Source organism: Mixophyes fleayi, chromosome 6 (genome assembly GCF_038048845.1).
Source record: "Mixophyes fleayi isolate aMixFle1 chromosome 6, aMixFle1.hap1, whole genome shotgun sequence".
Classification (NCBI taxonomy): Eukaryota; Metazoa; Chordata; class Amphibia; order Anura; family Limnodynastidae; genus Mixophyes; species Mixophyes fleayi.
The window spans coordinates 4,562,620-4,634,708 of record NC_134407.1 but is presented as its reverse complement, the minus strand read 5'-3'; the positions used below and the strand labels follow the sequence as shown (position 1 = coordinate 4,634,708).

Sequence of the window (72,089 nt, the reverse complement as noted above, 5' to 3'; positions counted from 1 at the left end):
GATTAAAAATTCACACACGTTCATTTAGTGTGTATTTACGGGACAGTGAGAGTTATGGTAACTTCCAATGTGAACTAGGCCTGGGCTCTGGAAAACTTGGCTAGCGAAGCAGTCTAGAGGTACAGACGGTGAAGAAGTCGAGGAATGAGGGTCCTGCTCACGAGCGCTTACATCCTAAAGGGAACCTAAATGGATTGGATGCTTTTCCTACAAGTATTGGCATCTGTAGTTATGATTAGTAAATATGATTGGGGTTGATTGATCCGATTGCCATTTACAAGGCTTAGAAGGATTGTTTTATCCCTGTGAGGTTAAATAATCAGGTTCATCAATGGAGATTTTGTTTTCCTTCCTCTGAATGATCACATCTTAAATTTTGAAAGAATTTAACCTGACTGGTTTGTGTGTTTCAACATTAATATGTTTATTAGAGAAGTAGAATTTCTCCACATTTTTGACACCAAGAGCCTCTTATGTCAGTAGATAAACTTTACATAGTACTCACTTATATCTTTAATTCTTTATGAAGTACAACCTTAAGTTTGTAAATGCTTTTTAATATATCCCCTTGTGCCTAGAAATGTTTTTCAGTATTCCCCCTTATCTCTGTAAATGTTTAATAAACGTGTACGTTTCAATATAAGAATATTTTTTCTTGAGGTAAAATTTACTGGTAACCCCCCTGAACGTGACTGAGGTACCGTCGGGCACACAGGTACCACAGTTTGAGAAACCATGATAAGAAATATTTGTCATGTAAATATTGGACCTCATTTCTGAAGCCCACTGTAAACACACTGCAAAGTGCCAGCTGTGTCTAGGTGTTCCACCCACTGCGCACTTAGGTGCACACCCATTCTCGGGATATAATACCGTAAACTAGAAGTGCGTCTAGTTGTACGGTAAGACAGAGAAACCCAATGATGCGCACTGTGCAATAAACCAAACTCTTTACCAACACTCCTTTTATTAAATTAAACATTTCACCTTTTCTCCTAAAACACTGAGCAGTCTTGCTTCTTTCATTGCTTAAAATAGTCCACCTAGAAATATACTTGGCCTCTAAAGTGGAACACTAAGGCACAAAATGCATTCCATAGAAAGACGAGACCTGAAGACTGACAGCTCTGAGTGGCAGCAAGATTCTAGTCCCTGGGCCGAGTGAAACTCACCAGTGCATCCCTTTGTACAGCAAGGAACGCCTCTAAACCGTATTCAGCAACAACACCCTCGCTCTCCCCAATTCTTCCCCGTCAGACTGAGGAAATTACTGCTTCGCCACAAATGACTGCATCTACGCACTGTGGCTGAAATCTAAACGCACTTGTGCAGATTGAGGTGTTTGGCGAGAAAGAAGCCACACACCCCAACTCTTCCTATTCCAGCAGGATAATTCAACTTTGCGAACTTTTAAATGTTCGCTCTGTTAACCTCAGATGAACTTACTACTTTAAATATTCAGTGTAAGTGGAATGAGGCTTATTTTCAAGCCCCTAAAAATGATGCAAGGGCTGATATTGATACACAATGGGAACTTGCAATGGCAAAGTTTAAAGAAATGTTCCCCCTGAGAGTGGACAGGTCCAAAGTTTTTATGATTAAACAGAGTGCAAATGAAGGAGTTAGAGAATACAATGCTAGATTCTTAAGAGAAGTTGTAAATTATTCAGGTGTTTCTGATGTGTAGCTAAGGGTGATTTTAAAGTATTCTAACTTGTGCTATTGTTGAGGGATTAAAACAAAATTTGAAAATGAGAATTCAGATACACGACACCATGTGGGCTTTAGAGGACATTGATGCCTTAGCCACAGTTCCTGCACATCATGAAGATAATATGGTAATTAAAAAAGCTCAAGCAGAAACAAAATTAATGAATTTGCAAATGGAAGCTGCAAAAGCAACCATACAGGGTGTTAGACCCAAAACATGGGGAAATGTAAATCCTGACAGAAGTAACAGATCACAAGTGATTTGTTATAACTGCCAGGAGAAGAGACATGTTGCTAAATATTGCAGGGAAACTAGGAGACAAAGGGATAGATGAGGCCAGATCAAATAAGAACTTACCCAGATAATACTGATTGACGGTCTCCAGTGGCTCCTGTACCCATATGTCCAATAGTGAGAACAGGTGTAATGGCCCCCACTGTAAAAATGACAATTGATGGTATTAAGCATGAATTTTTTAATGATACAGGAGCTGCAAGATCAGTATTAAAAAATGAAGTTGTATTACCAACTACTAGCAAAATTGTTAATGCAGTAGGAGTAGCTGGACCAAGCCAGTTACAGTCACATTAGGTACTATCACAGATAAGCATTCTTTTTTTATTGGCAGAAAATGCTCCCTCTAATTTATTGAGAAGAGATTTGTTGTGTAAATTAGGATGTTCAATATTTTGTACTCCTGATAAAGTGTTTTTAGACATTCTTGAGAAAAATAGACACAAAGTGCAGTTAGCTCATGACATGAATGATAATACACCTTATCATGAGACAAATATAATTCAGCCCCTATGGTGCTACCAACCAGGGCTAAAACAAAATGGTAGATGACATGATAGATCATAAACCTAGTCAGTTGTGTACAACTGAAGTAAACGAAACTGGGAAAATGAAGGTTAGCCCAATTTCTGTTAAATTAAAGCCAAATGAAAGACTTCCGCTACAGCTTCAGTATCCTTTAAAGCCAGAATCTGAGCAAGGGATTTTCCCTGTTAGGCAATCATTATTATAGCAAGGAGTTTTGATTAAAACTCAAAGTCCATGTAATTCACCCATCTATCCGATTAAAAAATGTGGTGACTGGAGCTTTAGGCTTATTCAAGATTTAAGGGCTATTAATGCAGTAGTTGAACCCTTACACCCAGTTGTTCCCAATCCTGTAACGATTCTTATGTAAATACCACCAGAAGCCCAGATTTTCTCAGTAATTGATTTATGGTCTGCTTATTTTTCTATTCCTATACAGGAGGATAGTCAATATTTGTTTGCTATTACTTATCAGGGTGAACAGTACACCTGGACTAGGGCTCCCCAGGGTTTTGTAAACAGTGGTACTATATTTAGCCAAGCCCTAGCAGCTGATTTAAAAATTGTAAGTTTTTCACAAGGGAGCACATTGGTCCAATACATGCATGATTTGTTGTTATGCTCTGATTCTTTTGAGGCATCACTTTCAGACACTAGCGAGTTTACTACTTTCGTATATTCTGGACATAAAGTGTCAAGGGATAAAATGCAGTTGTCCATTCCACAGGTCCTATATATAGGACACTGTTTAACTAAAGGAAACAAACATTTATCCCCAGATCGAAACAAGCCATACAGGATTTAACTTTGCCAATGAATGAAAGAAAATTCAGAGGTTTTCTTGGTTTTGAAGGATTCTGTAGGAATTTTATATCAAACTATTCAAGTTTAACGGCCCCTTTGTATGAACTTACAATTGATGCTGTTAAAGAACCTTTCACTCACTCTGATATTACCAAAAGTTGTTTTAAACAGCTTAAACAAGATCTCTTGATGGCCCCTGCATTGGGTATACCAAATTATGAGTTATCATTCACTTTGTTTTGCCATGAACATTCAGGTCATGCTGCTGGTGCTTTAAGACAGCCAAATGGGAACACCCCCAGGCCTGTTGTATATTACAGTAAACAACTTGATCCAGTGGCTAGAGGGCTTCCAAATTGCTTAAAATCTGTTGCAGCCACCGCTTTGTTAGTAGACAAATGTGTTGATATAGTTTTGGGAAACCCACTTACAGTACAAGTCCCACATGCAGTAGCTGCACTTTTAAATTGCCAGATGACTAGATATATTACAAATTCCAGTCTAACAAAATGGGAATTGATTCTTCTTATGACTCCAAATATTACACTTCTCAGATGCAATATTTTAAACCCTGCAACCCTGTTGCCTATTGCATCTGATATTGAATCTTGTAAGGTTCAGAGAGAGGGTGAGGTATATTGGAATACAGATGATAATGATTTGGCATTAAGTGAATCAGGTGAGTAGAATACACATAAGAGTGAAAGTCAGAATTTTACACATTTTGCTCATGAGCCACATGGATGTGTTGTGTACATGCAGCAAACTACTGTATCACGACCAGATTTAAAAGAAATATCATTGCAGAATCCTGATTTGGTTTTCTATGTAGTTAGGAGTTGTCAAAGGAAAAATGATACAGGAACATTACAGTCAGCATTTGCAATAGTAAGTTATAATATGACTGTATATTCTGAAAGTTTATCATCTCCACATTCTGCCCAAATCACCGAATTAAAAGCATTAATTAAAGCTTGTCAATTGGCACAGGATAAAACAGTAAATATTTACACAGGTAGTAAATATGGGTTTGGAGTTGTCCATGATTATGCCGAATTATGGCGACAGAGAAATTTACATCACAGTTAATTTTACACTTATTGCTCTACATAAAATTGTACTGCATGCTATTCAGTTAACAAAACAGTTAGCAGTTATTTAATGCCAAGTGCATATGACAGGACATGATGATGTAAAAAAGGAAATGATAGAGCTGACTTAGTTGCTAAGAAAGCAGCACAAACGGACATTGCACAGATTGTTGAAAGTACTGAAATACTAAATGTTGTAATTCCTGATCAAACTGAACTGAGATGCAAAAAGGTTGTTCTTCGCAGGAAAAGGCCAGATGAGAAGTGGCATGATGCCAAATTGATAAAGATGGACTTTGGCGTGGGAAGGGATATAAGCTTGTAGCTCCCAAGGCACTCTTGCTAGTATTGACACAAATGAGTCATGGGTTGAGACTGCTATGCAGAATATAGTACAAGTATATTGGTATGCACCTGGATTTTCAGCAACAGTTAAAACAATACCTAATCACCTGCCATCAACTTCAAATTATTCAAATTGATTTCATCCAACTTTCTAAGTGTAGTATGTTAGAATATGTATTAGTGTGCATTGATCAATTTTCTGGTTGGGTTGAAGCTTATGCGGTTGCGAGAGCCACTGCTAAATTTACAGCTAAAAAGATTGTACAAGAATTTGTATGTAGATCTGGCATACCACAGGTTATTTCTTCTGATTGAGGTACTCATTTAAATGGTTTGTTTTTAAACAACTGTGTGAATTGTTGGGTATAAAACAACAGTTACATACACCGTACCCCCCACAAAGTAGTGAAAAAGTTGAAAGATACAATGGAATTATTAAAAATAAACTGTCTAAAAATAAAAAAATTAAACTGTCTAAAATAACTACAGAAACAGGAATGCAATGGCCTGACGCATTACAATTGGTTTTACATGCTATCAGCTTAACCCCTCAGGGGCCTCTCAATTTGTCACCATTTGTCACCATATGAAATTCCTAATTTAACTCTGAATTGCAATACTAGTCAAAACCAAGCTAATGATGTGACTGTTAACTACAATCTATTGTTTACTAAACAGTTGAGACAGATTCTAGCTGCTGTGATAGGCACACAGCCTTTTTCAATTAACAGAGCCTTTCATAACCTGCATCCTGGAGATTGGGTGATGATAAGAAGTTTGTTGAGATCTGGTTTGCTGACTGATCGGTGGGAAGGTCCTTATCTTGTGTTATTGACAACGCCAACTGTAATAAAAGTCAAGGAGAAAAGCACTTGGATACATGCTTCCCATTGTAAAAAGGCAAAAGATCCTGATCAAGTAAGAAGATAATTATCAACTTGATTACTCTACAAGTAAATATTTCTGAGACCCTAATAATGTCTCAGCCCTTGCAAAGGCAAGACACTATCCTCCTGATGAAGTCAGGGGATGGAAGTCTTGCGAAGAGCAAAAGACAAGAGACGGAAAGAAACTGGTATTCAGAGTTAATAGGTCCTCAAACAAATTTTAAATTATGGTCATTGCTTCTTGTTTTAACACTAATGAAATTTGCAATTGGTCTTTTTCTTGAACTGTATATTTACAGCCCTGTAAATGGACCACAGAACAATAATGTTACAACCTTGGAAAAGAGAGGTAAAAGGAAAACTACATCACATGATTATTGTAAAGATAAACCTCCAATTCAAGCATGTATTTGTAAATATTGTGAGCGTCATTCAGAAAGACAATGTGTACAATGGTGTACTGATGATCCTATTTATTCCCATGATCAACATCCTATAGATGTATTTCATCAATTGATAGGAAATAAACGTAATACTAGTGAGTGTTAGGTTTGCACTCAAGTACTAGTAGGCATCATCATGTTGGTCTTATACCGTTTTCAATAAATGAAAGTAAATTAGGTTAAAAAATGTGGTAACAAGACTAAAGGAGAGTCTAGTACTACCATGCCTCCGCATATAAAGTTAATAAAATATTATAATGTGATCCATGAAAATATAACATGCTATAATAAAACTGTTAATCCTACAATTCAACAGAAGAGACTGAATTATAATGTACCAAAAATATATTTGGAGCAATTCAAGAATGTTTGAGGATTGTACAGTTTAACAACTTAAATTTAATTGAAGAACTGATCAATGTAACGCTTAGTGGAAATGTAACTAGGCGGACGAGACATTCGGTTAATCAGACAACTTGTGAATTAGATTATGAGGTAGTTAATAGTTTTATGTCTGATATACCATAGGCACGTCTTGAGAATTTGTATTTCATATGTGGAAGGCGAGCATATAAATGGCTACCTCCAAATTCTGAAGGTATATGTTATATTGGTGAATTAACTCCTAGTACAAGTGTACTGGTATATAATGATCTGATTGACATTATTACTCAAAATATAAAACATAGAACGAGGAGGTCTAATAGAACTATAGGTGCTAAATCTAAACATTGTTTTAAAATACAACACTCAGTTAAAGTAAAAGTGGGTTTTGAAAATTATTTCACTCATGGACACATTGGATATTTAAACAATATTGAGGCAATAGAGCAGTTAGCTGATTTGTTGGATAATATTACATAGATTTATGATGACACTTTTAGGTATGTTTCAAAAGAGCTTAAAGCTTATAACACTGACTTAATTCAATATAGGTTTATATTAGATTATTTAACTTCACAAAGTAGTGGATATTGTCACACATCAGAAACTGTTTATGGGATTCTCTGCTACACATACATCATGAACACGACTAACAACCCTGAAGAAGAAATAGATAAATATATGTTAAATATCGCACAAATAAAGGATAAGTTTAGAATAAACCATAATGATCTAGATTCTGAAAATGATGACTGGTGGGAAAGTTTCTGGTGGAATCCTTTTTCTTCGTTTACAGGTATATTTTCAGGAGTGTCAGGATGGTATAAAGGTGTATTCTGGACGTTTTTTTTTAATAATATGTGCATAAATAAATCTACTTTTAAAATGGGTACTAGTTATATTAAGGAATTTGTGCAAGATTGGAACAAAGGCTTTACAGATTAATGTTGTGTCAGAATTCCAAGGAAAAGTATGTATTGCATTGAATAATATCAAGAAAAAAAGGATATTTGTACCACAACTTTAATGAAAATTTCTCTTTTGATAGTATTTTTTTTATATATATATATATATATATATAGTTATAATAGGGACTTTTCTGTTCTTTTTACTTTCGTTTTGGAATATTCCTTTTGTTCTTATAGTGTTTTTTTTTAGTTAAAGGTTAACGTGTGTGGATTCCATCCACAGAAAGAGGACTGTTATGGATTAAATTTTGGTGCAACTATATAAGTTGGATAAATATTATTAATGTATTATGTGTTTAGATAGAATACATCCAAAATCTGCATTTCTTTTATTTTGTGTATATGGTTAAATGCTTTCTTTGTGTCTTTGTTTGAATAGGGGTCTCATGTTAACACGATGTTCCAGTTGATGCCAGATGTTTTAAGTGGACATAATCCTTAGGAATGCAAAGGTCACACATGCTCTTTGACCTAGGCATATAGGTTTTCTTTCTGATTAAATGTCTGTCAAAAGTATTTATGTTTGATTTCTTGACATCTGTTGTGTATTATTTGAAAGGATGTGATACTGATAGTGACGTCTATTAGAGGGGTGGGTTTTCATGCTTAAAAATCTAATCTAATACAGTAGAGCAGTTTAAACATGCTTATAAAGAATAAGGAATAAAACAGGGTTTGAAGTTACCATAGGATAATACAACAATGGGCAGAATAGATGGCCCAAGCGGTTCTTATCTGCCATCAAATTCTATGTTTCTATTGCGTCCTTCTTCTTGTTACTATAAAGAACAAAACCGCATGCCATTAGGTATTGGGCACACAACAGTTGTTTCCGCTTCATGCCGATACATTTCTGAGCTTTTAGTGTCGCTTTCGGTTTTATTAAACTCTGACACCAACAAAAAAATTTTTTGTTCAAAAACAATACTGGTAGGAATGTTTGATGTCTTGTGGACAGAGGCAATTTTTTTCCTGGATATCAGAAAAGTCCTCTTTACTCTTAGAGGTTGATGACTGACCTCTTCCATATTTCTTTGACATTCACCCCCACCACCAAAATCACTGAGTGGGATCATTTAATATATTGTGCTAATTGCAGCAATATATGATCAGTAGTTTTATTTACCAGCATTACCCTTTCACATTTTATACTTTCAAAAACAAAGGAAAGTAATAGCACTCTCTTATGGAAGTTTATTTGCTCCACCCACTTTAAGAGACATCATGGCAGCTTCCAATCAACAAAGGTGAGATTGTAAACCTGATTCGAGTTGCTCATTTTCATGGGCAGTCCCAGATTTGAAAGATGTGTCCCAGGAACTACATACAACTTACATTGCAATTCTCACCATTTGTTCTCATTCACTGGGCTTATATGTTTGAAGAGGTTGTGTATAAAAAAAAAGTATGTAATTATCTGGTAAAGGTGACATGATGGGAACTGTAGCACTTTAAGACCCGCAGAGACAATAATGTGCTTAGACGCTTGAGCACAGCAGTAAATTGTCCCCGGAATCTATATCACAATGTAGCCGCCTATAGCACAGATGCCTCCTGTAGGAATGTTCATACTGTGTGCTATCATTTTTTGTCTCCACTGCAGGCTGGTGTCACATGAACAGGTTTCTCCCGCAGCATTGAGATAACCGCTGCAAAAACAATAACACGCTTAGACACCTGGGCTCAGCAGTAAGGTATTCCTGTAATCTATATCACAATGTAGCAGTCTACAGCACTGATTCCTCCTGTATGGATTTTTATCCTGTGTGTTTTAATTTTTTGTTTCCACTGTGGGTTGGTGTCACATGAGCAGGTTTCTCCTGCAGCAATGAGATAACTGCTGCATATAGCATTCCCACTGCACTAATTGTGTGATGGGTCTTCAGCAATCTTTACATGGCACAATATGCACCAGCAAAGCAGCTTCAGAACAGAGGATTTCATTGGACAGATAACTGGCTAACAAGGTGTCTTTGTTGCACTGACCTTACGACATGTTCTTGTAATTCTGCCAGGCAATTCATTTCTAGGGGTAAATGTATCAAGCTGAGAGCTTTTTGGCAAGTTTCAAAAACCAATCAGACTCTAACTATAATTTATTTAGTACATTCTACAAAATAACAGCTAGAATCTGATTGGATGCTATCGGCAAAATCTGCACTTTTCAAACCCGACGGAAAACTCTCCGCTTGATACATTTACACCCTTGAGTGTGTCTCTCATTTCAGTGCAATGTAGTTTTACTAGCAAAAATGATTTCTGTACATTTACTGATTTGTGAGAAAAACTCCATCCAGGGATTAAGTGTTTTGGCACATAAGGCAAACATGCCAAAAGGTACCGATCCGCTCTAGTCTTCTACAGATACTCACAGGTTCTCCTGCATGTTCTAATGGCTTTAAATGAACAGAACAAGCCAAGGACTAGCAAACAACCCTCACTCATACTTGTCAACATGCCTCTGAGAGATGCAGAAGGGAAGTCTGCAAAGTATTGTATTTAAGGTCAGAATTGCACCATCAATCTCTGCTGCACCCAAGGCAGTTACCAACCTACCCCTGTCTAAATGAACAGGAGTGATTTACCCCTCTTCTGTAGCTGGGTGACTGGGACCAGGTTGTATGCAGACTGGATGTAATCATCACACATATACTCACATTCTGCACAGTTGTATCACTGTGGCAGAACAGAGGAGAAAGCTGCACCAGCTCTGGGCACATGCCAACTGTCCAGTGCCAGCACTACAATCTCTGCAGGCACAAAGTAGTCTCCAACAGCTAGAAAGTAGCAATGTTTATGACTGATATATGCGGACTGTACGGATAGTTTTACAAGATCAATAGTGGATTGAGCAGCCAAGCGGCACCAGTCTGATACAGATAAGACCAATAAAACAAAATAAAACACACCTACCATAATAAAATCATTACATGTTATCAGTAAATATTTCTATAAAAAGGTCACATTAAAGACTTATAAAGTGATGTTTTCACTGTTTGTGACTAGATAGAACACAGAGCACTGTGTAAAAACTCTACAACCAAATCTAGAAACACGGCATGGCACATTACATACAAGCTCTACTGGGGCTGATGTAGAGCAAAAGATTTTCAATAGATTGCAAGCGCACAAAATAACTGTAAGTATAAGTCTGATGCAGATCTGACACTTGTGCTTCTCTACTCTTAGCTGTTGTGGCTGCTCCCCCCCTTGTGCAAAATTCATGCTGCTGCTTACAAGCATGGACCTTGTTAGTATTTAAACAAACAAAAAACTTAAATTTAAAAAAGCACTCATTGCCTAGGCTACGTGCAATCTCCACCCTTTCTCATAAGCTAAACACCCAAGCCTGAAAAACTAAATCTACAGTTTTGTGTATCTGGCAACTAGCGGGGCATGATCACAACTATACCGCAAAGGTGAGTAACACCACCTCGGGCCTGATTCATTAGTGATTTTATCTGCTGTTTTTTGCTTATCTTAAGCAAATCCACTCTATGCATACTCAGAAAAGGGAGATAAGAAGCTAAATCCACTGCGTAAGTGAAGAATTTCTTAAGTTAAGATGAAAAGCCATCTTAACTTCACTCTTATCTCCCTGTTTCTTCTTAAAAATAAGCATCTTAACTTTTGCAAAAGATAAGATCACTAATGAATCAGCCCCTCATGGCCATCATCCTCCTTATTACACAACAGTGCCGCGGGGCTGCTCAAATCCACTACTGATCTTGTGAAACTATCCGTTATACAGTCTGCAAATATGTTTTTGTGATGTAATAACAGGACTGTTCCACAGAGTCACTGGTTCATAGAGGTGTTCCCTCTACTTCTAAAACCATACCCCCCACTCTGATAAGGAGAAGACAGTGTCCACCGTTCAGACGTGTGCACATGGGTTGTTATTTTCTATGTTGCTGTGTCCAGGAGTGTGGGAAAAAAGCCTGTCCTCATTTTGCAAGCTTGTACCTCGTGTCTTCTAAAAAGAAACCAATCACAGGTGGAATCCCATTCAAGTGGAGAGGTGTTTTAGGAACATTTCTTCAGCATCAAATTGCTTCAACAATGCTCAAGAAAAGACCATCTGGCCACAGCTTTAGACACCTCTAAAGATGATCTACATACACATAATTGGAATTCTAAGATATAAATCCTCATAATGCCCATTTTTAGTTGTTTATTTTAGGAAACACCAGATACAGGGTCGGAAAACTTTTATAACCTTACTTAAAGAAAAAAAAAAAAAAGGTTACAAATAAATTCTTGGACGGAGCCTAAAGATCCAGGAGTGCCTGAAAGTGTATGATTAATGCAGGAGTATAAGTGTTTATTCCTCTAAGTGGTCACCCAGTATGGAGGATATCTGAAGTGCTGTAATAATCTTTGACTTACACTTATAATGTACACAGACATCAATACGGAATTTACTGCATTCCAATCTGCACATTTTTATTGGCTTATATAATTTGTCTTCTCTTTCTCCATAATTTTGGTTATATTGCTGCATTTGGGGGTATAATACCAGTACATTGATACAACGGGTCTCATTTACAGTTGGATGTATGCCTATTTTGTTTCTCATAAAATACTCATTTCCATACTGTACATGAAAACCGTGTCTGTGTGTAGAATATTGCACATGCAACATAATTAGACGTGGATGCATCCCCAGATATGCCTCTCAGGGGGTGAATCTCTTACAGGTCCCGCAAGGCTGGTGCAAAGATTCACAATGATGATCCCCAGCTAGATGCTTCCTTTTGGTTTCTTCGCTATTGAACTCTCTATTGGCGTTGCAGATATATTATATAAAGCCGCAGCCGCCTATTCACATTATTTATTTATTATTTCCATTTGGACTCTTGCAGGAGAAAAAATGTACATTGGATTTTTAAAAGGGTTAACAAGGCATTTGGAGGTGTTTGTACTGAATCACATTTTATATGGAAAATGAGACTTTCGCTTTTATTAATAACTGTCAAGACACTATGCTCTCTTTTGCAAATTACACTTCATTACATTATGTTGTGTACAAATACGATAATGTGACTACAGCATTTACTTCTAACAATGTCCAACCGCATTGCGACGCCTGGCGCAAATATTACTGTTGTTGTATTTGACGCATTTCGATATACAAAGAACGCAACATATACTTGTAAGTACATTTTTTTTGGCTATGCTCCGTGACTAAATGAGGCCCTATGTATTTTTGGGGACATTTCCATTCATTTTCCATAAGCCTTCAAACTATTTAATGCTGGTCTTCCTGTCTTAGCAATCTATCCATGTAGTGGGTCATATTTTTTTTTATAGTGTGTGAAAACTTTTTGCTTCTTACCCAACAAAAATCAGACACCAGTATTCTCCATGGAAGCCGTCGGCAACATGAATTGACAATGGCTATTTAGCTTAGTTCAGTAAGTAGACAGTGCCCATTGGTTTAGGTGAGTTGAAACTATAAAGCTGGGTACACAATGAGGTTTTTCACCCAATTATTGTGCCAATCACACCACAAATGAGCGTTTGGTCAGGTATGGTGTGCACTCTCCCATGATCATATTTAATTGTTCCAAAACACATCGTATCATTTCATTTGATTTTATAAACTTAAAATCACTAACAACGATGGAACAATGTCGGGCAAATTCTGGAGTGTGTAGGAACTTAGCGTATGCAGATATCTGTAAAGTGTACATATTTTGCCCAGTTAGTTATGAGAGATGAAGATCCCAGATCTGAAGGTAAGTCTTGTAGATGTGTACACCTAAATCGCAATGCTCATCGGGACTTTCAGTCGTTAACAAAATTGTTACAGATATCTCATTGGGAGCAATTTAACCCGCCGTCGATTAACCACTCTGCCTTCTCCTATTTAAAGAGTGCCAGAGTATCAGGTCTTACCTTGCTCCAGCGATTCCTGTGAATTTGCTTCCCTGTAATTGACCCGTGGCTCATTCCAGACTACTCCTTTGGTTCTCCCCTGCTGTTGTCTCCGTGGATCCTGACCTTGGCTTGCCCCTGACATCTCTTCTGGTTTTCGATTTTGTACTGTGTAGTCCGCCTGGTTTGACTCGGATCGCCTGACCATCCTTCTCTTCTTCGCTGGTAACTGTACTGTAGAACCATGACCTGAGCGTCCCTTGCGGCCAAGTTCATACCTCCTTGTGGAGGTCCCTGGTGAAGACCAGTGGTGCGTTAGACTCCGCGTCCCTAGGTTCAGTTGCACAAATACCAGCAGGCAGTAACAGTGCCAGGAGTGTGACAGGTGTAAGGCATGAACATGTGATTTCCACCAGCCCACCGACCACTGTGTGATCATGCATAGGAGGGAAGGGTGATGCATCTCTCTATCCCACCAACCCTGACTTTGAGAACCTGCCTTCTGCAACTACCAGAGTTGTTACGCAGTGGGGGTTGGGGCTGTGATGACGCAAATCGAACCACCAACCCCTCCCCTGAACTTCCCCTTAAATAGCAACTGCTAGAACACCAAAAAACTGCGACTTGTCCTGTGCAGGTCAGATCTTATTTTGCTCCATTTTTCTGTCTACACATTTTTATAAATGTACCCCAAAAGTAACTAAAGACTCTCAGGAAATCCGTGATTGTTGCCTTATTTCTGTAACATTCCATCCCACATTTCAGGTCACTGACCTACTGCTGTTATCACCAATGTATCACATAATAATAATAATAATAATAATACTAATAATAATAATAATAATAATAACAATATATTCTGCATAAACATCTGATTTATCAACATATTTGTCTTTGCGTAATTAGGAGGTATCATGCATCGACCATAATGTAACAGGCCCCCAATAACATCTCGAAAATTAAAAAGGCATCTCTGTTTTAACATGTATATGTCATCTTCACACAATTGGGACAGTTATTTTGTAAACAAAACCAACAGAAAAAAATGTTTTTCAAGTGATCAATTTTTTTAGGAAAAAGTTGGCTTATTTCTGGAGTAAATAAAGTAAGCTTCTGTAATAAACATTAGCTTCTGGTATTGTAAGAGGGACTGGGTGATTATACACATTTCTTAAGGAAGTTAATAATATTTTAAATTGTTAAGTTCTATTTTTCCCTGACTGCTTAAAGTTTGAGTAAAAATCCCCTACATAATAATAATTGCTGCAAGGGGAATTTCCTAGCAGATCAGATTTCAGTCTCATTGTATACTTATACCTGGGCACTTTCCTGTAGGTGCAGTTCACCTGCAGTCACTGGGAGTGTACTACACAAGCTGCAATCTCTTCCCACTTGCAAGCAGCCCTTACCTGTAAGTATTTTCCTCTCTGAGAACTGTAAGTGAGGGAACAGGTGCAACAGATAACAGCCTTGTAACATAATTATCAATCACATATGAGGAACTCAGGTACTGGAAGACTATGTAACATTATTTGTGTTAGAGAAAGCAGCATGACAACTTGCCATATGGATAGTTAGTCACCAAACGTCCTCGTACAAGAAGGTAGACATGACTGGTAAGTCCACCTGCGGGAACTATTACTATTGAATTCATGTTTTATAACTAATGCTGCTATTCCAGAAGACCTACAAGATTTCTGGAGTACATATGTTTCTAGCATTGATATACTTCAAGCTACAGCCTTGTACATTATAGAATAAAGAGACATTCTTATAAAAAGTCATGCTTCTATTGATCACAGATCATTAACTTATATTTCTGCAGAGTTGAACCTGGCTCTGTAAAGTCTGTTATAGATCTGCAACTCTCACTGCTTGCAGTGCAAATAGGATAACTAATAAATTGCATAAACAGGGCTACTGGGACTTGTATACTCCGTAGATCACTTGAATAAAGGGAAAATATCCTGCAGAACTATTAGTACCTGTTTGCCCTATTTAATAGTGGTTTTATTGTTATAAAATAGTATCAGTCACTAAAGTAACTTTGCACTGAAGCATTTAATGCAGGGTGAAAATATCAGCAACAAGTATTCTTGTTATTAGCACGTTTAAATATTGTTGCAATAGTTTCCCTGCGCTAAGCCTGGTTTACTTTTAATATAGCACGTTTACTGCAGATACAAACTTGTAAGCTTGTACCCCCCAATCTGAGTGTCTAACAGAAGTGGTGGTTGTGTGTATGACATGGAACCTGATGTCTGCATTCTAAACTCTATTTCTTGTTATTCAAACTAGTGTCTTGTTATTTAAACTCAAAGTATTAAATGGTTAATCGGTACCACATTTACTAATAAAAAGTTGGCGTTTTAAGTTACAAAAAAAGTATGTTTAAGATTAATTAATCAATGAACCTTAAGTCACTATAGTGTATAATACAATTTTATTATGATTATTTAAAGTGGTCAGGTCATGCTGGGAGTGTAGTGTCCTATGTCTGTAGAGTGTAATAGAATTGTATTATGATCATATCCAGTGGTCAGGTTATGTTGGTGGTGTAGTGTCCTATGTCTGTATATAGTGTAATATAATTCTATTATGATCATGTCCAGTGGTCAGGTCATGTTGGTGGGGTAGTGTCCTATGTCTATATATAGTGTAATAGAATTCTATTATGATCATGTCCAGTGGTCAGGTCATGTTGGTGGTGTAGTGTCCTATGTCTGTATAGAGTGTAATAGAATTGTATTATGATCATGTCCAGTGGTCAGGTCATGTTGGGGGTGTAGTGTCCTATGTCTGTATACAGTGTAATAGAATTGTATTATGATCATGTCCAGTGGCCAGGTCATGTTGGGGTGTAGTGTCCTATGTCTATATATAGTGTAATAGAATTCTGTTATGATCATGTCCAGTAGTCTGGTCATGTTGGGGTGTAGTGTCCTATGTGTGTATACAGTGTAATAGAATTGTATTATGATCATGTCCAGTGGTCAGGTCATGTTGGGGGTGTAGTGTCCTATGTCTGTATAGAGTGTAATAGAATTGTATTATGATCATGTCCAGTGGTCAGGTCATGTTAGGGGTGTAGTGTCCTATGTATGTATATAGTGTAATAGAACTGTATTATGATCATGGCCAGTGGTCAGGTCATGTTGGAGGTGTAGTGTCCTATGTCTGTATAGAGTGTAATAGAATTGTATTATGATCATGTCCAGTGGTCAGGTCATGTTGGGGGTGCAGTGTCCTATATCTATATACAGTGTAATAGAACTGTACTATGATCATGTCCAGTGATCAGGTCATGTTGGAGGTGTAGTGTCCTATGTCTGTATAGAGTGTAATAGAATTGTATTATGATCATGTCCGGTGGTCAGGTCATGTTGGAGGTGTAGTGTCCTATGTCTGTATAGAGTGTAATAGAATTGTATTATGATCATGTCCAGTGGTCAGGTCATGTTGGAGGTGTAGTGTCCTATGTCTGTATAGAATTGTATTATGATCATGTCCAGCAGTCAGGTCATGTTGGGGTGTAGTGTCCTATGTCTGTACAGAGTTAGACAGTAGAACTCTCAGGCGCCGTACCTGCACTCACCATCGGTGCCAGGGACGGATTCCTTCTTCTGCCGGTAGCTCGGTCCGTTGCTAGGCAGTGGGACGCAGTCCTCTTCCCTCAGGGTCTTTTCATTACCTGCACATGTGGGTCCGCTCGCGTCTCCGTTTCTAAACAATGGGACGCTTCTCTTCACTTCCTGTCGGCGGTCAGCTGTTCGGGATGCCTCCTCCACTGCCACCAATCAGGGACTAAGCTCCACTATTTAAACCTGCCTCTCACACTAGGTCGGCGCCAGAGTATCTAGGTCTTCCTATGCTCCAGCGTTCCAGCCTGTTTCCCTGCTCTCTGACTGGCCTCCTGTGTACCGACACACCTTCCTCTGGTTCTGATTCTGGGTCTCCCTTCGGCCTAATAGCTCCCACTGTATCTGACCTTTGGCTTGCTGACTCCAATTTGCCTTTACCTTTGATACCGCGTTTGCCAATATGGTTTGACCTCTGCCTGCGCGACCACGTCTGTTCACGGTCCACTCTGCTGATAGCTAACTTGGAAGACCGTGACCTGCACGTCCCTTGCAAAAAAAAACAAACTCACTTGCGAAGACTGGGGGCGTGTTTAGACTCAGCACCTCCTAGCTTAGCTGCGCAAATATCAGCAAGTGTCCTTCAGTCCCTGTGACTTGTGACAAGAAGGAGCAGGGTTCACCAGTAGCACAGAGTAGTGATGTGAGGAGGGGAATGGAGGTAACTGAAGACACAGACTTAGAGTTATATAGTGGAAGGAGCAGGGTCCTCTAGCAGCAGAGAGTAGTGTTGCCAGGCTTTTATATTGACTGGAAAAATTGTGCTGTCAATCGCACAAATATAATACATCTAACTTGCTGTTCTATTAAATTAAACAAATTTGTATGCTCACAAAAGACTGAGCTTGAGAAGGTAAACACATATCTCCTTACAGCTTCCCACCAATAGCACCCACCTTACGGCACAGTTGCACAGGGTTACTAGATTATCATCCACTGCTAGAAGTTTCAACACAAACCTGGTTGGTTAAGATTTATTTTCTTTCTCCTGTATCTCAGTCTGATACAAATCAACAATCGCTGTCTATCTCTAATGCAACAACTGATTCCTTGTGCACAGTCGTGTAACTAAAACAACTCAGTACAGTCTACCTACATTTAGTACCATTTACAATGTTACATGACTAATAACATTCTCTTCATAGGACGGAAGAGCTGGTTTAACATGGCCCCGAAAAGGCGAAGTTCAGAAACAGGTAAGAAAATGTTGATTATTATTTGCGATGTGTGAAAAGCATTGCACGGGTTTCCTAAAAGCATATAGTACACAAACTTACATTATGAAATGTCCGTTATTTCCAGATCAACAAGTAATTATACGAGGAAGTTTATTGAAGTCTCCACCTTCCTACCTCTTCAAAAAACAGGTAACATAATCTGATTTTCTACAAGAAATAAAATCTATGCTTAATTACAGTTTCCATATTACATCTTACACAACATAACTCTGGTCTGTCAGCCTTGGACCTGATTTCAGATTGGAGAATCGTACAAGTTTTGTTGTATTGTTGGACTACAGAAGTCTGTGATTAGATCCCATGTCAATAAATATCCACCTTTGTTGGATATGAAAACTGCTGATTGTGTTACTAATGGAAGGGTCCCAGCATCGAACCCTGGGGCACATTGACTAATAGAGAAAGCAGGGAGGGGACAGAATCTGCAAAGGAAACACTAAGAGAGGTAAAATAAGCAACAAGATAGGGACAGGCCTATTGGGCGCAGGGTTTGGACAATAGAATAACCATTGGGTTTAGCAGCCAAAAGATCATTAGAAAGAAGAAGCTGCATTCTTATGAATATTAGTCAGACTATCTATATATGTATAGGTGACAGGTCCACTTTGATTCTTTTTAACACAGGGGTAGGGTAGAAATGCACCTGCTAGTTTAGGGGTGAGTGTTACCATTATTGCCTTGTTAAGTGATGTATTATGATGTATTCTCTGTGCTGATAATACGGTTTTATATTTCAGACCTCATGGAAAAGACGATTATTTAAACTCTGCAAAACTCTTACTGACTCCTACATCATCAGTTACTACCATTATGATGGACTGACAGAAAAGTGGAAAGGAGACATTTATGTTGGAGAGTAAGTGTCAACCATAAAATGAATCAGACGTATCATTAAAAATATGAGTACACCGCAACAAAAATAATTCTAATACAAAATGGTCAAGTACAGTTACAGCAAGACCTGACTGAAGGCTGCCTTGATGATATCTCTTTACAAGAGTACTGTGCTTTATACACAGAGAGATAAAGAAATTCCATTATGTTTTGCATTGATTGTATATTGACTGAATGTAGAGCATCTTAGTAGAGAAATACCCATCATTAAGTAGCCAGCCAACGTTGCTTGTATACCTGCTGTTGTTCTACAGGTATCTGAGTGGAATTGCTCATAGAAACCAATAAAATCTGTAAATTTCTCTGCACCGATACCTGTAGAACAGCTGTCATACATGCCCCCATAGTTTGATCTAAGTTTGACCCTTTTCATTTCTTTTGCAGTATAAAAGCCGTAGAATTAGGAACAAATACGATTGACAAGAATATTTCCGCTATCACACGGCATTTCAACACGTCTTCCGATAACGTGCTGTACATTAAGACCGAGGACCGTACTTACTTTCTGCTAGATGACAATGTGTAAGTTCAAAGCGCCTCTTTCCCAGATAGTCTGTGAGTCTGTTCACAGCATCCAACTCTATAACACTATCCTGTATCACAGTGATGAAATCAGCTTAACTATATCAGGGGAATATTGTTTTATTTGTTACACTCTGACCCTGTCACTGTTATTATCTGGAAGTACGGTGTTAGTGAAGACTAGCGCAGAACTCAACATCCTACTAGCTAGAGATGTCTTTTACCAAAGTTCAGAAGATGGTGCACATAACACACCCAGCTGACAATGCAAACAATACTCTGTATAGACAACGCAAGGAAGAATTAATTATACAATAATTGTGTTCAATATTAATGTTAAGATGGGAAAGAGCGGCAGATTTTGTTCCGGGTATGGCACTTTGGTCACTAGTTAACCGAGTATTTAAATCCATTAAAGTCTACTTGTCACCCATAGACAATGTCTTGGTTCTGCCTCTCTCTTACACTTCCAATATGAAGCTGTGATGCTCTCAGTGGCGGAACTACCCACATTGCCAGGAATGCAATGGCTATAAGGCCTGGACGGGAGTCTCGTAGCCGCTATACAAGCGTCCGTATTTATTAATATATATTATAACCTTTTGGGGGGCTCGGTGCACCTGAAAAAGGGGTGGGGAAGACCCGTTCCCTCCGAAATGTTGTATGTCACGGTACCCACGTGTTTCACAATTAACCAGTGCTGATAAGCTATCACTTTTATTATTGGATAACCGTGACATATACACAGCGATGTAGCAACTTTAAGATCACTTTGTGTATCACTACTCGGCGATGTCACTAGCTCCAAATGAATTGGCAGGTTGCATATTTGTTCTGCCCAAAAAGTGTCTCCTTCCACTGTGTCTAGGTGTTGGATACACTTTACTTTGTTTTTCAATGCTATAAAATAAAGGTCTTCAGCAGTATCATGTCTGTCTTATGTCAGAGACCATAGAAGCTCAGAGAGTAATGTTTCATGGCTTGTCTCTTCTTCTCTTACACAGGGATACCATTGCAGAGTGGCAGAGGTGTATCACAGACGTGTGGGTGCAAATCAACCAAAGAAATTCAGTAAGAAACTTTAATATAAATCTCTAAAAGTTCACCGCATAACGCTTTATATTCAAACTCTTAACAGAGATGTATCTTGTTATTTTAAGGTGACTGGGCCCCGAATTTCACATGCAGTCCCACTCCAGTCTATGATAAATAAGGTTAGACCCCTCTTAAAATTTATAAACAATGGAAATGCATGAATGAAATACAATGTTATCCTATAGGAAGAAGCACCCTGTAACTATCATGACTGGTATATGTAGCAGCTATATGCTATATACATTTCTATATTATGGTATAAGTTTTGCTTTTATTAAACCTTCGCTGAGAAGGAATCTCTATGCCTTCATAATGCAGTGTTTCTTACCTTTTAAATTGATATGCTGCCATGAATACCCCATGATAAGTCAAGTCTATCAATGCAATTTCCATTGGCCACAATGTGTTATGTACTGTTTAATAAATGGATCCGATATCCCCTCCCGGAGAGGTGGCCTTGTGTCTCCGCAATACTATCCAACAAAGGCTTAGACAATTTCCGATTGCTGCCTTTAGTACTCTGGTTTGCATACTGTTTGACAGCAGGAGAACAGTGTTTATCTATATGCTCTTAATCTACTAAACCTACCGATATGCATCTACTGACGCTGTCTGCATTTTTATTACCACAGGAAGAAGGGGCAAGACGCAAATCGTACCCTGAAGAACGTTCGAGCAACAAACAGTCATTAGATGATGTAAGACTCACGTCTGATATATTTATGAGCTTTGACCTTACGTGGTATCACTGATTTTATAACTTTACAGGGTTAGACATTTTACAGCATTCCACATAGATTACAGTATTTAGCAAATATTCACACATTAACTCAATGTTCGTGAAAGAGTGTTAAAGGAACATGAACATAGAATATAAAGTCTGATAATTTCTCTTTTTCCTTTTATAAAGCCTAATACCACACCAGCAGCTGTCTAGTCAGAATTGTAATTACAGGATGACAGATATACTTTGAGTAATTAGACCTCATACACACAGGCATTAAAATTACATTCAATATAATGCTGATAGTCCCAAAAAAAAATGTAAATGACTCTGCTTAGCGGTAAATTCAACACTGACCGTCACTATGCAAGCCTTAATGCTCAGTATGATAACATGGAGTTTCATAAGGATGCACATTAATTACTAGGTACACTATCCTGCAGGGAGGGATCTAGGGATACAAGGATTTGCACTTTTAAATAGTGTTGTTTTTCAATACTTTTGGGTACATTTCCTAAGAGTATTATATATATAAATATATATATGTATATATATATGTATATATATATATATATATATATATATATATATATATATATATACATATATATATGTCCTTGAATATATTATAACTCCTGTTTTTCACTACTGTGGTCAGTCAGTGTTACAACCGGCAGGTGTCAGTATCACTGAGGTTTAGTCTGCCTACAGAGGAGGAAAATCAGACTAACTATAATCAAATCTATATATGGATTTCTAATGTCATTAATTACAATGTGTAATCAATATTAAAGTGTTTCTGTTGGCCACAGTGCATGCTGTGACTTGTAGTTCCCCATCAGAGCTACGCAGGTCACCTAAGCCTGCTCTCCACATTATTTAATGGCAGCCAAGCTTAATTTGATATTTTCATGGTCCTTCTTTGAATACACGTATTATTTTAACATCATTAATTTTTAAAGTGGACTATTCACCATCCTATAGTACACTAAAAGGATCTATAGGTCACACTAATCATTAGTTCTAACAATGAATCATAAAACCACAGTAGTTAATGACCTTTTTAGCTGCCTCTCCCTTGTCCTTTCCTGTATTTAGTTGCCAGTGGCATCTTATTCCAATAAGGGTCATTTACGAACCACAAAACAAGCACTGACCAACATTGCCTCGGAAACATCACTTTATTCATTTACACTTTTCCTTTTTCTGCTAATATTCTGCTCGGGTTTGACTCAGTTATGTCCTAAACTGATGGCGTGAGAAGACCTCAGGGCGTCTTTGTTACATGTATCAGTTTTGTTTCTCTCAATGTTTCTATAACATTGGTCGCATTGTGCATACAAATGTGTCCTATTAAAAGTGTATAACAAGATCCGTTTACCGGAACCTCAGAGGTGCTGGAAAATGTAAGTCATTGTGGGAAGTTAAATAGCCGTGTGCCCTCCCAAAATGTAGGGATCGCCCCTGGAAATATGCCCTCTCTTCTAATTCTTCTACTTAAGTGTAAGACTAATACGCACTCAGCAAGTAACGCCCTCGATCCACCCTCCCCTCGGCCGGAGCACTTCTGTAGGTATCTTTGCCTACAAATCTATGTGCTTCCATGTAACACTGGGTGAAATTGCGCATGATGTGACAGAAGAACATTTGCGCTGTGGGTTTCCACTTTTGTGATTGGTAAAATGACCCTTAATGACATAGATTCAGCAGGCAGTACAAAAGATGGCCGGTGTAGAGGAGAGGCTGGACGTACAACAGCATGTCTTTAACTGAGTAGGACGGACAGATATAATATATATGATGTTTATGTGCAGGGGAGGCAGAGGTCTCACACAGACCCACAGACACAGACAGTAAGCCAGACTAACTTCGGTGACGATAGAGAGAAATTTCCCCGGAATCCTGTAGACCAGCCGGTGAGTATATCAGAAAACATGTATTCCTTGGTTTGCATCGCAAAGATCTAACTGCATATATAGCACCAGCAAACACACCAAATGCTTCTTTATGTCCTGAGATTTGTTCTCAGTCAGAAATCAGTTTACAATATAACAGTAAACAAATAAATAACAGATTTTGACTGTAGTGACTGCAGACAATTGTAACATGATAAAACTAGAAATTTTATACTAGTTAAAGAGGATAACACAGTAGTTTACGCCTGATACAATGTATCAAGGTTTGACATACTTAGGTCATTTACTTTGATGCACACTATGTTGTAGTAAATATTGTGCCTTGGTTGTTATAGGACGGGAACCAGGATCAGAAGAGATCCCTCACACACTCAGAGCATGTACCAGACTGGACTCCATTAATCACAGAGATAAGGAGAGTGTCTATTACATCCTCTGACCAGGTGAGGTAACTCTCCCCCCCCCCCCCCACACCCGCATACAACACCCGCCCTTGTCACTGACCATAATGGACAGACTAAAAAGATAAATAAATGTTGCTGTTTGGTGATAATGTTATGTATACAGGCATCCATTCACTGTGAGGAGCAATGATACACAAGATAATGAGGAAGGGAATGTCCTGTACATAGATATGATCACTGAGCTCTCCCTCCTACAGTCACTGTAAAAGCACTGATACACAAGATAATGAAGAAGGGAAATTCACATACACAGACATGATCACTGAGCTCTTCCTCCAGTCACTGTGAGGAGCATTGAAACACAAAGTAGTGAGGAAGGGAAAATCGTTCACACAGACATAATCATGGAGTGCCTTATCTACAACCACTGTGCAGAGCACTTGTAAACCATTTAATAAGGGGGTGAATGGCAGGGGTAGTGTTGGAAAATACAGGTTTATCTGTATTTAAAACCACTTAAAAGGAAACACTCAGTACCAAGCTCTTTTACATGACATGTTTACAGAAATACACATTTCAGTTTAAGTCCCTACATCTGCAAGCTGTCGCCCTAAGCATCCCTTCAGATGAAACGCAAAGCGCTCACATCTTCTGACTTTCTGAATCTATTTTACAGCAGGACCCAGTGAGCTCCAGACAAAGTGACGATAACACCGATGGTGCCTCTGACAGTGGAACAGAGTCAGATGATGTCTATGAAATACCTATATCTATGGTAATATGGTCTTTTCCATCTTCATTTGTGCCTATACTACTAAACCAATCTTATTGGATCAGTTGTACCTTCAGATGATGGAATGTCCAGAAATGTAACATATACTCTGTGGAATGACCGAGTTTTCTTTCTCAGCGGAGCAAACATGAATCGTTGGACTCAGCTGATCAGGAGGACAGTGATTCATCTGAAGAAAATATCTATGAGACTATGCATCGTGTGTAAGTATGCCACCCAAAATCTGTAAGAGGGTTCAATCATTTACTCTTCCACTTACTGACTAATGACTCTATTTGAAGAATGTGTTGTCAATAAATCAAACAACTATAATTTCCTCAAATATATCATTTCTACAAGTCCTTCAAACAGTTTTTCAATATGTAATATTCACTTTTTTTAATGTTTTTGCGGATTCTCTTCAGTTCACGTTGTTCGTTATTTTTTTAGGTCTGACCACCACTTTTGCACTTGAAATTTGGTCCTTTTCTTGCCCAGTTTTTCCTTTGTTTGGGGAGTTTCTGCATTATCAGTTATCTTTTCTGTTATTAAGTTTTTGGTATTTTCGCTTCTGGCAGTCATAGTCGTACTGGTCCAGCCCACTCAGGCTCATTGTTTTTCCTGTTTTAATGCACAGAAATTGCATTTTTTTCCTTCTCCATCCCCTTCACTATTTCTTCAATTTTTTCCATTATTTCTCTCACCCCCACCGACACCTGCTCCTCATTTGCCGCTTTCTCACGTCCCTCGGCGCCAGACAGGCTCCTCTGTAATTTTAAAAGCACAGACATGTGCGTTCACTTCAGTTATGGACCAATCATTGATGGTATAGGTCCAGAATGGAGCCATGTGCGTGAAGTTTGTGTATAACCTCCTGTTTGCTGATATATCATAATATTTAACCCCTAAAACTCTGCGAAATCCAACGGGATAGTATGAGCATTTTACAACCTTTACATCTGTGACCCTACAAGGTACGTTCTTTATCATCATCATCACCATTTATTTATATAGCGCCACTAATTCCGCAGCGCTGTACAGAGAACTCACATCAGTCCCTGCCCCATTGGAGCTTACAATCTAAATTCCCTAACACACACACACACACAGACCGAGAGAGACTAAGGGCAATTTAATATCAGACAATTAACCTATCAGTATGTTTTTGGAGTGTGGGAGGAAACCGGAGCACCCGGAGGAAACCCAAGCAAACACGGGGAGAACATAGAAACTCCACACAGATAAAGCCATGGTCGGGAATCGAACTCATGACCCCAGTGCTGTGAGGCAGAAGTGCTAACCACTTAGCCACTGTGCTGCCCATACGGAAGAATAATGTATGATTTGTTCTACGTTTGTACTTAGCTGAAAAACTGGCTAAATATACAGTTTATAATGATACTGGTGACGTGTGTGTATTCCATATTGGTATTAGAAAGTAAACAACATATCATCTGTTGCTTTATGATGAAAAACTTTGACTATTTGCAAACCTAACATGGATATTATCTGTGTGTAAAAATAACATTTTTGTATATACTATTTTTAGATCACTTTTGGAAATGGAATATGACTGCAATGTAGAGTTCATGACGGATTTCATTGAGACATATAGGGCTCATCCCTGTTTGTGGAAAATTAAATCTAAAGAATATTCAAACAGCCAGATGTGTAATGTGGCTATGCAAGAACTTGTTAAAACATGCCTTCCACATTACCCAGGAGCAAATTTACAATGGGCCAAGGGTATAATGCAGAACCTTCAGACAGTATTCAAGAAAGAACTGAATAATATTGAGGCCTCAGAAAAATCAGGGGCTGCAGCAGAGGATGTTTATGTGCCAAAGCTGTGGTACTTTGACCTCCTGCCCTTCATCCGTGAAAATGAGATAACAAGACAGTCCACCTGCAGCCTGCATACGGACAGTAGTTCTTCTACCGATGACGTGCAAAGTGATGATCTACCACCAAGTGGAACAGTAAGTGAAATATATGACGTTGTTGGTGGATAAAAAGCTTATTGTATTTCAAATACATAAAGTATACATACATAACATGATTCTGTACATATATTAAACAAGGTTATTCTGTCACACAGGGAAGCCGGGTAACCGTGGACAGCCAGGACGTAACAGAAGTAGCAACACAACCACAAAGTGTGCAGAAGAAGCGAAAGAAAATGGTCCATGAACTTGAACAAAGTGATGGTCTAACCGAAAAGATGGTGAAATGCACAAACAGTGCCAAAGAACCACCGCAACACACTTTTGATCTACTTGCAGCAACGTTAGCAAGTAAAATGAACAGTGCAAGTAGACCTATACAAATCCAAATGGAACGTTTGGTGTGTGACCTCCTGTGTAGGGCCACCGCGGAGGATTTGTGTCCAGACACAATTTTAACACCGTCAAACCACAGGTAGGCACCACCGTACACATTTCGGACTTTCCAAAATCAACATTCAAATATGAAGGACAATGTATTATGCCAAAACCATACATGACTTCTACACCTATACCCAGCTCAAGCATGCAACACTACAGCAGGAGTACATCCCAAATGGATAACAGCTAAGTGTTGCATTACGAAAAACTGTGAACCCCTTGTTTCCTTGTATTTATTGCATTGCACGTTTTCAAAATAATTTATACTTTGTTTATATTAATAAAATAATATATTTATTTACAAAAAATACTATTTCTTTTTACCAACCTTTATATACTGCTCATACAGAACTTCAATGATAGCATCACAGGTCTCAGGTATTATCAAACCCAGAGCTTGAGGTGACATTGCTGTGCTGTATTTGAGATCTGCCAGTGTCCTTTCTGTGGCCAAAAATCTCAGGGTAGCAAACAGGCTCTGCTCTGCAGATATGGGTCTCCTTAAATGGGTGTCCTCCTTCTGGATCGAGGGATGACTAGTTGGAGCAATTCCTGTAATGTGGGTTCATTAATTTGCAGGAAATTCCTGAAGTCATCATGGTTGTTGTCCTGTATCTCCTGAAGTAGGGGCATTTGAGAGAATGAATCTCTCCTCTGGAACTACTCTTCGGTCCAACATGACCGATTCTTTCTCCTTCTTTCCCTTCGAGTCTGTACTTGCAGCCTTTTGATGATAGCGAATAGCAAAAGAGCAGTTGCTTGCAGTTCTTCAACAATATCCATAATAGTAAAATAATTTGTTGCTGTGCAGTTGTGAAATAACTACACTGTACACAGTTATGTGTTACAGAATGAATGAAGAAGATGTGTTTCCTTCTTATTTAAGAGTTTTTGGGTGGTTTTGGTGTGCCGTCGCCCAACCTGCCTCAGATACAGCAATCTGAAACAGCTGGCCCTGACTGGAGTCACCTTAGACACTCACCAATGAATGCACCTTTTCTGCCACCACAAAGGATTTACTATGGAGTCCTTGCATTCACTAAAACCACTTCTTAATGTTCACACTTAAATCACATACACATGTAGCATGGGCCTCACTTGGCTTCTTAAATTCACAAAGAATCACAGAGAATATGCTAAATTAAATGTATTTAATCCGAAAAAAATGTTTCCAAGGCTTAAGTACAAAACAGCTAAAAACAATACAAACAAAATAAGTTGTACAAATAAGTTTCAGAAATAAAATAGGAGATAAAACCAGACTCCCTAACTTACTAGTTTAAGACTTGGCATGGGAGGAGTACACTTTAGGAAAGATGGCACACTCCAACCTAGGCAGGTCTACTCATATAATGAAAACACTGGGTGAGGCAGCTGATTTTTAACCTTCCTCACACTGCTCCCACCCCCACCTTTGGAAATTAACTCTCCCAATGTCAGGGCAGACTGGTTCCCAGAATGACACAAGACTTTCTAAATGAGTTATCTATTTCCTAAGATATATGCCTGGAATTTCAAAGGGCAGGACTTCTCACCTCTTTGCTTTGCCTGGCTGGCCAGGCTGTTTACACACCCTCTGTAAAGCATTAGAGATGTTATGGGCCTGGTTACTTTCAAAAAATTCTTGTCAGTCTTTCCCAGGTCAAACTCATGTCATTCAGCAAAGCACACTTTGGCATTATTTTACAAGGTTACATACAAATACATGAATACTCAGGGGAAAAATAACAATCAGTGATTAGGTGCAATACATAATCGTCACACAGGTTGTATGAAATTCAAATCTTTTAACACGAAAATATGGCTGTGAAAAGTTGCTGCCCGGATGGTTCATTTTTCAGTAATCGTTTTAAACGTGTCCAGTGTGTACTCATGAATCGCCCAAGCAATCGGAGACTCAGTCGTTTGTTATAGGTAACGTGTCACAAACTTCTTCAGTGTGTACCTAGCCTTACTCTTGCAAAATATATAACATATATGTAATAACTATGTCATTAGTCAAAACAAATAAAAAGACAATTTCATTCTGTTTTGTGTTTTATATCAATGAATATCACAGGCAAAGCACACTGTCGCTAATCCTTGTCCTGTTGAGAGCAAAATGATTAGCCGCATTGTCATATATATTTATTGACTCCGCCCACCAAATATATGAATGATTTCCAGTCTGTCCTATCTCGGTGGTTTGGTGGAAGTTCTTACTTAACAGAATAGCTGTCATTCAGTCCATCATTAATATCCACCCCAGCTTTCCCACTGCCAGTATAATTATACTTAGCTCTTTTTCAGGGAGGAGAAGTGCTGTCCAGCCAAGCCCCCGCGGAATTCCAGAACTACAGAGCCACACAGGTACCGAAAAACCCAGGGCAGCCAACTGAAGAAAGCTTTCATTCTGAAAATGTGGTAGTAAGTGTGTCTGTTTATAACCTGAATGAAGTATAACTGACATACTGCTTCTAGGGAGAACAGACCTCTGTGCCTCAATTATGTATCCCTGTCCTAGTAAACAGAATATTACCAGTATTAAATAAAACCATAAAATGGATGTGTGTGTGATGGGCACACAAACATTTCTTTTAACTCGTTATTTATTTAGGTTTTTAATGAAGAACAAAAATGACATATTAACAAACGTTAAAAGACATTAATCATACAATATTCCATGGCACCCTCCACTCTTCTGTTAACTGAAGGGTGTGGATGTATTTAGTAGACAGATTAGGGAAGTGGAACCTCTATGGGAGAAAGTTTTTCTTGTTCTGTTACAGTAACAGCTGCTCAGTGTCTCTGCTGCAGACGTATCATGTATCATGTCCTTATTTTGTCTTGAAGAAGACATTGACAACAAAATAAGCAGCTTGTATTAATCTCGTCTCCTTGCCTCTCAACATGTTAAATGCCTAGAAAGAGTTCATTTTAAAAGTACATACTTTTATAGGTCCATATATCTGCTCTGTAGCTCCCGCAGTCTATCACATATTGCAATGAGCTAAAACGTGACGGACACAGAACGGACACTATTATAGATATAAAAACCATTAAGGGTTAAATAGATGTGTTCATCCATATAGGTCTATGTATACCAGACCACAAGGAGGTGTTTGTGGTCTAAAAGAGGGACATTGAGTAATCATATTATATTGTTATATTTTCAGTGAACAAGACAACCAATGTGACTTGGAGAAGATAAATATTACTATACCAACAGAACATTTAAAGAAATACCTCGGTCTACAGGAAGCTGGAGAACGTTTGTGGTAAGAATAGGTGGAAACTACGTCTCCATTAGCAAACAATGAGTAGAAAGTGAAGCGATTATAGGTCAGTGGACCAAGGGTAAAATGTGAGCAAACCCCTCCTCACACCCAGACACCCACCAGCTGATTAGAGACTAAATGACCAGCATGTAACATACAATTGTTCATTCAGCCTGACTTGGTTGCAGATGGGCGCATTTGTATCACTAGTTCTGGTCGCAGGTCGGAGTCTGGACTGATGTTTAACATTTAGTACAGTAAAAAGTGAATAAACAACATACAAAGAATCACAATTACAGAATTTGAAGGTCAGTGAGCCAGACTGATCTCGTCATTACAAAATCAGAGGAATTTAATTTACAAATCATTTCAAAGCCAACTCATTTCTCAAGAACTGCTGTATTACGACGGTGCCTCCTCTCACCAGGAATTATATGCATTTTGATTAAAAATAAATAAATAAATAAATAATAACAATAATAATAATAGCAAAACCCCAAAAAACAGTCATGCGTGACATGTGGGAGCGAAAGAGTTAAAAGGCACAAAAATGTCTAAAAATGACCAAACCCACCCAAAAAATCTATTTCACAATCACTATTAAACACAAAGTCCTGCCACCACTAAGATTTAGTTTGACAGCTTACACTTCTCAGAAAAAGAGCTGTGTGTAGCTGTGTAATGAAGTCTATCAGCCCTGTCTTATCACAACTGTGTACCAAACCCACGATCGATACAGAAAATTTCTCCTAAAGCCATATCAATCAACGATCTTATCAACTATCAGCAGCCAATTCATGTGTACACACTGTACATGTTTTAAAAGATTTACCTTCAGATCTGTGCTCTTCATCTGTCATAACCGTAGGCTGAAAAGATCAAAACTCTGTAGCTATGGAGATCCTGATCGTGAGTGCGTACACACTGCAGGATTCGACCGACATCGTTCCATTGTTAAACGAGATTTTTAGTCCTGTTTAAAAATGCAATAAAACTATATGATGAGCTTTAGAATGACTATTGTTCATCGTTTCAGTGTACGCACTAATGCAATATTAGACCGAACAGTCGTGTATTGTGTGATTGGCCTGATAATCATCTGAAAAGCCTGTAGTGTGTACCCAGTCTAAACTACACCTCTGAACCAACCAAACACACCTGTGCCCTGCGCACATCCTCAATGACTAAACCACGCCCCCTGAACCCACTGTAAAACAGGGACTGCCCCACAGAAAACAGAACTGTTGGAAATGTAGTTCAAATAGCAAATCGTGGCTTGTCACTTATTTCCCTTCAAACCGTGATCTTGAGCAAGAAACTGCTAATGCTCCAGATGTGAGACAGAAACACCCCAGTAATAAGGGATATAAACAAGGGGATGTGTGAATTTATGTATGTTAGTCAGCTCAGAAAGAACACATGTATGTATATTATGCATCTCAGTGATACACACATGTATTTATGTATGTTATTCAGCTCAGTGATAACACATGTATGTATATTATGCATCTCTGTGATACACACATGTATGTTATTTAGCTCAGTGATACACACATACAGTACATGTATGTATTTTTATATATATCCGATATTGGCTTTGTTTTTTGGACTATGAGAATTTGGAATAAGATCTCCTATATTCCTCACTTCACAGTGTAAGTAAGTGGAAGGGACCAGCAGAGATCGGCTGCGTATTCCATCACGGGGATCATATTGACGCCTTCAATAGTATCCGGCTGGGAAGCAAAGACCTGTTTTTCCAAATGTTGAATAATTACATTGAGGCCGAGGTAAGGGCTGGTGTATACAGACATTGTTTGTATATTTATTAAAAAGTTGTAGGATGTTAAAACCCATACCTTCCGCCCCGATTTCAGTGGGACATTCCTGATTTTAGGGCACTGTCCCATGTAGGGGCATGTTTATCCCGTGGGCGGGAATGTTGGGGGAAGGGGAGATATCTAATCGGCAGCCTAGCACTGTACATCCCCCATCGTGATGTGGCCACGTCCCCTGTCCCGCTGCCGGGGACTGAGATGTTGGAAAGTATGAAAACACCTTCAATTATGGGTCAATATGAACTGGATGAGATGAAAGATTTCATCATATTTGTTTTGGTAAATAATGTAAATAAGATCATTTATGAAAACTGGTACAAATGAAAAAAGGCGCTGTAGCCCATAGCAGCCAATCCGGGGGTCGAATTCAATCCAGTACATTAAGTGGAACTTGCAGGTTTTGCCAAGAAGGAAATGTTGGATGCAAAACTAAATCTTTTTGCACAACTTTGTTCAGCTCCAGTTCCCTGGCTGTTTTTGCCCAAGCTATTGAGAAACTACTGCCAGCTATTATAAAACTACATCTTCCAGCATGTTCTAGCAGCCATTGACTGGCCCTAGCAACTTCATGCCATAGTTCAACAATAGCAAAGAAGACCAAGCATACAGACATATATCCTAAAATAAAATAGCTTTGTCCTGATTGGTCTGGAGGGATGTGAGTTATGCCCTGTTGACTGCTGCATAGCACTTAATGGGCTGCTTAAGGGGAGGGGAAGGAGACGGACCAGCGTGTCAGAAGTGCTGCACATGCCCCAGTGGATGCGGGAACATATTATTTATACATTATCTGGTTAATGCAATGCTGATTGTCAGATTCATTCAGAAAAGTTAGAATTCCAAAAAGAGTTTAAAAAGGAAATTTAGAAGACTAAGTTATAAATTGCGTGTATAACAACGAAAGTGCTGTTTACCACTCATATTGATGAAAATAAATGTCACAGGAGGAACAGAAGATTACCTACTGTGTTTTACTGTTTTAGGTCAATCTGGTTCTGTTCCGGAACAAGAAAGCTGATATTTTCCACGTAGAAGGGTGCAGCTGTGATATGTCCCTGTCAGCGCTTTAGAGGCAGAAAGGTATGCACATGTTTGTCTCTGAAAACAACATGCGTTATATAGAAATAACCACCCGGGATCCTCTGGGGTCAAACCTTTATATATAACATGATACTAAATATCTTCAGTCCAGATTATCCCCACCCCCCTTGTGACGTCAATCCAGCGGATCATGGTTGGGGCACACACTGAATATCACACCTAGAACTGACCCATCTGTAGCTGTATAAATATAAAGCTGCCCCATATATAAAACAATTTGGACAAACAATAAGATAATTTTAGACCAAATTGTCCCTAAGTCACTGTGTCTGTGGGTCTTTAATGAAATGGATAGTCAATATATAGGCATTAATATTAATTAACATTGTATTTTCTTTTTTCTTTTTTTTTAAGAAATAGATGAGTTTAAATCAGACTCGGATTATCGTGCATTGTCGTTGTCAGAGCCTGTAAAGTCTACTGAACATTTCTACAAAACACACTGAGCCATGAACGTAATCCATATATACATTACAGTATAATTATACTGTGGAGATGGGGCCATTTCACCAATTGCTGTGGCAGTGAATGGTTTATGTAAGGTCAATTGTACTGGCCAATACTTGCAGCAATTTGTTAAACTACCTATGTGTTTAAGAAACATGGATAACAGAGACATGCGTTCTCTATGATTTGCAAGTACATACTTATGTATGATCTATATGTTTATGTTTGTAAATGAGTTTGTTATATGCATTTTAGAAATGTTATAGCAATTTCAGACAAGCTCTCCTTCACTTTATAATGCCAGTGGAGGGTGTAGGTGGTGATTCCACTATAATTGAGCTGTATAAATCTAGGGATATTATTATTATTATCTTTAATTTATAAGGCGCCAAAAAGGGTCCACAGCGCCGTACATGACATATACAGAAAACAGTGAGCCATAACACAACATGATACAGGAAGAACAAAAAATGAACAAAAATATATACACACAAGACACAGGTAACAAGGTAACGCAAATCAAATTATTTCTGAGACAATGAGTGAAAGTGATGGTAGAAATCAGCGAGAAGTAGGCCGAAGCTTAAGAAAATAGAGCTAGGGAAGCAGGCCAAGAGGTACAGAGGGTGATGGAATATTAGAAGGAGCACACAAGGAAAGAGGGCCTTGCTTCTGAGAGCTTACATCCTAAAGGAAAGGGGGAGACACAAATAGGGTGGTACTAACTGGGGGAGAAAGCCAGGACAAGGGAGTTAGGAGGAGGACTGATAGACTTGAATAAAGAAGTGAGTGAGTCTTAAGGGCACTTGCTCAGCCCAAGTGCACAGAGCCACACGGACTTGAGAGTCTGGAATGGTTATACAAACAAGCATTGTTTTTACATTTAAAGGGCACAGCAACCAATCAGATCAGGGGCAAATCTGATGAATGCAAAGATTGAATTGACAAAGCATACAAGCTAGTCCTGATTAATGAACCAAAATTGCATCATCCTCTTAAAGCAATGATGATCACAGGGCCACATGCAGACCTCCTAGCCTTCATCCGTGGCCCCCAGCTCCTTCCTGCTTTATTGCCAGGTTTGTTTGTCAGAGACTATAACATTTGTTCATTTTACATTAAAATGTCTGCTGATATGTTTTTACAGACAGGTGTCTTTTTCTTTGATTTAAAATATAGTTGTACCTTATTACTGAGATTAAGGGTAATGTGCAGCCCTGTTGAAGGTTAAAAGGGCCCTCGATATGACCCCTGAAGTGTATCAGGGGTCACATCATTGCCTTAAACTGTAACCTCAACTATAGAAAGATTTCGATGCTTAGATTCACTAAAGTCACCAAAATCCTGAATTTACATTGATGTGAATTAACCCAATAATAAACCCATACCAAAGATACAACAACATCCTAAGGGTGACTGACGGACAGTTAAGAACGGTGAGGTTTTCTGACCAGGAAATTCTGGCATTGTAAAGAGAACATTCTGTCGGAGAACGGGAATCTCTGCCCCATTAAACGCTGCATGCAGCATTGCCAGCTGAATCACTGTGTTGTGACAGGGGAATAGCACTACAAATTCACTTAAATGTTACACTGACTAAGTGTATCCTCACTTTAGAACTCTGCAGCTTCCTGGTCAGAAAACAACACCCATCTGTCTGTCCTAAACCCCAAATTTACTAGTAAGAATGTGGTCTCAACCGCGCTCCTAAATGATCCTGGTCCTGGGCTGTGTTCATAATACAACACGGTAACACATCTTATCTAGACCTATCTGGTCTAGATAGGATGTCCTCATCTAATCCGCGACCCATCACTTTAGTCTCACTTAAATATATCATGCACTTAAATATATCATGCACTTAAATATATCATGCACTTAAATATATCACGCACTTTAAACAACCCTCGCACATGTTTGTGACTGTACATAGTTTAAATGTTGTATAATATTGAGTTGACAGGTTATGTAATATTGTGTATTTACTGTATAAAGGTATAAATGATTTTATATGCAAATATGTATTTTATCATTCAATAAACAAATGTTTAAAAGTGAAGTGTTAGAAATCTCCCTTTATATTGGCAGTCTATGATCACTTTCTGTGTACATCCTCTAACAGTCTATAATGTATACAGTATATTTATGTTTTTTATTATATACACACACACACACACACACACATGCACGCACACACAGAAATAAGTCCAAACAGACTTGAGAGTCTGCTATTGTTATACAAACGAGAATTGTTTTTAAATTTAAGGGGCACAGCAACCAATCAGAGCTTATATGTCTGGCTACTGGCAAGAGGGGGTTCTTGGCGGGCTTAATCTTTATTAATGATGCCCGATACCACCCCTTATAGTTATTATTCTTCTGATTTCCCTATTTTTTTCCCTTCACTAAAGGTAAAGAACATTTTGTCACCCATTTTTACTGCCTGCAAACCTTTCTTCTGTACAGTTTTTTGCACATTTTAATGAGTATTGGAGTTTCTCTTAGAATAGCTTTATAACCTCTGATTGGTTCTATCTATATTTCTTACCACCTATAACAGCTACTTCCTTCTTGTAGAACTCTATTGGCTCTCTCCTCCTTTTGTTTTTACTATCGTATCTGGTACAATGTTCTGTTTAATTGCTTTGCATAGAGCATTGTATCTGGTAGTAGGCTATGCCTACATGGGTATTAAGAACAGCGGAGTCCAACAACAGAGGTTCCGTTTTGGAACTTCAACCAAAACTGGAAGACATAACCTTGGGGTGTGGGAAGCTGGATGTGACGTACAAGCTGTAGTGTATGTATCACTTTCCTTGGTTTGGATATGGATACAACCCCACACATATTGTATAAAGATGTCCATTTCTTTACAGCAGCGTTCACTCATTGGGCAGATTATTATCATTAACTCATCTGTTTTCAAGGTAAAATAAATGATATGAATAAACTTAAGTAGCATCATCTGATTTCGGGAAATAATAACCAATCACCTTGGCATTTCCAAAATCTCCTTCCAACGTTCATTACACATGAGACCTATGTCCTCCTCACATTGGGAAGTCAATGTACAGATACCCATGAGTCACCCAGATGAAAGAAATTTAGTTGAGCCTACCATGCAATATGTTTCTTCTATTCTAGATTTCTGTATCACAGGGGCTATGCGGCGCTTTATTAATAGGCAACACAAATGGAATTTTTATACTTACATTAAATCCTTTTATCTTAATCTGAATCTGGACACTGACAATGGGTATAGGGTTTGGACTTTGCAGTAGTTTGACACTTTAATTTTCTTCACCAAGTCTGCAAGTCCTCCCCTTTCTATACCCCCTCCCTGCAGCCCCAAAGGTGAGGAAAGGAACAATGAGAGAGGAGAATCATTCCCTAAAAACAAGGGAACAAGAGCATAAATGGTGGATGCACAAAGAAAAGGATTTAACATAAGAGCACAAATCCCATTTCCTCTGACTGCTATAAACATACATTTTCAGGGGTATATTTATCAAACCTTGTGAAAAGAAAAAGAGGAGGTGTTGCCTGAGAAACTAGTCAACTTCTAAGTTTCCCTTTTCCTGTTTAGATGGTTTGATAAGTCAACCCCTAAGAATGCTAACATCCGAAGGAGTGCAGAAATCCCTCTTCCTCTGAAGCTTGCCGTAATACCAGAATCACAATGGACAGATTTTAAAAAACCTAGAAACTACCGTAGACTGAAAAGGATAGGTCTATCCTCCTGAAAGAGACATTGGGATCTGTAATGCCATCAAGACTAAGCTCAAATCAAAAGCTATAGGATGGCTGCAGAGAGGTTTCATGTGAATAACACCCTGCAAGAAAGTCTGCACGTCTAGTACAGTTACACCCTCTTCTGAAATAAGACAGAGAGCTGAAATTAGGACTTTAAAAGAATGGAGTCGCAATCCACTGTCTAAATTATCCAGAAATTCTGTCTCCCAGTACTCCACCCTGGAATGGACACAGCTGACGGTGCTGGAAGATTTAGTTCCGCCTAATGCATGACCTTGCTCCTCCCTGATGGTTCATATATGCCACTGCTGTGGTATTGTCTGAATTACTTTTTATGGGCTTTTCCTGCAACAGAAGATGCCCTCTGACACATTTAATTGGAAGTGTGGGTTCCACTAGAGACTAAAGACCATAAAACCGACATTAAAGAGTGGCGGTGCCCAACACTGAAGGTTAGCATCCATGGTCATGATTGTCCAATACTAAATGGCTGTCTACTTTAAGCCACCAAATTGGAGACAGTTTGATGAATTGGCTGGTCAACTGAATGTGAGACTAGCCCCATTTCGATAGAAGATCGATCTGGAATGCTCCTGAATGAGACTGTGCAAATTAAATGGCTCTCGAAGGTCAAAATCATTTTCCATAGAATTTCTTGTCCAAATGAACAGAGATCTATTTGAGAGCAAATAGAGACTTTGTGTCACTCGTCGGATCTAATGCCCGAGGTCCGGGGCACTTACCTGCCCACACTCCATGAGCATCCTGCTGGCTCCGTGGCACGGCAGCTTTTCCTGACACCACCAGTCTGCTTTCCTGGACTGTGCATGTGCAAACCTCCTCCTCCCATTCATTGGGAGACTAATTATCCCTCAGGATATCTAAGCTACCTGTTCCACAGGTAAGGTACATGTTCTTTGATTCAGATCTCTTTAGTACTCAGATGTGGCTCTGTTTGCTCTCCTGCTCCACACCTGCCTCAGACTATCGCTCCTTGTCTCCAGCAACTCTTCAGCTAACCACAGTGGTCTCCATACCTGCCGAGGACTATCGCTCCTTGTCTCTAGCAACTCTGCAGACCATCAGGCATTCCTCAGTCTCTATTGGGTTATCACTTTTTCCCAGCCTCTGGCTTCTCTCTACTGGTCTCGTCTGGCACTCACTCAAAGGACTGCAAAGTTCATACCACCTTGCGGGAATAACAGACCTCCATAATAAGGATTAATGAGTATGGAGGTATTTAATATAGACTAAAACAATTATGTGAACAAATAAATATCAAACTTTGGAATATTTTAGAGAATTAATCTTGGATGATCATGATGGAAATATTAGAGAAACAACATCTTGAACCCTAAATTGTTATCAAAAGAATAAAATTATGAGAACATACAAATTCATTTTAATATTGGATAGAACAAACCTTACCTTGAGTTATTCAATCGTGATGAAGGTTCCTTGTTTCCTCCGTGTCTTTCTGCTATCTCTTCTGGTGGGATTCTTGATCTGAAAAAAAAAAAACTTATTAAAATAAAAAATCTAGAAAATAAAAACTGAAATAATAATATTGAATAATAAACATAAAGAAGCAATACTAAATAATAGACAAGAAAATATAATTAGAAATTACACTATACTGCTGTATTAACCAATTTCGGAGGACTGAGATATTGTTATAATAAAAGGCAATAAAGCTCACCTTTTAATTGCGGCCGCTGTCAATTCGTGTCCCATGTTTAGGATTTATTTTTCTTTCTTTCTTTCTTCTTCTTCGAGAGAGCTCTCTGTTGATCCCGGGTTTCGGCACCAAACTGTTATAGCTTAGTTTTTACCAATCATCAAGTCAAAGACATAAGCCACAAGATCCAAGTGTACGTTTTCTTTTTTTCATGCAAGCATGGGTGCAGCACTCTAACAAGAGTCTGAACAAGAAACAATGCATTTGAACAATCTTATATACCTTCACTGTTGCTGGGCAGAGATTTTATAACTCAGGGTGTGTTTTAGCACTACCCCTATACAGAATTTGTCTTTGGAGGGGCCCACTACACATCTAGTTTAATCTAGTCTTATGTTGCCTAGGTACAGACAAACACTAAGAATGTGCCTTATCCCCCTCTTTGTAAGGCCTCATTTGAACAGACTATTCTTCCCTGCAGAATATTAACTTGTATTAGCTAATTAAAGTATAAGCACATATATATTTACAAGTTAACCCGTGCATGATACTCATGCATTCTAGTCAAATCAAGCTACTTAAGGTGTTAAAAAGGTTCTTGTCATGCATTTGGGCCTCAGGAGAAGAGCGTTACTTCCCGACGCAAGCGCCCTTTTTTAACGTGGTTTTGTCCACATGTCACCACCTCATCATTTTTCTCCATCACCTCATCCTTCATCTTCATCGCCACATCCTTCATCAAGCTACTTAAGGTGTTAAAAACTCCCCACTGTCACCCCCGGCAACCACCAACCACTCCCAACTGTCACTTTTCCTTCAAGAAATATATAGGTCAGTGTATAACTCTGCCCAGCAGGTGGCGCTGCAGCTTTTTTTTTTATTTTTTCACACACGCCACTAGGCATTTATATAGTAGATATTATTCTGATATACATGTGACTTTGATAGTATATTAAAATTTGTATAAAAACGTCCTACGTTCTACCAGAGCCTATTACCATAAGGAACTAATAAATCAATGGAAACAAACTAATGGTTTGTTTGGTAATGTCACTCAATCCTCAACATCATTTGCTTATTTAGCGCCTTCAAGAAATATATAGGTCAGTGTATAACTCTGCCCAGCAGGTGGCGCTGCAGCTTGTTTTGGTTTTTTTCACACACGCCACTAGGCATTTATATAGTAGATTACATTATACTGATGAGGGTTTGATCCCCCTTATTGAGTGATATTTTATAAAATATCCTATTTCTCTTTTTTATTATTAGGTTTAATTTTTTAATTTGTTAATTTGTTTCCATTGGTCGTTCCTGATGAATCATTATTAGTAATGATATTAGTACATTTTCGATATAGAATATATTTGAGTTTCTCCTCTCTTCAATCGATATATGGATTGACTGCACATATGAACTAGGATATATATTTATATATACATACAGATATGCAGGTTTATAACTTAACAAGGTTTTCTCCTTTTTAATAAGGTTTTTGTGTCTAAAATAATCTTTGACACATAAATCGCTAACACGAAGATTTATGCAAGTGTTTAGAAAACAGTGAAATTAGTTGATAATTGAACACAGCAGTTTTTTATGTACTTTGAAAGTACCATCCAATGAATAACTGAATAGAGATCTATAGAAACCGATAGGAACATCTACAGACTATCTTTTAAAAAGCTGGCCTTGGAGCTGACGAAACATGTCAGTATGTCATCATTCTCGTGACCAGTGAATATATTTGAGATCAACAGAACTATTTGATTGTTTGTTTCCTTGGCACTTGCTTCACTACCCTCGTGGGTCATATTGGGTGCTATTACATCATCAAGAGTCTGCAGGATCAGACTTGGAGGTTCTATCTGGTAGGAAAGACTCCTTAAACAGCTCGATGACATTACCGCTTCAAAACACCAGTGCCGAATCCGGAAACACATAGTGTCACACATCATTTCTCCTCCCTCATGGGAAGGATGGTCATGAAGGCACTTGTTTACATCGTTCATAGAAGGCTTTATTGTTTCAACTAGAGCTGAAGACACATAGGGCTAGATTTACTAAGCTGTGGGTTTGAAAAAGTGGGGATGTTGCCTATAGCAACCAATCAGATTCTAGCTTTGATTTATCTAGTACTTTCTACAAAATGACATCTAGGGGTAAATGTATTAATGTCCGGATTCTTAAACTCCGGCGTGTTCAGCGTCTTCGGCGATTAAATTTAAAGCGGTGCTGCATTGTACAGGGAAACTTCCCTGTACAATGCAGCGCCGCTTTAAATTTAATCGCCAAAGACGCTGAACACGCCGGAGTTGAAGAATCCGGACATTAATATATTTACCCCCTAGAATCTGATTAGTTGCTATAGGCAACATCCCCACTTTTTCAAACCCGCAGCTTAGTAAATCTAGCCCATAGTGTCAGATTGTTTTACCTCATGAATATTGTCCGTGAAGGCGCTCATTTAGATCATTGACAAGAGAGACACAAGTGGGTGAGACTGTGCTATATTTTTATATTATCCTCCTTTGGATTAGGAACTTTGGATCCCGAGACCCTCCATCTGTCATATAGATATATTAGGATCACAGATATTCTTTAATATAGTGTACTGGCCAGACACTGTGTATTCATTTATATGAGATTTTATATATCATATGACTTTGTGGTTTATATTATCTGCTACAACTTTGGAGATATGCCATTGTACACATATATATGTTTTAATTATTTTTAATCTATTTCTGTGTTTAGAATATATTGTGCAATAAATTTTTACAACAAAGTCCGCCATCTTGTATACATTTTTGGATCATTATCTTGGCACATTCCATTTCATTCATTTTTAATTTTTTTCTTTGGAGGTTGGCATCCTCACCTGGTGATGCGACTGATAAATGACCTTATAATATAAATAATATAAATTTTAATTCTCTATGTTTATGGTTGGAGCGCATTAGGTTTTTGTTGGTTGTTATTTTTCATTTTTGCCGGACACTGTTGCTGCTCCTGGACCATAAAAGATAAATGTTATAAAAAGAAAGAAAAAAAGATATGGATGACTTTGTTTCTCAGAAAGGTTGAAGAGAAGAGAATGTTGCATCAGTCAATTAGAAGGTATAGATCTCCCTAAAAGCAAGACAGAGGTGGAAGAACCCACCCATCTTATTAAGTATTTCTATAGTCTAGAAAATCTTTTAAAAGCAGAAATGAGAAATTGGTGGGATGGAAAATCCCTTAAAAACTATATTAAGGAGAAAAAAAATCCCAAGAGGTTTGCACATTTTTAAACAATTGGCTATCAATAATGATACTGAACTTTTAGATCAATGGAATAATATCCTGGACGAGAGTTCATTCAACCTTATGAAACTCCTAGTTAAATATAGAGAAAGAAAGGTAGAACAATACCGAGATAAGAGAGAAGGTCTAGAGCAGCAGTTGAGACAGGGAACGAGTCCCAAAACTACTACTCAGCCACCTTTTTTAGAATAGGAAAGGCGGACCAATCCAAAAGATCCCATTCCGCTCTCCAACTTTAACGAACCCCTAATGAAAAGAACTCCGAAAAGGAGAGAAAGAGAAGTAGGAAAGGGGGTGGGGGAGGAAGAAAACTACAGGTAGAGGAACAGAACACACAGAAAAACCTTAGAGGTATTTTTAACCTCTCAACCAGGACCCTTGATCCCATAGAACTATGTGTCCTAAGATTCGCCCCAAGTACTGACCCCAACCACTTTAATCTTTTTGTAGAGCTCAACAGATATACTAGAGACTTATGCAGACAAATATTGGTTTGGATGATCATTCATCGATATTGCTAGATACTATAAAATAACACGCTAGAGGATAATGAATTAATCATTCCGATATATGATTCTAATATGCATACTCGGGATACAGAAATTAATGTAATTGATACAAGTTTTGGGAAAAATAAGTTAAAATCTAATTTTTATCCCATTCAACAAAAAAGTACAGCAAATCAATGTTTTTACAAATCAACGCTAATATATTTTCAAAATCTATGTAAAAGAGATCTATTTAAAAATGAAAATAAGCATATATAGAAAACAAAATAAGAAAAATTTATCTGAAGAAGAAAGGCGGGCCCATAAAAAACTCCAGTCTGATTCTAAGCTTATTATAAAACCTGCAGAGAAGGGGGAGGACTGGTTATACTGGATTCAATAGATTACTTAAAAGAGGCATATAGACAATTGAGCAATGTTAATTTCTAGATAAAAATGGAAAAAAATCCCACTATAGAATATCAAGGGCATTTGAAGAATTTGCTTAATAAAGCCCTCAGTGAGGGTACTATTTCTAGAGATTGTTGGTATTATCTATGGGTACCACATCCCATAACACCCACTTTTTATTTTTTACCCAAAATTCATAAATCCCTTACTTCACCCCAGGACACCCAATTGTCTCTTTCATTGGGTCGTTAAGCACTAATCTTTCACATTATGTAGATTTATATTTACAGGAATTTGCTATTTCTTTAAAACCATATATTAAAGACACTACACATCTATTAAGAGTCTTAAAAGATCTGCCTTGGAAATACACATACCATTTTGTTACATTAGATGTTATGGCACTATACACGAATATTCCTCATAAAAAATTATGTGATAGTAGGAGAGAAAGTGGACAACGCAACTTTATTGTAGACTCTATCACATATATTTTAACTCATAATTATTTTCTTTTTCATTCAGATTATTATTTACAGATCACCGGGACAACCATGGGCACAAGGTTTGCACCCAGTTGTGCTATAATCTATATGGGCCATTTTGAATGTAATTACATATGAAATGGACCCTATGGGGCGAACCTTGTGTACTATGGCCGTTATATTGATGATCTTATCATCATTTGGGATGGAAAAGTGGATTCCATTACGGATTTCATTACACACCTTAATCATAATGAATATAATGTACTATTCACTGGAAGTTGGAGTACATAATGTGTGCATTTTCTAGATTTAACCCTCTCACTACAAGATTTTAAGATAGTCACTATAAATGATCAAAAACAAGTAGATACCAATAATTACAAAACATTTATTACTGGTCATCATAGACCATGGTTCGAAAACATTCCAAAAAGCTAATTAAGTAGAATAAGGAGTGTTCATCTTTTCAGACTTTTGATAAACAAGCAAAAGATATGCTAAGAGCTTTTGAAGATAAAGGATATCCATTAAAAACCTTGGAAAAAGCATACAAACATACTAAACATCTAGATCGTAAATCCCTCCTAGAGCTTAAAAAGAATACAACAATAAATAATAAAACGACTGAAAAAGCAGACAGTATGAAATTCACTTCGAAATAAAATACCAAATCTATGGTGATAAAAAGTATTATCAATAAGAATTATCACATTTTGAAACAGGACTCTCTTTTAAGCACTGTGATTTTAGAATAACCTTCAGTGATTTTTAAAAAGAGTAAAAACTTAAGAAATTTATTAGCTCCGAGCCATTTTCGTCTAGCAAAGAAAAAGAAAAAAGAATCCCAAGTCTCTGTATTTGTGGGTGATATAAATGGGAACTATAGATGTGGAAAATTATGATGTATAACCTGCCCAACATATTAGAAAAAAGACAAAGAAGTGACATCTTATTGTTCACAAGAAATCTTTACCATAAAAGGTTTTTATAATTGTAGTACTATGTATGCCATCTACGTGTTGCAGTGCCCTTGTGGACTTCAATACATGAGTTGAACTACTAGAACCGTTAGAGTAAGTTTCATGGAACATAGACGGAATATAATTAATAAAGTACATAATCATAGTGTATCTAGACATTTTACACATTCTGCTAATCCTGCAGGTTTAAGTGTGGCTATAATTGTGTCTATAAAACCAACAACTAGAGGTGGAGATCGATTCAAAATATTATGCAAAAGGGAGAGGATTTTTAAACTTCGGACTTTGATACCAGAATGGTTGAACGAACATTTAGATTTTAATTACAGATAATACTAACTATTTATATATGCTGAATTTATTCTGGTTGTTGTTCTTTATTTTATATTTTATTTTTTATTTATATACATTTTCTATATGTCTCCTTTGATTGTTACTATTTATCTTGGAATAGAAATGTATGTATTTAATAATATTTTTTCACATACATCGTTATTTTTTATGTTATCCAATTTTTTATTTTTAGAACTTTGGATATTTAAGTGGGTTGATTTATATAAATATAATTATCTGTTGTTAAATTCATGTATTTTCTTTGGAATACTAGAAGGAATGGTGGCTTATTAAAATTACATCCTGTTCTAACAATTTATTGAGTAGGGTTCGATCAATAGGATTACATTATATTATTATCATTATTTAAAATAAGATACGATGAAGAAATACGATGAAGAAATGTAGCACTGTATTTAAAATAAATATACTCATATCCTTATTACCTAGACAAGCATAAATGCTTAGGAATACGTGACCTTTTTGGATATAAGTCACTTTTAGCTCTATATTAAAAACAACCACATTGAGATTAATGGCTCAAATTGATGTCTGTCAAACAACTTCTATTTTGATTGTCTACAAGGGATTTAAAAACCTTCCAACAATTACAGACTGGTTGATACTTTGAAAAGCATGAGCGAGCACAGCGTCTTAGGACGCTGATCCTATTTTACACACACCAGCACAAGATACTAAGATCTTAATATATTCAATAATGTCCTTTGTATTAAGAAAGAGAGGTTAGAAAGATTTAACAGCAACCATGGAAAGGTGCTGCTAGATAAGTATCATTATGGGTATTTAATTAATGTGAACAGGGAATGACGCTACAAACCATATAAGAGTGGAGTTTGCTTTACATAATACAGACTGGGAGTCAAAGTGAGGACTTAATAAACTAAATAGTGATCTATATCGTGATTTCTATTTTCAAACTTTAACCTTAGTTCATTTCATAACAGACTGATAAGAATTTCACTGAATGTATGAAAGTACGCGCATAACCATTCAAATAGCATAATAGAGATCGGTATGCTACTTTAATCATTCTGATTACAGAGGATACAAACATATCATATACAAGTTAACCCGTGCATGATACTCATGCATTCTAGTCAAATCAAGCTACTTAAGGTCTTAAAAAGGTTCTTGTCATGCATTTGGGCCTAGCCCAGGCCTCCTCAGGGGAAGAGCGTTACTTCCCGACGCAAGCGGCCTTTTTAATGTGTGTTCATGAGGTAAAATTACCTCACGAAAATGAGTTTGACCCCTCAACTCGTAAATTTAGCATTTACTACCCCTCCCATGGGGGGAAGGGGGGATGATGGAAGTTAACTGACTTGACTATTCTAATTTTTTTGTCAAATAATGTCAGTATACCAAATTTCAGGTCAATTGGATGAGTCCTTTCTGAGAAAATAGTTTATTCCACACACACACACACACTAATGCACGCCTCTACACATGTGTGTTCATGAGGTAAAATTACCTCACGAAAATGAGTTTGAGCCCTACCAAATTTCAGCCCTTTTTGAAATTTTTTTCCCACACACACTAAGAATTTAGTAGGTCAGTGTATAACTCCGCCCAGCAGGTGGCGCTGCAACTTGTTTGTTTTTTTCCACACACACACAGACAGACAGACACCACTAAGCATATCATATATAACTAAATCAATGAGACTCCTCATCAAATTAAGAACAGATCTCTAAACATTGGCAATAACAAATGTGAATGAAGATGGGCGTAGACGCGTGTTAATTAACACACTTATTATACCTGAATGGCCTCTGTGAATGAGTCTTATAGTATATGAAATCACTTTCCCTACAGTGTGTGCTGATAATAAAAATGAATACAGAGTTTACAGCTGAATAAACTAATTTGAATTCATCTATGTATAATCATTTTGATGTATTTCTAGCTCTAACTAATTCCTAAAGTCTTTTACAGATAGTATTAATTAGAGGCGGCATGTCAGCACCACAAAACAGTAGATACATCTTTATATGTCTCACAGTATGACTGCACAGTTCACCAAGCAATTAGAAAATAATTGAATAGAGACATAATAACGATAGAGAAAACGGAGATATACATGGATGATAGTCATAACATTCACAGAATCAAAAGATCTTGTATCGATTAGCCAAAAAACATATGTAATTTGATACTTTGAATTTATGTAGCGTCATCTCCCAGCCAGGTTCTAATGAATAAATATTCAGTAATGTGACACTATTACAATATGAATCAATTGGAAATCAACATAAAACAACGTTTTTGAAAATAATTCAAAGTTTATTCAAATGAAGACAGAGATAAGATTTGCTGGTATATGCAGAAATTCAGAATTTTAATATCACATTATTTCATTCCTTTTTCACTTTTCATTTCTTTCATTTTAATCATATTTCGCTCAGAAACTATAGGTTTTAATGAATTTTATAAAGTTTTAAATTATTTCTAATAACCTGTAATGAACATCCTGAGTGCATCCTGTGCGATAGAACTCTTCTTTCTTTTTTGTTTCTCACTGTCACTTACTTGTGGTAGTAGTGTCTGGGACCCCCATGGAGGTAGTCCGTCAAAGGGAGCAGTGGGTGGCACCAAAGGGGGACTTCTAAAGCCCATTCCTGGCATCCGACTTCAATCATGAGGCTGTCTGGATGCTGCTGGTCACATTAGCACTAAAGTAATTAAATTAAATATATAAAATCCTTCTATGTCAGAGGCAGTCCAGATGAAAAGCACCCAACTCCTGTGGGCACTCAGAAAAACCGGAGTTCCCTGCAGGGAGAGGGGTACAGACGGTGGAGGAATTTCAGAGTGTTTAGTGAAGAAATTTTAATGTGTCAAATTCCTGCCTGGACCCCCTTTACCCCATAATCGATAGGGCTCTTCTCACTTCACAAAACACATGGTAGTGTTATCGCTGGCAATAACACTGTCGTTGCATGGGGAAGCCTGTACTTTTACAGCTGGAATACCTGTTCTCTTATCTCCATCTCAGGGTGGCCATCAGAAGAAACAGATGAACACCATTAAAAAAATGCATTTGCTTTTAATGTCGAAAAAAGATTTTGAATATTTTTAAAAATATAATTTTCATCTATTTTTTACTTATTTATTTATTATATTAGTCTGGGCTTTCAGTTCCACTGCACATGTCTGCAGAGACCGGTCTGGCAAACAGGTAAATTAACCCTTATTACTCCAGGCCAGTGTCGCTCATCTCCTTATTTTATAAATTGAGGCGATAAGGGATCTTTTAAAATCAGCCTTATCTCTGGAGAAAGGGGCCTATTCGCTGGAACTACGAGCTCAGTCATGAGGTTTCCATGAGTATCTATCTTCCCTTATTTAAATACATGTCCCAGCGTTACAATCACACAGCATTCCCACCAAAGCCGAGACGAGGAAGCTGGGTTAAACCTAATAAATTCTCCGGAGGTGCACACGGTGCAGTCTTTGTACCTGATATGGTCATGTAGTTAATAGATTACCAGAGGTATATAGAAACTGTCCTGGCTCTGCGTAATCACTTATGCAATCACTGGTGATTGTTTACATATTTATTATAAATAGATAATACCTAATCGATATATATGGACAATCAATTTTTAGAAGGCAATTTATGAGTCTCTCTCCATGCCGTACAATCTGTCCCAATGAGGGTGGGGAGCCTTCTGTAGAGCTGAGGAACGCAACAAGAGAATCCTCAACAATATTTGTAGTGATCCCACAACTTGTGCCTCCAAAACTACATCTGGGGCTTCTACCTGTGGTTATAGCCAAGGATATGAATCAGGGCAGCAATTATACATGAATGTCAGGTGTGCCCATCCAGACATAGAAGTTGTATTTTGTAAGGTAGAATGGCTGAAACGTGGATGAGATCCCCTCATATCAATTGTGTAATAGCATTGCTAATAGTTTGTCATCCTGCTCAGGCACAAGTTGAGAGGTGACTAATAACTGCTGCTTCAATTAAAAATAATGCATACCTCCCAATTTTGTAAGGAAAGTCCTGATTTGAGTGGGCTTTCTCGTTGTTGGCACATTTGTCCTAATTCGTGGGAAGTTGGGGGGGTATGTCCCTGGTAACCATGATGAAAGATAATTTTAGGAGAGGAATGTTTCGGGCCATCCAGCACTTCGGAAGCACTAGACATCCGTTGTGATGTGACCTCATCCCTAACGTGACATAATCACGCCCCCCCTTTCAGAGTAGGAGTGGCCTTGACGAGGTCCAGAGAAAGCATGGTGGATGCAGCCCTTTGTAGAGAGCCCCTCCCCCCAGCTGCTTCGTACCTTATCAAATGGAAGGAGCGGGGCAACATCTCCTGCTTCCTTCCCACCAACCCTGGGATGTGACATCATAGCCCATCACTGACATTATTGTATTAAAGCTGGGTACACACTACAGCTTTTTCATCCGATTATTGTGCCGATCACATGATAAACGACTGTTAGGTCCGATATCACATTAGTGTGCACATTCCCAGGATCATGTTTTATCGTACCAAAGCACATCGTATCATTTAATTTGATTTTATAAACAGGCTAAAAATCTCTATAAACGATGAAAAGATGTTGGGCAAACTCTGAAGTGTGTAAACACTTACGACCAGCAGTGTAGGCAGATCTCTACAGAGTTTAGAAAGTCATGATCTTTTCAGCCAATGGTTATGACAGATGAAGAGCACAGATCTGAAGGTAAATCATGTAAAACGTGTATAGTGTGTACACATGAATCGGCTGCTGATCAGGACTTTCAGTTGTTGGTAAAATCGTTAATGATATCGCATCAGGAGAAACTTTCTGTAGTGTATACCCAGCATAGGGTTAAGAACTACCCAATGAGATTTAAATGTGGAAATTATTCTAACTAGTAACAAAGGGTAAGTATTGATTATTATAACTGTAATTTACAACTGTGTGAAAAGGGAAGTGGTTAAGAAAAGCGATTAATTTATCACACAGTTGTAAAATACAGTTATGCTAATCGATACCCTTATCACTAATTAGGATAATACTGCTATAAACTAGAGATGTTCACTGACCCCCGTGTTCTGGTTTTTGGTTTTGGATCTGGATTAACTTCGTGTTTTATTTTTGGTTTTGCTTTGGCAAAACCACCCCTGCGTGTTTTGGTTTTGGATCCTGATTTTTTTTTCTAAAATCCCTATTTTGTTTGCTAAAAACACATATTTGTTCCCCCCCCCCTACATTATTATTAACCTCAATAACACTAATTTCAAGTCATTTGCAGTCAATTTTGACCACCTCACAGATCACAATATTATTTACATACACTTTCAAACAAAGACTGCAGCAGTTCTTGCCAGTGATAAGAAGGCCATTGTCATGTCTGGGCATAAGACCAAAAAATCCACCTCTTATGTGTGGAATTATTTTTACCCAAATCCTGACAACAGTTTTCTAGCCATTTGTAGCGTTTGTAAAGCCACAGTCAGTAGCGGTAGGGACCTTAACCATCTAGGAACCTCACCCATATTACGTCATTTGAAGCAAGTTCATGGCAAACTGTTGGGAAAATCAGAAACTTATGCTAAAAAAATAACAACAAGCAGTCCATCATCAGCTATGTCCCTTCTCTCATCTAGATCCCGACGCCTGCAACCTACACCCACAACACCGAACTCATCAATATCCTCAGTAGCAATCGGAGTTAGTCCTGCATCCAAGTTGCTAAGGCTAGATGACTCCTCCTCTATCCTGGATACCTCAGAAGAATTCTTGAGCATTATTCCCACTGCTGCAGCCGCTGCTGCTGGGGGTGGATCTTCATCACAGAAGCAGACCAAGAAGAAGACTACTAGTAGTTTACAACAATTTACTGTTAAACAATCCTTTGCAAGAGGAAGCAAGTATGAAAGCTGTCACCCAGTGGCAAAGCGGATCACAGACGTCATGATGTCTATGCTAGTATTAGATCTGCATCCAATATCTACTATCAATGCAGCTGGATTTAGACAGTTACTTGAGGTCTTCTGTCCCCGTTACCAAATTCCATCACAACACCATTTTACCATAAAAGCTATTCCTCACCTCAACCAGAAGGTTCGTAAAAATGTAATTATTGGGCTACAAAATGCCATTCTACCCACTGTACACTTAACCACAGATAAGTGGACAAGTGATACTGGGCGAACTAAAGATTATATGATTGTAACAGCCCACTGGGTTGGTGATTTGCCTTCACCAGCAGGAACAGCAGCAGCATGTACCCAAAAACGTCACATTTTTCAGAGGCAGGTTACTTTGTGTATCATCTGCTTCACTAAGAAGCATATTATTATTATTATTATTATTATTATTATTATCGTAGATTTGTAAGGCACGACAGTGCCCCACAGCGCCGTACAGTGTGGAAGACAAGGACATACTGTGGCAAGAGCCCGCTACTGCAGAAGCACACGCGAACAACAACTTCCTTTTTATGGTGCTTTATTGTCAGGATGGGAAATGTTTGACACTGTATACTTATACAGCAATCATGGAGACCCTAAACACTAGCTATACATAGTCCAGCTCTCTCTCAGGACCAGCCAGCTCACCCAGCATTGGTCTCAGTGCACAAATGATATAAACAAGCTTTTATACCTGATACTCCTCCCCCAGCCTTATCTTGATGGACAGGTGACACACCCACCTTCTCTTTAAAAGGAAACGCCCATCACTGGCTCTGTAATTCAGATACACCCTGTCTGTTTGCTGAGAGGAAGGATTTCAAGTCATGTAAGTTAAACCAAACTTAAACTATTGCTTTTCATACATAGGTCTTTACATTCAATCTAGGTGCATTACTGCACAAATGTTTTACTCTACTTCCCTGCTTTCTCTGCATATTGCCAGCTAAATGCCTCCTTTTGTTACATATCCCTCCCCCTAGCGTCTCCAAGTAGGGGGACGCGGACTTCGCGAGGAGCGCATATTTTCGTGACAAAGCATCTGCATTTTTGTGTAGAATCCCGGGTCTATGTTCTACTGAGAACTTGAAAGGTTGCAGTGCCAAGAACCAGCGGGTTACCTTGGCATTTACCTCCCAGTTGTTCTGCATCCATCTCAATGGTGCATGGTCTGTTATTAAGGTGAACTCTCGGCCTAGGAGATAATAGCGCAGAGCTTCTGTAGCTCATTTTATGGCGAGACATTCTTTCTCCACAGTGGCATATTTTTGTTCCCTTGGAAGCAACTTACGACTTAGGTACAGGACAGGATTTTCTACTCCATTCTTCTCCTGTGACAGGACTGCACCTAAGCCAACACCAGAAGCATCAGTTTGGAGGAAGAACCTCCGGGTAAAATCTGGAGCTTGTAGAACTGGGGAGGAACAAAGAGCTAACCGAAGATCAGACCAAGCGGTTTCTGCAGAGTCAGACCAGGTTAATCTATCTGGAACCTTTTTTTAACATGTCTGTTAGTGGAGCAGCTCTAGTGGCGAAGTGGCTTACAAACCGCCTGTAGTAACCTACTAAGCCTAAAAAGGTTCTTAACTGTGACTTTTTCTCTGGTCTTGCCCAATTTTTGACTGCCTCCACTTTGTCTAGCTGGTGTTTGACATGCCCTCGACCAACAACGTACCCCAAATATTTGGCTTCTCTCATGGCTATGGCACATTTCTCTGGGTTAGCTGTTAACCCTGCTGACCTTAATGAAGCTAAGACCGCCTCAACTTTGGCTAAATGTGATCCCCAGTCTGGGGTATAAATCATTATATCGTCCAGGTAAGCGGCTGCATAAGCTGTGTGAGGTCGTAGCAATTTATTCATGGCCCTTTGGAAGGTGGCAGGTGCCCCATGCAATCCAAAGGGTAGGACTTTATATTGATAGAGACCATCAGGGGTGGAAAATGCAGTCTTTGGCTTGGCCGTGGGAGTCAGGGGAACTTGCCAATAACCCTTTGTTAGATCAAGGGTTGTCAAATAATTGCTACCAGCAAGATTTTCCACTAGTTCATCCACACGTGGCATTGGATAGGCATCAAACTGCGACATACTGTTTAGGCGCCTAAAGTCATTGCAGAACCTAATTGTCCCATTGGGTTTCGCGACAAGCACAATGGGACTATTCCACTCACTAGTGGACTCTTCAATCACATCTAACTGGAGCATCTTCTCGACCTCCTTTCTCACATCCACCCGTCTGGCTTCTGGAATACGATACGGCTTCTGCTTTACAATGACTCCTGGCGCAGTGACAATGTCGTGTTCGATTAAGGTAGTGCGCCCAGGAATGGAAGAGAAGACATCCCTGTTCCGGTGAATCATTTCTTCAGTCTGTTGTCTCTGCTGAATGGACAAAGCTGGCTCTATGGGCACTTCAGACTTTTCAATGGCAGTACTCACTACCTGAGGAGAGGTTTCCTCATCATGCCAAGGTTTAAGGAGGTTAACATGATATATTTGCTCCTCCCTTCTCCTACCTAACTGGCGGACTCTGTAATTGACAGGACCGACAGCCTCTAGAACTTCATATGGACCCTGCCAATGGGCGAAAAGTTTGCTTTCCTGGGTGGGAACCAGGACTAGGACCTTGTCCCCAGGCTTGAAAGATCGAACAACAGCACTTTTATCATAACTTTTCCTCTGTCGTTCCTGAGCCTCTTTTACATGTTGCTGCACAATGGGCCCTATCTTTCCTAGCCTCTCATACATTTGGGACACAAATTGGACCAGATTTGGCTCCCTGGGACCTTGCTGCTCCCACCCTTCTTTTAACATATCCAAGATACCCCTGGGCTGTCTCCCAAACAATAACTCAAAGGGACTAAACCCTGTTGAAGCTTGAGGTACCTCACGGATGGCAAACATCAAATAGGGAATAAGAGTGTCCCAGTCTTTTTTTTCTTGAGCCACTGCTTTCCTGAGCATGTGCTTTAATGTGCGGTTAAAGCGTTCCACCAAGCCATCTGTTTGTGGATGGTACACAGAGGTGTGAAGCGCCGTAACCCCTAGCAACTGGCACATGTCCTTCATCAGTTTAGACATGAATGGAGTACCTTGATCTGTGAGAATTTCTTTGGGTATTCCTAAGCGTGTAGACATCAATACAAGTTCCTTAGCTATGGTGCTGGACTTTATGTTTCGTAGGGGAATTGCCTCTGGATACCTGGTTGCATAGTCAAGCACCACTAGTATATATTGGTGCCCACGTGCAGATTTTTCCAGTGGCCCCACAAGGTCCATAGCTATCCGTTCAAAGGGAACTTGTACTATTGGTATTGGAATGAAAGGTGCCCTGTACATGGGTGTGGGACAGGTTCTCTGACAAATGGGACAGGACCGGCAATACTTTTTCACTGCCATGTGTACACCGGGCCAGTAAAACCTAAGCAGAACTTGTTCCCATGTTTTATCCTCCCCTAGGTGTCCCCCACAGACATGTGTATGTGCTGCTTTTAACACTAGGGTTACATGGACCTGAGGAACCATTAATTGTTCTACTTTATCCCCCTGTACAGTAGCAACTCTATACAGGAAATTATTTTTAACAATAAAATATGGTATACCTTCTACAGGCTGGGCGGCTTTCGCTACCCCATTTACCTCAGTCACACTTTTAAAGGCATGTTCCAAAGTGGCATCATTAAGTTGGTCTCGAGCAAAGTCCTGCAGAGGAAACAAAATTGGTATTGCGGACCAGTCCGTATCCTCACTGACAGACGGGGTGGGCTCATCTGCGACATCCCCGACCAATGCTAGTTTGGACTGTCCATGTTTCCCCGCAGGTGGATGCTTTTGTGGAACTCCTGCTGTGACTCCCAGGATGGTATTCCGTTTTGGCGGTTCCCAAAAATTGATGTCCAGATGTTGTGGATTCTTAGGCGGTTCTTTTAAGACCGGGCTTCCGACCGTTGCATCAGTTGCCAGCATGTCCGGCAGGATCCGCTCACCGAGGACATCATTAAACAGTGGGAAGTCTCGCCCCAAAATGAGTGGATATGGGAGTTTAGGTGCTATGGCAGCTACCACCATAACAGTTTCGTCTTTGAGTGTGACTGGTAGTATTGTTCTTTCATACTCCTCTGTCGTGCCATGTACGCAAAGAACCTTCACCTTTGGCAAGCGAGAAGTTATGGTTTCGGGTAAGGCAGAGCTGGAAACCAATGAGAGTTCACTCCCAGAGTCAACCAAGGCCAGAACAAGGTTTTGGTTGATTAGCACAGTCACCCGGAACAAACAAGGACTTCCTGATGTGGGACTCATGGTAAAACAGCTTGGAAAAGCAGGCCCAATATGTGCCACGGAACAGTCCATGGGTTCCGGTAGTTTAGGACACTCTGCCTTAAAGTGGCCTAGCTCACCACATTCAAAACACTTCAGATTAGACGGCTTTGCACATGGCCCTCTGTCCGTAGCAGTTTTGCCATTGAGCCCTGTAGCAAGGATTGTCAAACCTGGCTTTTGGCGTGGCAGTGGCTTTGGCACAGATGCAGGTTCTTTAGTCATTTGCTGTAGCGCACAAAACCTTTCTACCACGGTGGCAAGCTCTTCATAAGTTTGTGGGTCTGATTGCAGCACCCACCTTTGCAAATCGCGGTTCAGCCACCGGATGCAGTGATCTATTGCCAGAACTTCAATAATCCGAGAAGGCGAATTCTCCTCAGGCTGCAGCCATTTCTTTAAAATTTTAGAAAGCTCAGCCACTTGCGCTCTGACCTGTTTTTCTTTATCATAGCGCTGGGCTCGGCCTGGCCCGGAAACTCCAATGCGAGCCAATATCTCAGACATTAGGCACAAATAATCGGAGGCCCGTTCCTCATCTACATCCAAATACGCTCGCTGAGCTTCACCAGTCAGATATGGCGCCAGCCTCTCAGCCCAATCTTTAGGGGGCCATTTTGCCCTTTTTGCAAGTCTCTCAAAGGACACTAGATATGCTTCTATGTCATCACCTGGCGACATTTTCTGGAGAACAGGACCAAGTAGTTCATTTCTGTCATGTCTCACCTGGCTTAACTCTTCTTTTAAGAGCCTTGTGTTTTCCACCTGTGCCTCGGCAACTCATAGCATCTGAGCTTGCTGCTGTTGCTGCGCAGCAGCCACATTCACAAGGGTTCTCAGTACTTCCTCCATGTTGAGGTCTGCGCGGGTTGGGTAGCGGAAACTTGCTTCCCGGAGTATCCCACTCCTGACACCACTTGTGGCAAGAGCCCGCTACTGCAGAAGCACACGCGAACAACAACTTCCTTTTTATGGTGCTTTATTGTCGGGATGGTAAATGTTTGACACCGTATACTGGTACAGCAATCATGGAGACCCTAAACACTAGCTATACATAGTCCAGCTCTCTCTCAGGACCAGCCAGCTCACCCAGCATTGGTCTCAGTGCACAAATGATATAAACAAGCTTTTATACCTGATACTCCTCCCCCAGCGTTATCTTGATGGACAGGTGACACACCCACCTTCTCTTTAAAAGGAAACGCCCATCACTGGCTCTGTTATTCAGACACACCCTGTCTGTTTGCTGAGAGGAAGGATTTCAAGTCATGTAAGTTAAACCAAACTTAAACTATTGCTTTTCATACATAGGTCTTTACATTCAATCTAGGTGCATTACTGCACAAATGTTTTACTCTACTTCCCTGCTTTCTCTGCATATTGCCAGCTAAATGCCTCCTTTTGTTACAATACATAAAACAAGACATACATAAAACAAAAACAGACAAGGCAGACAAAATTAATGGAGACATGAAAACAAAGGTATGGAGGACTCTGCTCATTACAGAGCTTACATTCTAAAGGGAAGAGGGCACAGCTGAAATAAGAGGAGAAAGTATGGCTCAGAATGAAGATTGGGATAGTTGTGAGGGTGCATTAGTATGAATAGTGTTATCGAGGATAAGGTCACCTCTAAAAAAGAGATGCATTTTCAAAGAGCATCTAAAGATTTGAAGGCTGTGGGAAAGTCTGATTGGTAGGGAATTCCATAAGTGGGGAGCAGCACGGGAGAAGTCTTGAAGGCTGGAGTGAGAGGTGGTTATCAGAGACGAGATAAAGCGCAGGTCAGAGGTAATACCGCTGACAATCTGTTTGAAAATATATGGGATGTCATTGCAACATGGCCTATCCTTCTTGGACTCTCCTGAAAATATGTGATTTCTGATAACGCCACCAATATTGTTAGAGCATTACAGCGGGGGGAATTTCATCACATTCCCTGTTTTGGTACAGAACTGTTAAAAAAATGACAATAACATGCAGAAGATGCTGTCTGTGTCCCAAAATATTTAGGGTCATTTTCGGGATTCTACAACAGTATGTAGGAGAATGCAGCAGCTGCAAGAAGAATAGAATTTAGGGGGAATGTACTTTAGTCCAGCGCAGTGGAGAATACTTTGCGTGTTGTGTAAGGTGCTGAAACCACTCAAAATAATCACCTGTGAAGAGAGTGCAGATAATGTTAGCTTGAGTTAAGTGATTCCCCTAATTAGACTTTTTGAAAAGCAGCCAGAGAAATTGAAGGAGGAAATGAAACAAAGCAATTTCGCTAATTATGTTTGACTTGTAGATTAAGAACTTTATTCGCTTCGCCAGGATCCAAGAGTTATCAACATCTTGAAATCGGATAATTACATTTTGGCAACTGTGCTTGATCCTAGGTTTAAGAGCTATGTCTTTTCTTTCTTTCCAACTGACCCAGATCTCAAGAGATGCAATTAACTTCTGGTCAGCAAGCTGACAGCTCAAGTGGTACATAACACAATGACGTCTCCTCCTTCAGTTTCTCTGGAAATTGCTGCTAGGAAAAAACCTAGCTTTCCCAAGACACCCAGTGGTGATGTAGATGAGTCTGCACAATATTTTGACAATTGGTCTGGTCTAAAATAATTGCCCAAAAATCGAGACAGCTCTTCAGTAAAATGAACTACAAATTCCATGAGGAAGGCCATTAACAGCAATTACATCAAAGTACACAGACTTCTGTGATGGTGGATTCCAGCGGGGATGAATAAGTGTTTGAGTGTTTAAGGATATTGTACATACTGATGAGGGTGAATATGATGACAGTGTAGATTGCAGGTGCTGAGATCTAGCTGAGAGAAAGAAGCTAGCTGGTGCTGGTATGCTTGGTAATATTTCGGGTAGAATGATATGTTGGCAATTTTATGTTTTTCTACAGTAAACTTTCACCTTTATTAGAGAAGTGTTTTTTTCATTACAAAGGTACAATCTTTTTATTTACATTTTTGTTTCCATGACTTAAAAACACTATGCACTTGAACATAGACTTTAGCACATGAGGTAGAGGGATTAGTGTCATCATGACTGAGACTGGAGAGTGACAAAAACAATGCCACCCCTCCTGTTTCTGTATGAGCTATGGCACAGTAGAATGTCATTGGAGACTTTTAAGAACACTGACAGCCCTATTATTACAATTTCTGTTTCAGCAATAAACCCGGCCACCTCTCCTGCTTCTGAGTGAGCTATGGTACAGTAAAATGTAACAGATTTAGACCAAGCCTGCCAGCCCTATTATTTCTATTTCAGCAATGACAATTAGCAATGGAGCTCTCCACTGTGTGTGCTACCTATATAACACAGTACAATGTGACTGCAGATTTACACCAAGACTGCTAGCCCTATTAATTCTATTTCAGCAATGACAGTTAGCAATGGAGCTCTTCTGAATGTCACAGGAGACTTTGAAGAACACTGCTACCCCTCCTCTTTCTATTCTACCTATGACGCTGCCCAACTGCTCTACAGACTGTGCTACCCCTTTTGTGTCCCTCTGTAAAATGGCGCTAAATCGCCGTGGAGGGCGGTACTTATATAATCCAAAACTCGCAAGATCCGAGATATGATGACCTAACGATGACGCTTTACTTGGTTTTTAATTCAGAAAGCACCGAGAAAGTACCGAGCCGGCCCGGCTCAGTACTCGGATCTGCTAAGTTCGGGTGTGTTCGGTACTCGGGAACCATCTCTAGTAACAAGCAGTGTAGTCACCAGTGGGGAAAGCAAAATACAGAATGATATGTCAGTAACAGAGGAAGGGAGCTTGGAGTTATAGTATCAGATGATATGAAGGTAACAAGCAGTGTAGTCACCAGTGGAAAAACATAGTAGAATACTTGGCTGTATAAGGAGATTTGGCAATATTAGCAGGAACAGGGAGGTTATATTACCACTTGTAAGACCTCACTCAAAAACAATGTTCTGGGGGTAAATGTATCATACTCCGGTTTCTTCAACTCGCGGGAGTTCGGTGACAGCTAAAGATGACAGCTAAAGTTTAAAGCGGTGCTGCCTTGTAAAGGAAAACTTGCCTTTACAAGGCAGTGCCGCCTTAAATTTTAGCTGTCATCTCGCCGAACTCAGTGAGTTGAAGAAACCGGAGTGATACATTTACCCCCTGGAGTTTCTATCTCCAAAGATACATTATTAAACAAGAATCAATTCAGAAAAGAGCAGCTAAACGAATGCATAAGTTGCAAATCTTATCATGATCGCATTACTGAGCTTAATGTATACCTATAGAAGGGACAGAGGAGAAATGATAGCGACATAAAAGGTGTTAAGAAGTCCAAGAAGGCAGCATATTAAACACAAGGGAATTTGTAGAACAAGATAAGAATATTCCTTTACAGAAAAGGATCAGTGTCCCAGCAGAGGCGGTGCAGTGTTGAATAGTTAATGAGTTCATAAATGCATAGGACAGATATAAGACTATTGCAAGGACTTTTAAATAAATCCACCACCCCCAATTGTTAATAAAAGATAATAAAAATTATAAAATAAAAAGCACACAAAATCAATATTTATACACTGATATGTGCAGACTAGCTGGACAAATCGGTTCTTTTCTGCTGTCAGTTCCTGTTTCTATAACATGCTGTCGTCACAACAGGATACAGCTGAGTTATTCAGAAGAAGAATTGTGTACTAACACATACTATTTCTATGGCCCGATGAAGCTAGAGCAGATTAGCTGTCAAACCTTCTGCCGGAATGCTGACACTCTCTGCCGTATTCTACTATAAATAAGGAGTGTAGCTTTAGATATTTACGAGTGCTTGTATCAGCGGACTAGTAAACCTATGACACAAATACAAAAGCCATCAGTTTTGGCATTCAAACCAAGCCCAGAGAAGACTGTATGTTTCAATCATCAATCAATCTAAAGGACAGGTGGACCTTTAAGGGACACTAAAGGCAATTTATAAATATGCAAAACTGAGCCCACAAAACATTCTGTTTGGGAAATTTGCCCAGTTAGTACTAGGGCCTGCACATTTAGTGTTATCTTATCCATATATTTAATGATTATTTCTATATTTATATTATTCTGTTATACATGTGACTTTGATAGTATATTAAAATTTGTATAAAAATGTCCTAGGTTCCACCAGAGGCTATTACCATAAGGAACTAATAAATCAATGGAAACAAACTAATGGTTTGTTTGGTAATGTCACTCAATCCTCAACATAATTTGTTTATATAGCGCCACTATGAAGATACGTGGTTCCCGAATCACTCAGACACAGGATTAGAGAAAAAATAGAAGAATGATTTATTCTGCAGAACAGGATTAAATACAGCATGGCCCACTTAACAATAGCAAGTCCAACAAGTGAGTTAATCAGTTTAAATAAATCCAGTGAGATTGGTTTCACAGCATATCTCTGGCAGAGCATCACCTCTTGGCCAAAGTCAGTCACAGGCTTGCCCAGCTCCCAGGGTAGCCTCATTTATCACCTCATAATCCCACCTTGGGAATTGCCTGCCCAGGGGAGTTGCAAAAGGTCTCGATTGGTGGGCTTCTTACCCTATCCAGTCCCCTCCCCTACTTCCCCAGGTGTCCTCCCTCAGATGCCCCCTGCTGGCTCCGGCTCCTGGCTGTCTGTAGAACTCACTAGTGGACAATATGGAGCAAACAGAAATAACAATGGTAGCTTAATTCACTCAACTCCTGAGTGTTCCCTGAGGAGGTGGAATTTAACCCGTGAAGTACTTTCCCAAGGAGATGTTATAGTTCCATCACTGATACTTCCTGATAACAACATGGCTAAAAAGTGCAGTCCGGGTATGGATTAGATTAAGGGGTTGTAACACTGGTTCCATACACCATGCCCGTTTCTTTACAGCCACCAATTTTGCAGCACTGTACAGAGAATATGTCATTCACATCAGTCCCTGCCTCCTTGAAGCTTACACTCTAAATTCCATAACTAAGTAATCAATCCGTGTTTTTAGTTGCCCTGTGTCATTCCCACACTGGGCATCAGCCGCTGGCATAGACAGCCAAATTCTAAGCTGTAGCCGCTACTTCTCTGAGTTGGTAATCTGCAGGAAGTGTGATGTTGGGCTATAATGTCACACCAGAGCCACACTCTTGGTCTGAGGGGCCAAAGATGCCCCATTCCACACATGGTAAGGAGCAAGGGTGGTACAGCACTTGTGGGGGGCATCAGAGCAGAGGTCTAGGGACCTGCACCAGGTGTGTATGACCACACTCTTACTTTTATTTGTATTTATTGTTTGGCATCTGTTCTGTTCTTACTTACTAAGGCCCTGGGCACCTACATTGAGCAGCGATTTCATAGTTATAGGTAAATTTTGTTTTCTTATTGGCTTTCGTGATTCATTAAGCGCGGAAAGCGAACGTAAATTGTTTTTTTATTTGAAAAGCACGTCTGTTATTATCAAGGAGCGGATCTGAAGAAGCATCTCTTGCTAAATACTCTCAGCTCTGACAGATAAAACACTGCAGGGTACATCTAATACATAAGTGTAATAAAAAGTCCCAGCAGAACGCAGAAAAAAAGATTCAATTAATGTCACCTGTTAATAATATAGTCATTAATGACAAAACATTAAATAAAATCCCTCATACAGTAAATTTATTACTATGTTATTAATGTCTACTGTACATAAAATTATTTTTTACAGGTGCTCCTGAGTACTACCACATGTTCTAGCTGTATACACAGCCGTCATCACTGACCTGTAGCTGGAGCAAGAGATATGACAGAAAAACACCGACCTTATAGAGGCCCAAACCTTGTATGGGACACTGTGTTCGAGTTTGGCACACCCTCACTGTACATTGACTATGTGCATATGTCCATTCCCCTCCTCGTTTCACCACTGAAATCATAGGAAAATGTTTCTTGATGAATCTGGCCCAAAGAGACAATATTAAGACTTCAGTATAGAAGAGTAACAGGAAGATAAGCACATAGTGACATAATGCAATAATCAGCATAACTGTTGGAGACAAAAATACATCAGCTCAGAGTAACAATAATCACATGGGTTTAGAATATGACCATGGTACTGGTATCAATACAGTATCTTAGCGTGCAACCATACAAACTGTGGGGTGAAGCAAACAGGTGCAATATTATCATCTAGACCTACAAGCACATCCCTTAAACCGGTTATCATCTGTTTGAAATAACGCCTCTTATTTATGCTTTTGCATCACATACTTGGAATTTTTTTTGCACCTTAAGCTACAAATTTGCATATTTCACAAATCCCCACATTCTTATAAGGCAGCATTATACATCATCACAGAAAAGGCAAAAGCAATTAAGACAAAAAATGAATGAAATGCAAAAAGCACAAATAAAAATTGTGTTAAGAAAAAAAAAAGTTAAAAAAGTGTTAACAGCACCCTGGGCTAATGTGTTGCTGGCGTGTTGCTTTTTCGCGTTTCTGTGCAAAACAGAAGGCGATCAATTGATGGTTACTCTGTGCCACGTACACATCCCACAGGAAATAAAACAAAACTGATATGTGTGGGACGCAGAACAGAGAGGAAATGACGCAGATGTAGTTTAGTAGCGTTAACCTCGCAATATACTGTACTTTAGAGTACAGTCCATAACATTTTTGAAAATCCTTAATGCAGTTATATTTCTGTTGACATTTTACCCGTCTGTGTACATATGAACTGGTGTTAACAATTCTTAGGCAGTTTGTATTAAGGATAGGAATATAAGGAAATGAAAACATTCAGTTAAATGGAAATTCACGTGTGTGTGTGTGTGTGTACAGAACATAATATGAAGGTCATCACTGGTAATTCTAGTAGGGACAGTAGTAACAGTTTACACAAGGCGTCCAGAAGATTGCAGAGTGGGTCAATGTTTAATGAACAAGCTGGAAATTTCCCATTCAATGCAATTAAAGGTCAGGTTGGAATAACATTTTGCAATAATATTATGTGAAGTTAAAACTTTGCTTTGTCCTGTAGGGATATTTTGCATGTAATCTTTGCAGTAATAGTAATTGAAAGAATATGTCCACCTGCAAATAATCCTTTTAGCTAACATTCTCAACTAGCAAAACTGGGGTCCCATGCCGGAAAAGTAGATACAGAAGGACTGACAGACAGGAGACCTTTGTTATCAATTGTTTATTGTATTTCCCCTCACTGTAGATTTGCTGTGGTTGCAGTGATCAGGAAATCAGGTTTTTTGGGACTGACACTCTACTGACACTTATGGTTACCTGGCATTTTATGACTTATACCTCCGTCAATGCTAAAATATAACTAACGTGCTCCTCCCACTACCTGGATTATAGAACTGGCAGAGCTCTGGTAAAATCTGTGCTGGGCTCCGACGACTCCGTAATACAGGGCAGGCAAAAGTCGCAATTTCACCTTTCACCTTTCCCCCACATTGCTGCCGCCCCCCCCCCCCCCCAATCTCAGCTCTCTTCTGTTCATCTTGTATTGTACACTAGGTTAATTGAGTGGACAAAATATGGGGACAATGCATGAACCTCAATGGTTAGTCAAGAGAGCCATACAAAAATCTTCGTTATTAGATTGATTTGAGACTCTCCACTTTTCCGTTGCTGCATTATTCCTGTCCTGTATTATTTATTTATGCCCCTTCTTGATGTTCACCATTGCAGTGTAGGTTTGTACATTTTGTGCCCTTGGCACACTTACCTTACAAGGACCCTAGCCATCTGTGCTGCTGTATACTAATGGAGCAAATTTGATTCTAACTCCAACAAATCTAAACTTTTAGACTAATTCTGTCTCCTCACTCATATCCTCACAAACATCAGTTTCTCTGCGCTTCTTTTCCTTAACCCAAGTTCAACTTCACAGCATTTAGGACATTTCAAAGAAAACATGAACAAACTCAGACATGATGTTGCATTGCATCAGACATCCCACACTCATCCACACCTACCTGCAACTCTACCCTAGGCTCCTCAAGCCCAGGAACTGAGGATGAAGTAGCTTCATACATTCCATCCTCTCTATCCACTTAATTAAATCCCCTTTGTCCATCACACTGAACCCTGTCTTGACCAAACATGAAGCCTTCCCCTATGCCTTCAAATATGCAATAATTTTGGGCACGGATTGTAACTGACCCAACCCAACCTCCTGAGGAACTTTATAGCCCCTACTGCAATAACACTTAAAGGAGTGGAATGGTCGATAATAGCTATGAACAACTGAATGGATACATAGTATCCACACTACTAATATGCCAGCTCTGAAACTGAAATGAACACTTGGATCCTGGCTACAGATTAGAAAAGCCAGTAATCTTCATGTAGCATCAGTCCGTGACAGCAATACATGTATGTAAGGGAAAATATGTGGGAAGCAATGCTAGCATGTAGGTGGCAATGCTGGTCTGTGGGATGCAATATTGGTATGTGAAAGGATAATTGTGATGATTATGTAGTATATCTTATGACTGATTGTTATTTTCTGTTGAATTCATGTATGACCATGCATATTGTATGTAACCTTGTCATTTTAATCTCAGCGTGTGCTTTGCTAACTGACAAAAGTTTACACCTATGTAAATGACAATAATCTGTTAAAATTAGCCAGACCCGGGAGAGATAGGTATCTCTGAGCAGTTTGAAGCCCCAACGTTGTAAGCCATCTAGCCAAGCAGAAGGAGCAGAGGTGAGAGGCCCTGTGAACTTTCCGATCTCAGGACATCCCTAGCTCACTTTGAAAGCCCTGTGACATTTGGGAGATAAATCTGTCTTTATAGACAGCTAAACTCCAAAGGTGCGGGGTGAGAGCTATGTGAAAAAGGGTTTAAAATCTTCTGCTTTAGACATTACTGTGTGCATTCTCATGAGGGGGTCTATCAAGACTGAAATGTCCCATTTTCCTCAATTGTGTTCCCTCACACACCAGGGGGTAAATGATTCATACTCCGGTTTCTTCAACTCGCGGGAGTTCAGCGAGATGACAGCTAAAGTTTAAAGCGGCGCTGCATTGTAAAGGGAAACTTGCCTTTACAAGGCAGCGCCGCTTTAAATTTTAGCTGTCATCTCGCCAAATTCCCGCGAGTTGAAGAAATCGGAGTATGATACATTTACCCCCAGGTCTTAATTAGTAAGTAGCAATTCTGATTTTATTTCCTATTTTATTTTCTGAAACTTATTTGTGCAAATATATTGTATTTTTGTAACTAAGCCTTGGAACCATTTTTAAATTAAATAAAATTGAATCTAGTGTGTTCTCCGTGATTCTTTGTGAACTTACATAGCCCAGGGAGGCTCATGCTACATGTACATGTGATTTAAGTGTGAAACATTAACAAGTGGTTTTGGTGGACACCATAATAAATCCTTCATAGTGACAGAAAAGGTGTATTCATTGCTAAGTCACTAAGGTGACGCCAGTCACGGCCAGCACTTCAGGTTGCTGTATGTGGGACAGGCCGGGCGTTCGTGACAGTAATATTACAATAGTATTATTATATTCAGTTCATCCTGATGTTCAAAGCACAACAGTCTTTATTAAACTTCATCCAAATTATTTTCCCCTATAACATGTGCTATTCCTAAGTTCCTACCAGATTGCAAACTGCCATGTACCAGAAGAGATAGCTTGCATATTACAGTATTAGTGGACTGGTTGGAGCACCCACTCAGTTGTTAAAATGTGCTGTTAAGCCTTAGTCGGCCTCCTAGCTTTATAATTATAAACCGGCCACAGAGTTGGACGTTAGGGTCTTTTGTTCTGTAAAATAGGCATTCCGGTACAGTGTGTCTGTCACTATGTAGACTCTGACACTTCTTACACTTACCACTCCTTATATCGAGAGAGGCGGACACAAGGAGTGAAGGGGCAGACAAGGCGCCACACCTGCACTCACCTCTCCCTGTAATGCCGGCCAGCCTTTGTATGGGAAGCGTCAATGGCACGCAACCCTCTAAAAGACTATCACTAGGTCAAGGTGATCCTGTGTTTTGCATCCAGTACCTATTACAGTGCTGGGTCCAATGCGGCAGCAGTAGACTGATAGACACTATGGTGATCCACAGTTAATGATGCTTTGTGACACTAGTTCAGGTCTACCCCCTACTATCCCCAGTCCCATTTCTTTTATACAAATACAAAACACAGAATTGGGCTGAATCGAAATTCAAGTTAGGTTTGAGATGTGGAGGGAAATCAAGATAACGACACTTGTGATGGGTTAACTATCCATCATGTCTATATTGCTAACCTGTTAAGCAGCATTGTTCAAGACTAGACAGACCAGTTGGTCTTTATCTGCTGGTAAAAATTTGTTTTGAACACAGAACAAAGCAAACAGCAGAGAATAAATAAATTTGAAATATTTAGAGGTGTTCAGGAAATCAATGCCGTTAACGTAATTTTCTAGTAGGGGACGGGGCTATGGTGATGTGTTGAGGTCACCAACCGCACCCCCTCTTACCCCGTCACATGACCTGTCCTTCATTATCACCCGGGGGACAGGTTACAAAAGTTGGCAAGAATGATTATCTGTATCACTGTCATTTGGTAAAAGGAATATAATGTGAATATAAAAAGATTGAAATTGTATGTTTAAACTGTTTGAATGGACATGTGTAATCTACCTGACAAGTAGACAGGTTTTAATGGCTGAGATTAAGTTTAGCCTTTTTCAGGTTTTTGCGAATAGAATGAAAAGGTATGTATGATGCAAAAATACCACAGTTATTAATATAGTATTTTAAATGAAAGATTTATAAGTTAACTACACTTGGAAATAAATTGTGAATACGGTTAAAAGAAGGGTTTGGTCAAATAGTGGCAAAGGCTTACAGAAAATGTCTGAAAAGAGATGTACATTTTTCTAAGAAGAACCTGCAGTACATGCATGGGTAGGTAATGACGTAGATAATGAGCATGTAGTTGTATATATTGTTTTGTTTATTGTAATATCTCCTTTTAAAGCTGCAGGTGGTGGCACTGATTAAGCTCACAAGAGCATGTGCATTGGAGTGAAGTACAGCAGAAGACAGACAAAAAGTATTCTGTAGTGGGGCAGTCAATTTAGAATTTGGTTAAAATAGCAAACCTTATTAGGTTCCATAGTAAAATGATTAACTGAATCCTCACAAGTAGATTACCAGTCATGTTGGGGTAATAATTTTGGCTATTTTTCCTATATTCAGTGAGGTCATACCTTTGTTTACAAAAGAGCTGTGTTTTTTCCTGCACCCACTTCAGTAATCCTTCTGGTCAGCCTGAAGAAAACCTGTTCTACTGGTTTCAAGCATCCCACCCAATAGAGCTGAGCCACCTCCATTTGCATTGAAATAGATCTGTCCACTTGACTAGTAGTGGGGGAGAGAAAGGACCTTACAAGTTATCTCTGATGCTAAATGTAGAAGCAGGAACATCCTGATCCCTATCCAATGGTCAACTTGGATAATCCTGGCTAAGTATATTGAATTATGTTTATGATAAATAGGTTTAGTTGGTTATTGTAGATGAATAATGGAGGTGCTTGATGGAGATTTATTCTGCTCCTATAATGATACATTGTATTTATTGAAGGTTGATTGAGCGTGCAGAGGTGATGTACCTGATTATGTACCTATACTGTAAAGAGAAGTAAATGTAAGCAGTGACATATATATATATACAGTAGTTGGCACTTAAAATAGTTATCAAGGCTGTATCAATGTGAGGTGAGATATTGGCTGCATACATGGCTAAATAGGAGTTAATGGTACTCTGTTCTGTATTTATAATAAGTTACTTAGTACTGTGTTTGTTAGAGGTTAGAGATTGATGTTGCATCTGTTGGTGGTTATTACTGTGTTTGTTGAATATTGTGCTTACTGTGATAACATAGGGAGCACTGTGTCTGCATTTGGAATACAATTGCATCCTGTGTGATAGGAGTTAATAGTAATTACGTTATACCAAGCATGTAAGTTGGACTGTATCATTGTATTGGTTAGAAGTAAATGAATGTGTTTGGACATAATTATATCTCGTATGGCATATACAATGTCCTTGTGGACTGTATAAAGGAATAGCAGTGTATTTATATAAATATTTTGAAAGCTACGAGTAGTTTAAAGCAGGGGTGTCCAACCTTTTAGCTTCCCTGGGCCACATTGGCAGACGACGAGTTGGTTTGGGCCGCACATAAGGTACATTAAAAATAACGATAGCTGATCATCCAAAAAACATAGTTAACATATATATATATATATATATATGAGAAAAAAAGTGATTTTATATATATATATATATATATATATATATATATATATATATATATATATAGATAGATAGATAGATATCACTTTTTTTTCCAATCCCCCTATACTTACCTTTCAATCGCCCTTTTCAAAAATTCCTCTCTAGTTATTATACTATAATCACTTTTTGTATTGTTTCGATGCAATATCATTTAAGCCAGGCATTGTATATCAGGGTGCCCTTACCAGGCCTGCGGTACCTGACATATACACCACTGTGACCCCAAACTGCGACCTGTTTTGATAATTACACCACTATGTTAGTTAAGGGATAACAACTTATAATGGGCCAAAGAGAATAATATATAATGCCCCATTAGTAATACAAGTAGAAGTATGTAGCAGGGAGATAAGGTCCATGATGCTCCAGGACCAGGTGACTTTTATTCACTTGTCCGCTTCCTAAGAAATAATAAAAAAAATCCCCCTTAACTTACCTTTTAGTCGGCTTGTTCTCCTGTCCTCTTCTCTTCTTTTCTCCAATTCTGTGCTGCTGATTGTTCTTCTCGCGTGGGTGTCTCCTCTGTGCTGCGCTCATCACGCCCAACATTCACTGCGAGCGCTGCACGGAGGAGGAGACAAGGGAGGGAGCCGGAGTACCAGTTGACGTGACCCCGTGACCGCAAGGTAAGTAGTTTCTTTTCTTTTTTTTTTGAAGGATTTTTTTTTTCCATTAAGAGCGCTGCCCCCTTGTCACAACCAAAACTCCTTCTGGGCCACATTTACAGGCGTGCTGGGCCGCATGCGGCCCGCGGGTCGCGGGTTGGACAACCCTGGTTTAAAGGGATCTGGGATACACACATCTATATATACATACACAAACACATTTATGAGATGAATATAAGTTGATGTACCTACATACAGATTGTCACATGTTGAACTATTATATATACTGTGTGTAAGCTTGTGTTATTAAACATACATTGTAACATTATTGTAGGTTGATGTACTTTTCATGCATTTTATTCTGAAAATGCTCTTATGGGTTTAAATAGGCAAGGAGTGCAGTCCAGACAATTTCTTAGTTAATAATGAAATAAGTGTGTAAACCAGAATTGGTATGTTGACAACTTGACATATGTAACTGATGAGTATGCTGTCATTTTAGAGATTAGATTCGGGGTAAAATAATAAACATAGCTCACTAATGAAACATATTAATTGATCATAGAGTAAATAAATGTCTGCAATGGATAAACTTTTCTTAGTGATCCTATTTGACATGTTAGTGAGATATATCTATCTAACTATTTATATCTTTATATATATATATATATATATATATATATATATATAGGGTCATCCGTAAGTGTGGAAACACACTGTTCAAACTGGAAAGCGCAAGGAAATATATATATACCAACTTGTATATATATATTTTACACACACACACACACATATAGACAGATATATGTGGTAATAGAGTTTTGAACTGTAATAAAATAGGGGAATAATGAAATAGAAAAAGAAATTGATATAACCAACAACTACAGATTTAATGGTGACAATCACAGTGTGAGTCAGTAATGGTAGAATATATTCTAGTAGAAAGATCAGGTACAGGGAAAGGGTTATAATAAGGTTAAGACAAGCAGGACTAAGGAACACAGAGCTAATACAAGGGAAGAATAGTATAGTTATTATTATCAAAAACTATTAATATAATTTATGATAGTGGTGCATACTTGCCAACTCGGGGCGTGACTGGAGGGCGGGAAGGGGCGGGGCGAGGCCAATCGCGTCATTTTGTCCCCGCCCCCCCGCGAAAACGTAATTTACATCGCGAGGGTGGGGCCAAAATGATGCGCCCCCAAAATGGCGTGATTCACCGAGAATCGAGTCATTTGACGCGATTCTCGGTGATATCCAGGATCCGGGAGAAATGCTAGCTCACCCGGGAGACTGACCCGCATTTCGGGAGTCTCCCGGACTTTCTGGGAGAGTTGGCAAGTATGTAGTGGTGTGCACTATCAGGGGGTGGACTGTTAAAGTCAAATTTATAATGGTAAATAGAATTCATAGTGTGAAACCTGATTTGCTCTCTCTCTCTCTCTCTATATATATATATATATATATATATATATATATATATATATATATACAGTATAAATACATATGTTATATTTGTTATTACACATATTACTTATTTTGGGGAAAGATTTTAAAATACTACTACATGTTATAAACTATTTAGCCATCAAAATGCCTGCTGATCATGGACAAGAATGTATAATTTAGGTCCGTGAAGCAAAGCTGATTCATCATCGCTTGTTATTGCCTTGTTGTGACTTCTTTATATTGTGTATTGAAACCAGTTGTATAATGACATCATTTGGAAAGCACACCCTTGTGAAAATTTATTTATTGGACTGCAGCAAGATCTCCGTCTCTCAGTCTGCTTTGGAATCTTGGGTTGCAGGTTGTATTGACACTGAACTGTGCACTTTTTGCTAAGAATATAATAAATAAACCTCTATTTTCTTACAACTTCTACATTTGGACTGGACAATTCATTTAGTTTACTTTTACAGTATATATTGGTACAAATGACAAAGTTAGAGGTAGATGGCCAGGCCTCAAAAAAAGATTTTGGGAAATTTAAAGCAAGGACAAGGCTAATTTTCATAGATACTGCCTGTGTCATGTGCTACCACTGAAGGACTTTGGGAGTCTAGGGAGGTTAATAAGTGCCAGAGTAGTTGGTATAGGGGAACCACTCTGTTCTTGGCCCTCTACTCTTTTCGCTGTTCACTACCTCCCTGTTTGATCTCATCACTTCTTTCGGTCTTCAGTATCACCTTTATGCTGATGACATTCAATTCTACATCTTTCCTCCTGATCATTCCCCCTCCCTACTCTCTCGTCTATCAGACTGCCTTTCTGCCATCTCTTCTTGGGTGTCCTCACGTTTTCTCAAAATTAACATCGCCAAAACCGAGCTCATTGTCTTCCTCTTAGATCTTCATCCCTTCTTGATCTCTCTATCACTGTCAACAACACTACCATCTCATCTGTTCCCCATCTTCGCTGCCTGGGCGTCACCTTTGACTACTCCCTCTCTTTTGCCCCCTCATTCAATCTCTCGCCTAATCTTGTCACTTCCAACTCCACAACATCCGGCCCTTCCTTTCTGACCTCCTTTGCTCCATCCGATTGTCCTCTAATTTGTGCACCTTCAATCGGGCACTCAAAGTTCATCTCATTCTCAAAGTCTACCAGCCATCCACCTAACCTTCTCTCCACGCTTGATCTCCTCACCTCTCTCTAACCCTGTCCCGCTACTCTTGCACTTGACTCCACTCTCTTCCCTCCTGTCTCTCTACCTATTCTTCTACTCCAGCTTGACTTTACTAGCTATGTTTGGAGTTTTGAAGTCCTGGTATTATTTGTCAAAAGCTCTGTACTGTATTATTTGTTTATTGTTCTGTTTTGTTTTACCCTGTATGATCCATTGCCTGTATTCTGTACGGCACTGTGGAAATCTTGTGGCGCCCTATAAATAAAGGTTACTAATAATAACTGCGACCGCGCTGTACTTCAATTGGTGGGA

At 39.0% G+C, this 72,089-nt stretch overlaps 1 protein-coding gene across 5 annotated transcripts; it reads left to right on the top strand.

Annotated features, from left to right (window-relative positions):
• The first annotated feature begins 14,670 nt into the window (after nt 1-14,670).
• Nucleotides 14,671-35,660, top strand: LOC142160730 (uncharacterized). Of its 5 annotated transcripts, none has more exons than XM_075215640.1 (19): nt 14,671-14,746; nt 18,119-18,169; nt 18,276-18,340; nt 18,949-19,067; nt 19,490-19,627; nt 20,632-20,698; nt 20,788-20,841; nt 21,355-21,420; nt 23,261-23,362; nt 23,698-23,805; nt 24,443-24,541; nt 24,677-24,762; nt 26,088-26,517; nt 26,637-26,956; nt 29,212-29,328; nt 30,078-30,179; nt 31,834-31,969; nt 33,001-33,097; nt 33,473-35,660. In XM_075215640.1, exons 2-18 carry the CDS (start codon nt 18,139-18,141, stop codon nt 33,085-33,087), a joined length of 2,127 nt encoding a protein of 708 aa, XP_075071741.1. In that variant the 5' UTR covers nt 14,671-14,746; nt 18,119-18,138; the 3' UTR covers nt 33,088-33,097; nt 33,473-35,660. The 5 variants fall into 5 exon arrangements, with proteins under 5 accessions (XP_075071741.1, XP_075071743.1, XP_075071740.1 ...); XM_075215642.1 differs by lacking the exon at nt 14,671-14,746 and adding an exon at nt 14,762-14,951 and having other exon boundaries at nt 29,212-29,271; XM_075215639.1 differs by lacking the exon at nt 14,671-14,746 and adding an exon at nt 14,762-14,951.
• The last annotated feature ends 36,429 nt before the right edge of the window (nt 35,661-72,089 follow it).

What these genes read in the sequence shown, in the direction of transcription:
- LOC142160730 (XM_075215639.1), top strand. An exon ending in TATGAGACTATGCATCGTGT is followed by an intron (nt 24,763 to 26,087) that starts GTAAGTATGCCA and finishes TACTATTTTTAG; the next exon opens with ATCACTTTTGGAAATGGAAT. An exon ending in ATAATTACATTGAGGCCGAG is followed by an intron (nt 31,970 to 33,000) that starts GTAAGGGCTGGT and finishes TTACTGTTTTAG; the next exon opens with GTCAATCTGGTTCTGTTCCG.